Source organism: Zootoca vivipara, chromosome 2 (genome assembly GCF_965207765.1).
Source record: "Zootoca vivipara chromosome 2, rZooViv2.hap1.1, whole genome shotgun sequence".
Taxonomy (NCBI): domain Eukaryota; kingdom Metazoa; phylum Chordata; class Lepidosauria; order Squamata; family Lacertidae; genus Zootoca; species Zootoca vivipara.
In genome coordinates, this window is record NC_142584.1 from 116,729,307 (window position 1) to 116,799,708 (window position 70,402).

Genomic DNA, 70,402 nt, shown 5'->3' on the forward strand with positions numbered 1-70,402 from the left:
TTGTGTGGATTATAGAAAAATTAATATGGTGATGGTGCCAGACGTCTTTCCCCTGCCTAGAGTGGACACTCTAATTGAAAAACTGGGTCAGGCTAAGTTCATCTCAGTCTTTGACCTGACTAAGGGGTACTGGCAGATTCCCTTATCACCGGAGGCTTCTGAGAAATCAGCCTTTGTTACCCATATGGGTTTATATCAGTTCAAAGTCCTTCCTTTTGGACTTAAGAATGCCCCTGCCACATTTCAGCGCTTGATTAATTCTTTAATCGCAGATATGAGCGCCTACTGCTGTGCGTACTTGGATGACGTATCAATTTTTTCAAATACCTGGAAGGAGCACTTGGAGCATGTGCAGAGTGTGTTTACTAGATTCAAAGAAGCCAATCTTACTGTAAAAATGGCGAAGTGTCAATTTGCCCAAGGTGAAGTGGTTTATTTGGGTTTTCAGGTTGGCTCAGGCTATATTAAAGCCCTAGAAGCAAAAGTTCAGGGGATCCAGGATTGGCCCCGACCCAAGACCAAGCGGGATGTGTTATCTTTTTTGGGAGTGGCTAACTATTATCGTAGATTTATTGTACATTTTGCCACCATTGCCGCTCCCCTGACTAATCTGTGTAAAAAGGCGTTGCCTACCAAAGTAACTTGGACGCCAGAGTGTCAGCGGGCTTTTGTGTTGTTGAAGCAAGCCCTGACCAGTAATAAGGTGATGCTAGCCCCGGACCAGCAGAAACCCTTCGTGGTCCAAACGGATGCTAGTCGTGCAGGACTGGGAGCAGTCCTGCTTCAGAAAGACCCCGAAGGGGAGTTGAGACCAGTGGTTTACCTGAGTAAGAAGTTACTACCCCGTGAGCAAAATTATTCCACCGTTGAAAAAGAATGTTATGCGCTTTTATGGTCTCTCTCCCGGCTGAAGGTTTATCTTTGGGGGGCGGAGTTTCAAGTGCAGACTGATCACTCGCCTTTATGTTGGCTATCACGCATGAAAAACTCCAATCAGAAACTGTTACGGTGGAGTCTGGCTTTGCAGGATTACAATTTTACTGTGGTTCATATCCCTGGAAAGCAGAATGTTGTGGCGGATGCCCTCAGTCGCTTGTATCAGTCTGTTGAGTAACTGTTATGTTTATTATGATTCTCACAGGCTGGGTGTCCTACCTTACAGGGGTGTGCGGAAATGTGGGACGCCTTGACCCCAAATTTCCGTTAGGGAAGGGGGTGTCATGGATTTAGGTGCAGAGCATTATGGGAACTGCGAAGATTCATGGGACTTTGGCCCTTGAGAGGGAGAACGGCCTGGGAAAGTAAACTTCTGAACTTTAAGAGAAAGATTTCTGGTTCTTTTGATCCCGTGTAACCTTGCAGCTGTGAAATCTCCCATTCCTGTGCGATAAGAAATTAGGGAGGAAGCTCTGTCCGGTGTGTTCCAAGAACTGAAGGCGTTAATTGCCCTGTAGGTTGATTAATGGCTAAACACAAGACATCTGTGTAGCCTCTATTTGATTGACAAGACTAACGGTTGTAGGTTCTTTGATTGGATTATTCAAACCTCAACTCTAACGTAGATTGGATAATGAGCCATAAGCCCACGTGGAACACCTCAAGGGTTTTGGGGATTTAAGTCTGTTAGAGATGGTCCTCTTTTGTCCTCTTTTGTCTTGCAAAATGACCCAGCAAGGTACTGCTGTCCTGCTCAACTTCAAAGAGCCTGAGAAAGACTGAGGTCTGCGTGGCTCTTGACTGCAATTTGCCGGATGGAGAGATGCAGTCTTGGATCAACCTTATTCTAAGTTTGTACTTGTAAGTTAGCTATGCTTTCTTGTTTTATCTTTGTATTCCCTTTGTTTTGAGAACTGTTGCATGTTACTTTGTTTATGCTATTTTATAATAAATGGTTAAAAGAGATTTCTTGTGGATTTTGGTCCTTCCTGGTCGCACTGCTAAACCCAGTCCTAGGCTGCTTTGTCCCTACCAGGCAGAACGTGTATTCTTTGTCCCGGAGGTCTGTAAGCGGACCCCTCCCGGGTGGTGGCAGCGATACCGGTTAAAGAAGTGTTTTAAAACCCCTGTTCGAGCCATAGAGGTATAGCCAGACCCTTCCCCGGGTAACGCAAGCAGCCCAGCAGCCTCCGGAGGGAGAGCTGGCGGTGCTATAGGGGAAGAGGTTGAGGGTACTGAAGGGCACGAAACATCACCCCCCCCCCCAAGACAGTAGAGATTCATGGAGGTGAAGTGCTCGAAGTAAACAAAAAGGGGAGGGTATTTGTGCTATTCACAGACTTTTAACAAGTTTTCAGGACTTTAGACATTCCTGTAGCTCTGTTTTTCTGCTGGATAGCTTTGTTATATGGCTTTAAACCACCCTTGAGTCATGTTAGGGAGATGGTGGCAAGAAGATGAATAATGAAAGCCACTGCTTGCGGCAGCCCCTTCAGGAAGGAGGAGGCACCCATTTCACCTCCTTATCTTCTTCACTGCCAGCCCTCCAGAAAATGGCTTGCGTCCCCGACAAGCAGGCCGGGTGGGGCTTCCTCAGCCTCCCCGCTTCCCTCCCTGCAGAGGAGACCTTGGGTGCAAGGGAAAGCAGCCAAGCAAGGCAGAAACCAAAAGCCACAGCAGCCCACAGATAACGTTGCCTGACTGGGAGATCGGCAGGCAGAAACGTCGCTCAGGGGAAGAAGTTTTATTTCTCCACACAATGTCCCTCAACGCCCAGATGGGGAGACCTTTGGCACTTGTCCCTCTTGGCCTGGCCTGTGCCCTCTTCAGCCTTGCAAAGACCTGTATCCCTCAGCATTCAGCACAAAACCCTGAGGCTCCACAGCTCTCTTCCTCAAGGCCAAGTGGCCAGGACTCCTGGGTCCTCTTTGGGAGGAGACTCGGCAGGAGCCAGCACTCACTCCTGGGTCCTGTTTATGGCAGACAAAAGAAATATAGCTGACTCTGCCTTCAAAAAATGAATATTTATATCCAGGTGGCATTCATGTTATCCTCAAAACAGCCCTGACAGATACAAGGTCCCTGAGGGATTTTCGTGGCTGCGTGGGGATTTGAACCCAGGTCTCCCAGACTCCCATACCCCAGTCAAACCACAGCCCCTCACTGGATCCTTGTAGGCTTCTCCACCTCTCCAGACCAGGCCCTGCAGGGACTTCTCTACTGACATTTATTTTTGTTCATTTCTTGGTATCGTGTGGAAACAGCAACGAGTCTTCTTGCCCCTGAAAGGCTAACAAATAGATGATGGCATAAGAAACGTCCTTGGTGTGGTTCTCCGTTCCAAGCTGGATTGTTTCCCAGGGAACTTTGCCCCCTTCTGCCTCCCTCAGCTATCTCTGAGTCAGGCTGGAAAGTCCCAGGGCAGTTCCCAGAACAAGGCCTTTTTATTTTTAATGTTTTCTTTTCTTTTTTACTTCTCAGATGAATAGCTGAAGGTGCAGTAAACAGTCTTTGGCGAGTTACAATAATCTAAGTTTCGTCTGCATGCCAAGCTAGCAAAGGAATCTCAAGTGTCGGCATCTCAGGCTGCTTGACTGACATTTCTCACAGGAATTCAAGAGCGGAGGCAGGTTTTGCTGAGAAAATAGTCATCCTTCATTAACACTGGTGTTTGTGTGTGTTTGTTTCCTGCCCTCACGCTCTCTCTCTGCCACAAGACACCCTCACCCATTTCTCCACCTTCCCTAGTTGTATTTTCTCAATTTTCCCTTTTTACGATCCTCTGCTGCCGCCTACAGGCTGTTTTCTTCCCCAGCTGAAATGGAAAACAGGTGATTTCTAGGAAATCGTTCAAAGGACCAGTTGAAGCAAGTCACGGGTTGGGGGGGGGGGAATGATCAAGGTTCCCACATATGTCACAGATTTGGAATCGGTGCAAGTGGATTCCTGCCTACCTATGGTATGGAAAAGCGGAAATTTATATAAAACTTTTACAAATCACGTAATCAGAAAAAAACCTATTTAGAGTATGGGGAAAGGATAAAAACTTATTAGAAAGAAAAACACCACTGTGGATATCCCCAGTGGAAGCTTTGACCAGGAGAAGAAGAAATATGGATAAGCAGAGGTTAACGTACAGTGAAATTGTATATCTTACAGGACAGGAACCAAAACTGATAAATCTTGAGGAATCAAGAAATCTGGTTATGGATTGGCTACAGGTACATAACATTAATTGTTTAAGATAGATAGGGAAAATGGCTTTGCAGAACGAAAGTCTCAGTTTACCAAAGACCTATTAGATACAAATATAAAATTATTATCAAAAATGTACAAACTGCTGTTGGAGGGGGAAAGAAAAGATTAATTTGTGAAATTTTAGCAGGATTAAGTGGGCACAGGATGTGGGTCACAATATTGATTATGAAGTATGGGGAAAGTTGTGGAAAATAAATATGAAATTTATTCATTCCAAACTTTATTGGCATCATTTACGAACATTTAAAACAAACAAACAGTCCAGTGCGATCCCGTCATCAAGCCATCAGTACAAACACTCGCCCAAGTGGGGAGGCCAGCAATCTGTTTCACCTCAGTGGGTCTCCAACAGGGGCAGGATCCTGTAATGTACTTCAGTGGCAGAAGATCAAATAGAGGAACTCAGCTACAGTTCTGGTACGCTCCTGATCTCTCCTGTAATAGGAAGCGTATAACTTCTATCTCCGGTTTCCAATTTAGAATACATAGTTGGTCCAAGTATTGCTGGCGGATATCATCGTACATTTTGCATTCAAGAACCATGTGAGCCAGTGTTTCAATCAAGTGGGCATCACATGGACAGATCCTGTCTTCTTCTTCGGCAGCACATACTGTACACTAAAATGAAATTTATGGCAAGTTATGCGATAAAAATATATACGATGAAAATGGCCCACAGGTGGTATTTAACACCCACCAGATTGGGGAAAATGTCTAAAGAAAAAGGTATGTGTTGGAAGTGTAATGAAATTGAGGAATCTTTTATTCACATGTGGTGGTCATGTAAAATAATTAAGGAATATTGGGAAACTATATAAAATGAATTTTAAGATACCTAAAAAAACTTTCCCCAAAACACCTGAGATTTTACTTTTGGGGATGCTAACAACAGAGGGCCCCCCAAAACAATAGAGTTTATTATTATACGCCACTGCCGCAGTTAGAACCTTATTGGCACAAAGGTGGAGAACAAGGATAGTCCCCACTCAGGAAGAATGGCAGTGTAAAATGTTCGAATGTACTGAAGTGGCTGATCTGACAAACAGGATAAGAGAAAACAAATATAAGGAATATAAGGAGGAATGGGTAATGTTTATTGAATATTTCAAGAACCAGTACAGAGAAAGACATAGATTAGCAGATCTCATGTAAACCCAGCACTTGAAATAGCTAAGAGTATTTAATAGATAACAAATTGGATGATTAAAAAGATGTGGATTACACAATTAGTAGAAAAGCAAAGGAACCAGGAAAAGTGTGGAAGGAAAGTCATATGCTATATGTATGCATGTTATATTTGGTATGAAGTGTAAAGTGGGGCAGGGGAAGAGGAGGGAAGGAGGGGGGGCATTAAATATTGTCTCTGTTCCTGTTTTTGAAAATGCAAATATTTTTTTTAACAAAAATATTCCTTTCCCCATGGAGGCCTGTTTTCTAGGTGGGCACCCACCCCCACCCACTCTGCCACTTACCGATGGATGAGCTGGTAGAGCTGCTCAAATGTTAACATAGGTCCCAGTCTACCACCTTCTAAGATTATACAATGAAATAACACTGATGCAGAAATAATAATTCGGGATGCTTTGAAACCATCCGTGCAGTTCTCCATGTGTTGCCTCAATGGACTATTATCTGTGCATACCGGTATGTGCAAATGATTTGCAGTGCTCCAATGTCACCTTGTTTTCTGCCAAGACCCATTGGACATTGCCTAACTCACACACCAGGGCCAGCTCAATACATTTTGACACCTGAGGCGGCCACCCAAAATGGCAACCCTCTCCCCACCAGGGAAGAAGGGGTGAGGGAAGATTTATATCAAGGGTGGAGGGAGAAAGATTAGCTCATTTTAAATGGTATTGTTTTAACATTTTGATGTTTGCTGCCCTGAGCTCCTTTGGGTGGAAGAGTGGGATAAAAATTTTAAATCAATATTTTGAGGATCTACTTTTCATCTCAGTGGGAGAATGTCCTCCTTGGATTGCGGACTTTCGGGACAACCCTACCTTGGTCACCTCCCACCACACCCTGCCCCTGCCCCAGATCAGATATCTACATATTTCTTTTATTATATTCCCAACCCTCCTTTCTTTCATCCTGGAACCAAAGACAGCATCCAGGTGGTCCCCCATCCAGGCACTGACCAGACTTCAGACCCTCTTGGCCTCATGTAACTTAATCCCAACCCTGCAAAACCACAGATTCTGTCTCCCTCTCGCTTTGGACTCTAGTTGTTCAGTCACTTTGCAAAGGAAGACCAATTATTGGCACCTCCCTGCCAGAGTCTGTGAATATTCTCAGGAGATGTTGATCTCTGGAATTCCTGTGGTAAGAAGAAAAGAACCACTAAAGACAAAGGTGGTGCACCCTTATTTATTTCAGTCGAACTGACATTACAAAATAATTATAATTACACCCTGTCCACCTGGCCGGGTTTGCATTGAAAACAGAGTAAAACTTCAAACATTTAAACAGGGCTGCCTTCAGGAATTAATAATAATAATAATAATAATAATAATAATAATAATAATAATAATAATAATTACATCCAGTGTCTTCAAAGCAAGGTGCAGAAAATCCGTTGGGTTAGGCAAGAAGAGTCCTGGGGCCCCTGGAGGTTTAAGAGAGTTATTGCATTCTTATTTCTAGGAAAGAGTCTCCTTAAGTAATGCCAGTCTATAAGAAGGGAAGGAAGATGGCAGAAATCATATAGTGGGAACCGCAGAGAGGAAAAATATGTTCCTCAAGGGTCACAGGTGAAAAAGGAAGAACATGCAAGATGAACTGAAGGCCTGCAGCCAAAAAGAAGGGGCTGCTTATATCAGATCAAATTGTGACCATAAAGCTCCTGACCTCCCTCTTCTCCTTGCTGGCTTCCTCCTTGGCTGTCAGCAGGATCAGTCCCTCTCATCTCCTGTAGGAAAGTCACCTCTCTCTTAAGCCACTCTGTTCGTTCTCTCTTTCAGCTTCAACTCCTGAGCATCCAAGTATCCCTTCTCCCTACCAACCATCCCTCCCTGCCAGTCTCTTCACTTCCTCACACAGGTGGGTTGAAAACACTCAGCCAGAGCAGTTAGGCTGCTTTTATACATTCCATGACATGACATCAGTTTAGCCAAAGGCTGGGAGACCCAAGAAGCAGGTAGACAGTAACAACTTAGCCTATTTTATGTGTAATGCACCTAAAGGAGTTCTCGTGTTAACTTTCCTTCAATTTGGATGGAAAGTGAGTGACACAAGATTCGGGAAAGGCAGCGGCGTCGCTCGCCTTCTGGCTGCCTGGGGCAACAAACCAGAAGGCGCCCCGCCAGGGGGCGGGGCGTCTGTCGCACTGCGGAGTGGGTTGCCGGCCGCCCGGCAGCACCCGAGCGCTCCAGCGGTAGCGGCGTCCCCTGCCTTAGTTCCATGGAGCCGGATGGGACTCCATGTAAACTAATAAAGACATCGATATTGCTATTGGGACAGGTTCTTTCACAAATTCTATGGGTGATGGTTAAGACGCATGGGGTCCCTTCTCTCTCTCCTTCCTAGCGAAGGCACTTGGGACGCTTCTTTTCTTCTTCCCACAACGGAGAAAACCGCTCCCCCCGCCCTCTTTTCCTCCCACCTAAGGCGCACCCCGGAGCTGGTCGTTTGAACCCTGCCGGGCTGGCGAGACTGCAGGCACCGCCTGTCCTCTGTTTCTTCCTTCGGGATTGGGATCAAATGAGCAGCTCCCGCGGAACAGAAAGGCAGACGGCGCAACTCCGGCACCCAAAGGGATCCGGCACGGAAGCAGGGTTTGCTTGGGAGCGCGCGGGGAACTTTGGCACTCACCCAGCACCCCGGCGCCCGAGCACTCCAGCGGTAGCGGCGCCCCAGCGCCCGGCGGTAGCACACTCCATAGCAACAGCCGTTGGTTGAGGGGGTGCCATGCTGCCCCCCACTGCCTGGCCCCCTATTGCTACGCCCCTGGGGAAAGGCTTGTGATGGGATCCACAGCAACAAGGAATCAAGAGACACCATCAAAATCACTGCTCAATCTCCCCATCTCTTTTTCACGCTTTTAGTTGTGTATATCTGGCACATTTCTGAAAATCAGCTGCAAAGCAAAATTGGCCAAAATCCACCCGAAAAACATGATTCTCCTCAAATTCAAGTTACAACTGGAGTCAAAATGGATGAGTGAGAGCCAGGATTAAGGAACATCAGAAACAACATTGAAGGACAGCAGGAGCTCTGAGCCTCTGCAATTCACAGCCAAACTTGGGCAGGCTCCTTCTGGTCTCATCTCACGCACCAGGCTGGTCTGAAGCTGCAGAAATAAAGAACAGGAGTGTTTCAAAATTAAGCTATCATCATGGTGTGGGGGCATCATCATTACAGAGCTAGTGGGAACATAGGAGGCCATCTAGTCCAGCCTCACAAGAAAAGCCGCCACACCTCATCATGTCAATTCAGACAAAACCCAAATGGGCCTGCAGAGCAAATGCCTGCAGAGGGCAGATCGAGCAAGTGAGCCAAGCTGCACTCTATGGGGGAATACCAGAAGGACACAAAGTGGTCATATGGGAAGGAGAAATCCTTTTCCAGAACCCAAAATGTGATTATCTGTCATTCACATTCTGATGGAGGGGATCCTCTGTGGAGCTCAGATGGACAGACAGAATGTGTCACAAGAGCTTTTTTCAGATCAACGGACACTCCAGATTATGTCACACTTGGAAACCCCAAGGTGGGTAACAGGAGAAACTTTTCAGCATTTGGGGATGTTCCCCATGAAGTCTTCTGCAAGAGCCCCCATTTGCCCCCACCTGCACACCCACTTACCCCTGGCGGAGCTGTCGGACCCCTGGCCTCTTGCTGCAAAAGGGAGGAAACACACGTAAGAAGCAGTTAAGAAAATACCCGATGCCAGGATAAAATTGGATCTGTTGTGTTTATGTATCTGCAAGAACTGAACTAAATGTTAGCATACACACAGAAGACCTGGGCCACCAAGCCCCCCCCCCCAAGCATCTGCCGGGTGTCTTCTCCCTCCGGTAGCCAAGTGTAACACGATCCAGGCTCTCAGAGTCTGGACACGTTATCTGCAGAGTCCATTTCCAGCGTTAGCATGGTTTGGCAGCAGCAGCAGCAACAAAGATGAAACAGAGAGAAGTCCTTGCATATTTACAAGCGTTTATTCTAAAGCATCTCGGAAGCAAGACCAAACGTGTCTGTCTTCATCAGCAAAGCAAAAGCAAGAGAACTAACATACAATAGCACAACAAACGGAAGTATACATCATGTGACACATTCAACATCCTCTTCCAAGCCTGTTCCTGTTTAAGGTGGAACAGAATCTACTATGAAATCCTAACAAAACTCCCCCCTTCTGTGTAACGGATAAGTTGAACTGTAAGAATCATCTACGAAAACTCCCTCCGGATAATTATAACTTGGAATTAAGTAACTGATTCTCTTTTCTTTTAACTTGTGGATATATTGTAACCAGTTTGGAAAATGGCAATGGAATGAAGAAGTGTAACCACTTCCTGTGCTTAGGAATAACACTGTGTCCTTGAGAGGAGTACAAAAATGTCAACATGCGAGTATGCAGCTGGATTCAAGGAAAGAACTCTGAGACTCTTATGGGAACTTAGAATTGGAACATATAAAGACAATTTGCAATTAGGAGAGATGAAACAACTTCTCTAAGGGGACAAGGGACAAAAAACATCGGAGGAAGAGATCAAAGAAGAAACTGATGGAGAACAAGAAGTATGTCAACTTTCGTATCAGGAGGAAGTTTGCCATGAGAAGAAAGAGGGCAAAGTTTTTAGCCAAGTGTATCAGAGCAAAAGTGCCCCCATAGAAGGGGGAGCACAAATTATGTTTGGACTTCAGAATCCCCATAAGGAACAAAGACTGTTGGAGAAGATTAATTACAATGAACGGAACATTCAAATAAGAAAAGGGCAACAGGGAGGGAATGGAAAATTTGGGCATGTAAAACATTGCAGAAAGGGAGTGGGGTGAAGGGGAAAAGGATGTTATGTTTAAAGGTTGGTTAAAATGGTTTTGAAACTGGTTTCTGGACTTTGGAACTTGCTGAATCGAGAATGGATATCGAGAAGGGGGAGAGTTTAAGTTAGAAAGAAAAGATTTAAAATGGAATAAGAAAATAAGTTTTGGAATTTATAAAAGTATGAGAGTTCTTGGAGAAAAATTCAGGCAAGGGAGGAAAAGTAGATGATAGTGAAGGTTAAAGTGGTTTTTTTTTTGTTAGATTAGAAATGGGAATATTAGTATAGCTTGTAGAGAATTGAATCGGAAGGGATAGTTGGGTGTTCCACCCGCCCCTGTGGGTCATCTCCGTTCTGGGATCCCTTGGTGGCAGGAGGGGCTTCCGGAGTGGGGGGGGACGGGGGGGGGAGATCCAGCTGGAAAAAAACCATTTCCTGCTTTTCTCCAGCATTCTGGAAACTCTTGGTGGCAGGGAGAGTTCTGCGGTGCGGGGGGAAGGAGGGAATGGAAGGAGATAAATAAATATAAAAATCAATAGATAATTTGATTAAATGGCTAAATAGATAGATATAAGTTTAATGAGATTGGAATGGTTTGTGAAAAATGAAAACTGTAAATGGTGATTTGGCAAATGAAAATCAATAAGGGGGGGTCTGGGGAAGCCCAAGGGATAATGTTTAGGAAAAATGATAAGGTTTAAAATTTTTGGTGTTGTGTTGTGTTTTTGTTTTTAATGTCTTTTTTTATACCTTTTTCTTTTTTGTGTTGTGAAGAGAATTATGTTGGGTCAATGATGGACGGATTTATGTATGTGAATTATTGTAAAATCTAATATATATTTTTTTAAAAAGGGAGGAAACACAGGAGTCAGGATCCTGAGGAGGGATTGCTTAAACAATCTTTGGATATTATTTGCCTACATGAGACTCATGTAATAAGAAGACATAGAAAAATCTTACAGAATAAAAAATTAGGTCAGGAATTCATCTCATCAGATAAAGTGAAAAAAGAGGACTTGTTGTTTATGTGAAAGAGAAATTGGAACCAAAATTAATGTTTAAGGATGAACAAGGAAGAATAATTGCAAGAAATTTGCATAAGATGGAGGTCGGTCAAAATTTCATAAATGTTATTAATGCGATTTATTCAGAACAAAAAGCAAAAGTTATAGTGAACAATGTGGTATCAGAAGATTTAAGAATTGAAAAAGGTACCAGGCAAGGATTCCCACTCTCCCCCCTATTATTTATAACAGTCCTGGAAGTGTTGCTGAATATGCTAAGAAAAAAATGAAGAAGTAAAAGGTATTAGAGTAGAGTCAAAGCAGTATAAATTAAAAAGCCTTTGCCGATGACTTGGTTCTGACATTATAAGAACCAGAAACCAGTGCGATTAAAGCACTGGAACTGGTTCAAGAATTTGGTTTGTATGCTGGTTTTAAGCTTAATAAGAATAAAATTAAAGCTTTAAGTAAAAATCATAACAATGAAGAACAATGAAGATTGGAAGAAGCCACTGGTTTGAGTTTTGTGAAATACCTGGGTGTAAACTTAACAGCTAAAATTTTAAATTTGTATAAAGATAATTATGAAAAATTGTGGAATGAAATTAAGAGAGAACTTGATATATGGTCAAATTTTAAATTGTCTCTGCTGGGCAGAATTGCAACAGTGAAAATGAATTTATTGCCAAGAATGTTATTTCTATTCCAAGTGCTCCCAGTGATAGACAAAATAAAATGTTTCAGTGAATGGAAGAAAGTTTTATCCAAGTTTATCTGGCAGGGGAAGAAACCTAGAATTAAATATAAATTGTTAACAAACATAAAAGAAAGAGGTGTTTTTTCCCTGCCAGATTTAAAAATTTACTATGAAGCTGCGACATTTTGCTGGTTGAAATGATGGTTTACTTTAGAAGATACAGATCTCTTGGACTTGGAAGGTTTTGATAATGTGTTTGGCTGGCATGCATATGTTATGTGTCAGGGGTGTCGTTGGGCTACCCTCGAGTAAGGACGCTCCAAGCCACCATGTCTTTAAGACTTTTATTCTGCATATTATTTACAGTGCAAAGAGCTTCACGAAAACATGTCTACTCAGTCTGCGTAAGATTCTCACAATGGCGCTTTTCGGCTCCGTCCCCAGCAAAGCAGTTTGGGGACCCCAAATCTCCACCCCCTGCATTTGCAGGACGTCGCACGCCTCAGTTCCGGGGTGAATTTGAAAGGACACCCCTCTGATGTCTCCCCGCTAGAAACCTCTCCTGGCCCCTCCTCTCCCGCTGGTAGCACAGGCTGTAGGCAGGCACCTCCCTGCTCACTTCCTGTCTCCTGCCCCTCCGCTGTAGCCAGGGCCATTCGAGGAGCTGAAATTGATGAGGGGTGGCTGGTCCCTGCAAGCCCACCCCCTTACAGTATGGTATGACAAAATAAAGGCCCACAGAGGTTTCAAAAATCATATAATTAGAAAATCATTGTATAATGTATGGATCAGGTATAAAGACTTGTTGGAAAGGAAAACACCTTGGTGGATTTCTCCACTGGAGGCCAAGGCCCATAAGAGATTAAATATGGAAACCAAGTGGCCAAAATAAAGAGATTTGTTATTGGAAGTAGAAGATAAATATAAGTTAAAGTCATATGAACAGTTAAAAGATAAATTAAACGATTGGTTACGATATCATCAGATTAATGAAATGTTTAAAATGGATATGAAAAATGTAGGCTTTTCATCTGAAAAATCACATTTGGAAATTGAGTTGTTAGACACAAAGTCAAAAAATTTGTCCAAGATGTATAATTTGTTGTTAGAATGGCATACAAAAGATGAACAAGTAAAATCAGTGCTGATTGATTGGGCTAAGGATGTGGGGCACAACATTATGTTAAGTGACTGGGAGAGATTGTGGGAAAAAGGTATGAAATTTACTGCATGCAATGTATTGAAAGAGAACATGTTGAAAATGATGTATAGATGGTATTTAACACCTGTCAAATTAGCAAAAATGCATCATGCAACTGACAAGAAATGTTGGCATAGCTGCCAAGTTTTCCCTTTTCTCGCGAGGAAGCCCATTCAGCATATGGGAAAATCCCTTTAAAAAAGGGATAACTTGGCAGCTATGAATGTTGGAAATGTAAGGAAAAAGAAGGCACGTTTTACCACATGTGGTGGACCTGCCCCAGGATAAAAGACTTCTGGGGAAAAATTATAATGAATAAAAAAAGGTGTTCAAGAATACCTTTGTAAAAAAAACCAGAGGCCTTTTTGCTTGGAATAGTTGGAGATGAGATCCCCCCCCCAAAAAAAGATTGTACATTCTTTTTGTATGCCACAACTGCAGCTAGTTTATTAATTGCTAAATCTTGGAAATCTCAAGAAATGCCCACAATTAATGACTGGCAGATAAAGTTGATGGACTATATGGAACTCGCCGAGATGACCGGAAGGATCCGCAACAAGAAGGAGATTGGAAGAAATTTAGAGACTATCTAAAGAAATATTGCAACATTTAATTAACCTTTAAGGAAGCAGGGTATAGGCTTTAGGCAGTATAACAGAAATATTATTTAGGATAAAACGGTATGATAAATAATTTTTTGAAATGTATGGTTTTAGAAGAGGAACCTGCTGAATGTAAAAAAATGGACAATGTAGCTCAGAGGGGGAGAATGAGGGAAGTCCCTATACATTGAAAAGGATAATGTAATGAATGGTAAAAATGTTATGTGTTTGTTTGTTTGTTATTAGTGTATAAAATCAATACAAATTATTATTTTTAAAAAAGGATTGATTAAAACATCAGGTGGGAAGTGAATTTCCTGAGCACACAGTGAGTGCAAAGCAATGACCACCATGACTTTTAGCCCATGCTCAAAGGGTGCTTTTATGGAGAAGGGTCTCTGTAGGGATACAAGGGGCAGTTGCCGGGAAGGCTCCACCAGCACATTCCCAGTTGGAGGCTAAAACAGAAGGACACATGAGAGGATGAGAGGCAGCAAACGTGTTCAGGGTTTACTTACTGTGGATGAAGAAGATGATGATCACAGAGACCAGCAAGATGGCAGCCAGGACACCCACAATGGCTCCCACAATGAGCCCCAGGCTGACTAAAAGGGGACAAGAGACATTTTCATTCAGGCTGGTGGCAACAGCTCCCCAAGGCCTCAAGCAGACACTCTTTCTCTCTCCTAACAGGCCAAGGTCCTCTCTGTAGTGGCCCTGATACAAGGGAGTTCGTTTCCACCAGAGTCCAGCATTAGAGGTCTTCAAAATAACCAATTTATTTAAGGAAGACAGTTGGTCTCCTCCTACTCATGTGCTTCAGCCTTCTCTGTCATGACCCTGATAGGAAGGGATTCCCTCCCCTCTGAGACCCCCCAAGAGCCCAATATTACAGGCCTTCAGGGAAGGCACAAACCCTTAAGAAAAAGCGCGTTGTGTAGGGTTGCCATATGTCCAGTTTTTTCTGGACACGCCTTCTTTTTCAGAATTAATATGTCTATGTAGACAGATTCTTAAAATGAGGCAAAATGTCCAGGTTTTTTTGTTTGGGTGGAATCTCTGAAGTCTGTAGTGCTGGTGAATGAGCACGGGAAAAGAGCCCTGGTCCCCTCTCGCCTTCCTGTGTGGGTCTTTGGCTCATAATCCTCACTTTGTCTCTGAGGTGTTGGTGTGGATGTGCGTTCATGCATACGCTCCTGCGGGGGGAGAGAGAGTTTGGCTGTTAGACATTCTGCTTGGCTTCCTGCAGACGCAGCTTTCCCAGTGGTGTGTGTGAGACAAGTGTTGTTATTAAAAAACCCTTCTTGCTCTTCCCAGCTGTGTGCGAGTGTTTAGGCTGAGTGGTGATGAATATCAGGTTTTGTAGCTGGGTGCGATTGTGAGGAGGAGCGAGTGAGAGTCTTTTCCACTGTTAAGTACAGTCAGTCTGGGGCTCCCTCTTTTAAGTTCATTGCCCCTTTTTCAGTCACAGTGACTGTAAGTTTGATTTTGAAGAAGTAAAATAGCTGCCAATAATCTGTGACATCACAACTACTTGGGCTTAAAGTCAAAAAGTGATGGCCAGTTTTTACCTACGACATCCAATTTGAGTTCAAGACCTATGAGGCACTTCCCAGAAAAGGCTGCATCTTTGTTGAAATCTACAGTTTCTGATTCAGCTGCTTGCCTTAAGAGACATAGACAGAAACCAACTGGGGATTCCCCATCTGAGCTGTGCTGCTGCTGAAGGGAGGAGTTGGTTGAAAATCCCCCTCCCAGAGCCTACCCCTTCCCCCCCTGTCTGTCTGTCTCTCACCTGGCTTCTCCCAGGCCACGTCCAGAGGCTTCTCCAGGCTGTCATGCTCCACGCGGCACCGGAAGCGGTCCCTCTCCTCGGGCTCAATCTTGACACTGAGCAAGACATAGTAGGTCCCATCTGAGTTGGGGGCAACCAATCCTCGGGAGGTGCCCTCCTGCCAGACCTCCCCATCCTTCACCCAGTTGGCATCAATCTCCTTGGGGTAGAAGCCGTGGATTTGGCAAACAAGGGTCTCCTGGCTGTCATAGTCTGCCTTCCTGGTCACCTTCACCACCGGAGCCTCTGCAAAAAGGGCGACATTGGGGTTTACAGATAGACATCCACAACGGGAGCCTGACCTGAAGGAATCCTGTATTCTTTAAGAGCAGAAACCCAAGGGACAACCTAGGCCTGCCTCCCAGAGTGTCAGAATCTCCTCACATCTGCAGAAATTAAAAAGAACTGCAAATAAATGGGATTCCTCAACTTCCCTTGGCATCTTCCCCAGTCAGTGTCTATGGTGGAACTGTTTTTAGATGTTTTATCCTTTCTTTTCCAAAGTAGACTCCTTTGGGAGGGAGGACTGGGCACAAATTAAATTCATTTATCCTCTTGAAAAGCTCTAACACTACTTGTGGTTCCCAGATTGTCCCAGTGAGCTGATCCTGGTTCCTCTCTTAAGGGGGAAGAAATGCTGGACTCGCTGCTCTCTGTTCTCCAGGACTTCTCAATAGTTAGTGAAGAAAGCCAACAGCTCTGGGAAAGACAGAGCTCCTTTCTAGTTCTCCCACCTGCCCTGAAAGGGTCCCCTGAGGTTTGAAAGGGCCCATCTCCCTTCTCCACAGCAGCCTCCCCTGGAGTGGAAATGGCAGAAGAGGAGGCCCAGTAAGCTAGCAACTTACCGTGTTTCTCCTAAAATAAGACATGCCTTATATTTCTTTTTCCTCCCAAAAAACACACCATGGCTTATTTTCAGGGGATGTCTTATTTTGCCGGCTCCTGCTCAGTCAGGGTTCGGCGGGGTGCGCTGTTGCCGGCTCTCACCGGGTCCTGCTAGGTCGGGCTCGGGGAGGCACGCTGTTGCAGGCTCCCGCTGGGTCGGAGCTCGGGGAGGCAAGCGCTGCGCCTCTTGCCGGCTCCCGCTCAATCGCGGCTCGGTATGGCGTGTGCTGCGCCTCTTAATGGTACCGGCTCCCACTCAGTAGGGGCTCAGCGCGGTGCGCTGTTGCCGGCTCCCACTCAGTAGGGGCTCAGCGCGGTGCGCTGTTGCCGGCTCCCACTCAGTAGGGGCTCAGCGCGGTGCGCTGTTGCCGGCTCCCACTCAGTAGGGGCTCAGCGCGGTGCGCTGTTGCCGGCTCCCACTCAGTAGGGGCTCGGTGCGGCGCGCGCTACGCCTCTCACCGGGTCCTGCTGGGTCGGGGCTCGGCGTAGCGCGCTGTTGCAGGCTCCTGCTGGGTCAGGGCTCAGCGAGCGCTGCACCTCTTGCCGGCTCCCGCTCAGTCGGGGCTTGGTGCACCGCACGCTACGCCTCTCACCGGGTCCCGCTGGGTCGGGGAGGCGTGCTGTTGCAGGCTCCCGCTGGGTCGAGACTCGGCAAGCGCTGCACCTCTTGCCGGCTCCCACTCAGTCGGGGCTTGGTGCGGCGCGCGCTACGCCTCTCACCGGGTCCCGCTGGGTCGGGGCTCGGGGAGGCGTGCTGTTGCAGGCTCCCGCTGGGTCGGGACTCGGCAAGCGCTGCGCCGACAGGCATCTTCCTTTTCCTCCTCCTTGGTGCCATCCAGACCTGCTCCCCCCCCCCGGCTTCTTTTCGGGGTATGTCTTATATTTATTTTACTCATGAAAAGCCTGCCATGGCTTATTTTTAAGGCCCGTCTTATTTTAGGAGAAACACTGTATGCACATTTAACTTGTGCACATACAGCTTTACAAAAAATATTGGCAAAAAAATATTATAAAAGCCAAAAAGTGGGTGGGAAGGGGGCAGGCATCCGGGGAAGGACTTTGGCAAACCCAATCGCCCTTGAATCCAATGTGTTTTGACTATACACAATTTTAGCTTTAGGCACGATTTGCAGAATGTAATCCTTGTTTAAAAACTGGCTCCCTGGGTAGCTGTTGTCTGAAGGGGCTGTTCCAGGCTCCCACCCACTTTGCAGTGCCTGGACTGGTTAACTCAGTCTAGGAGGGGATGTGACTCTGCTGGGGGGAGCAGGAAGGAAGTTCAAGCCCTTTCCCCACAGAAACCGAAAACAAGGCCTCTCCACCTCAACCACCCCCTCACCTGTCCTCAGCAGAACCTCAGAACCCAAAGGGGATGATTCCCAGCCTCCTTTGAACAGTGTTATGTAATTTTTAATTACCTTTCATTTTAGCAAAGCTAATAAAGAGAGACAGGAAGAAAGCCAGTCAAAACACTTGATCATGTGATTGTCCCCTGTGCCAGATTCCTGAAGGCGGAAGAGTGGACTGTACCATTTCAAGGCACGGGGTTGAGGAAGATGACACTTCTGAATGTTCCCCATGGAAAATAGTAGTATTCCTCATAAATAAAAAATATATGTGCAGGTTTTCTGCTTCTAGGCCACGAGTGGCTAACCTACAGTCTTAGTGAGGGGGCTGCATCCGTATTTTATGTGCTCCTCACACATTTTCTATTTTTAAAAAAGGTTAATTAATTCAGTTTTAAAAACTTCCCCCATAGGTACATACCCAAGTGTAAAGGCAAAAGGTTTTTCTGTATCCTGCCACAAATCTGTCCATTTCCATTTTCTTTTTTACTTAATTTAACATGCATTTTGCTTTGCTGACCAGTTCCCTACCATTTCTTTGTGCCCCCTCCCCCTCATTTGTCTTTTGCCATCCCTTATTCTAGCCAAAGGGACACGTGGGGCTGATTTTAAACATCTTCCCCCCCCATCATAGTCTAAAATGACCCCCTTTCTCCTCCCAGAGCCCCAAACTTCTTTCTGCCGCCACCACAAGGAAAAGTGTTTGCTGTTTCATCCAGAAAGGAAAACTTTAAGGGGGGGAAGGGAACTGAGAGGGAAACTGCCCCACTGAGCCCCCCACCCCATCCCTCACCTGTCCTCAGCAGAGTCTCCTTCCCATAGTCCAGGTATCTCTGCAGCCACTCAATGCACTCCTCCTCCAGGTAGGCTTTCAGGTACTGGTTCTGGACCAATTCAGCATCCCACTTCCTCTTGGTCACTTGGGCTCCTGTATCAACTGCCGTCCAGGTGAGGGTCTCCTTGTCGAAGGCGATGAAGTCCCTCCCATCATAGCTGCCCTGGTCATGCCCTCCTTTGCGCCCGTCTGAACTCAGCTCACAGCCAACCATCCGCTGAAAGGTGTGGATCCCTGGAAGGATCAAAAGAGGCCCAGGAGGTCAAGGGGGGTCAGAGCAGCCCCTCCCCCCATCAGCAAAAGAGCCCAGGAAAAAGGATTTATTGGCCTCAGACTCAGGGAAGAGGCAGCAGTCAGAGGTGAGAAAAATCAACCTGCATTTTATCTTTTTGAAGGCTCATCCGCAGAACACGTTCACTGAGGCAAACACTACAATCCTGAGCCTCTAAATTTCCCCTTCAGGAGCGTCTCCAGCCCGCCGCGCGCCCTGGCGCTGAGACCTCACAGGGCGCAGTATGGTTTTCACACGGCGCCCTGCCTCCCAACCCAGGGTCTATCTAGAGCCGGCACTGTCCCCCTTTAATTGCCCTCCTCTCTCTCATGCCTCAAACTCCCCCCCCCCGCTCAATTCCCTAGTGGATTCTCCCAACTCCCTGGAGGCGGGGGAGGGGTGGGGGGGTTTCCCTTCCTGTCCAAGAGGAGCATCCCTTGCGATTTCACAGTCTGTCCATCTTTCTCCTCATATTGAATTACACCAAATATATTTAACATAAATGTTAAAAAGTCTCCATCCATCCATTATTTCAAGATGGCACCCAAACATCATTCTCCCCCTGCCAAAGATAGGCATGTCTTTGTATGCAATAATATTCTGAAAAACAAACTGGGGAACATGTAATGTTGCATAATTGAATATAATGCATAATTTTAAATTCTTTTACTATATTCTTTTTCTTGCTATGTCTTATTACCTTACTTGTAAGCATTCAAAGTTTCTGACTGATTTTTTAATTGATTTCACAATATAACCAATTTTCATAATTTTAATTTAAAAATATTTTATTGCATTTCCATTTTATTTATTCAAATACAATCAAATTATTCCTTCTATTAATTTTTTGCTCATTTGAACTTACTTAGCGAATTCCCTCCATCCCACCCATGGCTTTCAAAATTCCTCATATATCCTCGCATTTATACATTTTTCAAATCTACATTTTCTTTTTAAATTTATCTCAATCTTTAAATAAAGGTAAAAAGATACTAACTGTAAACATTAAAAGACTTTTTACAATCCTGCTAGTGTTGTTAACTGGTTACAATGATCATTTAAATACTGCGTAAATTTACTCCAGTCTTCAATTTTCAAAATTTTAAATACCCCAAAACTAAAAACAAGTCTGCACTTTCGGGGGGAAACAAACCTATAATAACCAATATTAATTTAAATTTTAAGATGAACAAATTTGTTTCATTAATTTTTTCTATCACAGCTATGGATTGTAGGAAAGTTGTACCCAGTAGCCATTTCCCCTCTACGATGTTCAAAAAACGTAAAATTTTGTTACAAGACATAAAAAACCCATAAATTTCATTCTTTGTTGAGAAAGAGCATGTCTTTGCAATAATTTTCACCATCAAAAACTTTTGATTCCATCATGCCCCCACGCTGAAAATTTAGGTTTTCTAAACCTAGTTTTTCCACCAAATAAACTACATTTATAATTTTTTTAGGTATTTATAAAATCTTTTGAGTGTCGGTGTATTTTTTTCCTGAAATCCTCATCATGTTATTGAGCTCTGTGTAAAATTTCAGAGAGATCTGATCTTTGGTTATGGAGAAAAAAATAATAAAATGTACACAAGGCTGAGGATCCCAAGAGGGACAGAAAGGCAGATTTCACAAATAAAATTAAAACCGTTTGAGATGGAGGGGGGGGGAAATTAAGGGGGTTTCTTTCAACCATAAGGGAAGGGTATACACCAAGTTTCATCAAAATCCGAGACAGTGGGTGACATGACCGTGTTGAACTGACGTGCAATGACCCGAACATCTTTTGACTCATTTCAAAAATGTGTGCTAAGAGGCTTTGGCCAGAGGTCTACCAGCTTCTACTGACTTTAAATGATTCCAAGGCTGGATGGGGCAGGAGTGTGGCAAAAATCAACATAACTGGATCAAGGGGGTGAAAGACCTTTCTAAAGGGTTCCTAAGTGTAGACAGCTACATGTGGCCAGAATGACAAAGCCGCTTCTGGCGAACTAGAGCAGCACATAGAAATGCCGATTACCTTCCCACTGTAGTGGTACCTATTTATCTACTTGCACTTTGACATGCTTTCGAACTGCTAGGTTGGCAGGAGCTGGGACTGAGCAACGGGAGCCCACCCCGTCACAGGGATTCGAAGTGCCGACCTTCCAATCGGCAAGCCCAATAATAAAGTAAGTACAGATGTATACAGTCGTACCTCGGGTTACGAACACCTCGGGTTGCGAACAATTCGGGTTACGAACTGCGCAAACCCGGAAGTATTTTTCGCCGCACGTACGTTCTGCGCATGCGCAGAAGCGGCGCACGCGTTTGCGCATGCGCAAACCGGCGCTTCGGGTTACGACCATTTCGGGTTACGAACTGCGACCCGGAACGGATCGTGTTCGTAACCCGAGGTACTACTGTAATAAATGCTGGAGATGTGAAATCTTATGCAGGTTTACTCAGAAGCAAGCCCCATGGAGTTCAGTGGGGCTCCTTCCCTCCCAGGCCATAAGTTTTCCAACTAAAATAAGAGAGAGAGAAACTCCCGAAATAACACAACTCAAATTACTTAGGCAACAGATTATTTCTGATATCAATGGGCTCTGATCCAGTTCTGGCCTAATGCTCCTTTTGGACACAGGACAGTCAAACATGGCAGCGCCAGGCTAATAATTGCCAGTGTAGATCTTCTGGGGACTCTCTGTCTCAGGCTGCAGGAAGACCTTGGGGGCTCTTGTCTCCCCCTCCACTTCAGATGCCCACCATGCCTATGCTTTTAACCATGTATTTGCCACTCTGATTCCCAAAACCCAGTCCATTTGCGTTGCTTAAAAGGCTTCTTTTTCAACACTTTTGCTCTCAGAGGAAAATAGACAGATTTCCACCTCAGAAGGCCTAAGCTGAGCCTAGCATGGAAGGAAGGGCAGGCAATGGAGACATTTCCTTGGTCCAGAGAGTGTCATTCTGGAGGGTCTCTCCCCCCACAGTCTCATTCTCTGTCCCCTCCACCCCACACCATCCCAGCCCCCATTGAGACCTTGAATGGGATCTTCCCTCTGCCCTCCTCCATTCCTGCAGTTATGAACTGATCAGAAGGGAAGGGGAAGAAGCTTCTGCCCAGGGTGGAGACCCCCACCCTCCATTTCCTTGCCTCCCTGAAGCCCCCTCCCTGCAATTCTGGCCCCTGGAGGGAAGGATAGGGGGGTGCGACTCTGTGCCTCTCCTGCCTTCCACTCACCTCCGCTCTGGTTGTAGCGATTCAACAGAGTTTGCAGATTCCCCCTGAAATCCAGCTCAGTGCCCTGAAGTATCCGAGTCTCCTTGTGCCAGTACTGAGGATCCTCCTTTTCCACCTCCCTTATCCAGGGGACGTGAGGCAGCATCTTCTTGGTGTCACTGTCATACTGAACAAATTGCTGGTCATCCACGTACCCCACCTCAATGAACTGGGGCAGCCCCTGGCCAGGCTCAGACACGGCAGTGAGGAAGTAGCGCAGGGAGTGAGAAGTGGAGCCTGGAAAGGAAGAGAGAAGGGGAAGAGAGTTAGGGGTCCTGCAGCTGAAGGAAGCACCCTAATCCTGCTGTATTACAGGCAGCAGCCATAAATCAGGAGATCCAAAGTACAGCCGAGTTTGGGGGAGTTTGTAGACCAGTGATGGGGAAACTATGACACACATGTCAGGCGTGACACGCAGAGCCCTCACTGTTGGCACACGCCCCATTGGCCCTGTTGTTGTTGCCCCCCCCCATTTGTTGTCCCGCTCCTCCTCACACTGCAGCTTAGCTTGTCTCCGCTGTTAAAACCCAGAGCCTTTTGTTGTTGTTGTTGCTAGTAACAAGAAATTGGTTTTTTAACCGTTTCTGTGCTGTTTTTTCTGGCGCTTTGGCAGACTATGTCGGTGCTGCGTATTAGTTCCAGCGAAGGTATTATTCGTCATTTATTTCTGTTCTCTTTCCCCCCTAAAAAGTGCAGCAGCTTTGGTGCATCCCCCCAAAAGCAAAGCAACTTTTGCACCCCCCCAAAAGAAACCTCCAAAACTTTGGTCAGCAGCTCCCCCCCAAAAGCTCAACAACTCTGGGCACTTTGTGATAAATAAGGGTTTTTTTGTTTGGTTAGGTTAAATAAATTAGTTTTTGGTTTATTAAATACAGTTATATATTACAATTATGCACTTTTGTTATTTAAACTATAAATATCACGAAATTATGGTTTTTTTCTCGAAGTGACACACCACCCGAGTTATGCTCGGTTTTTTGGTGAATTTTGACACACCAAGCTCAAAAGGTTGCCCATCACTGTTCTAGACCTTCCGTTAAACATAGAGAAGGAAGAGCAGAGGGAGCCTAAGAATCATAAAGTTGGAAGGGGAAAAGATAGGATATAAATACAAGTAACAACAAGAGCCCATGGAGCTGTGGGCGAGAAAAAGCTCTGCTAGGCAGCATGTCCAAATCTCTGCATGTCTCTGCTGAGGCTCCATGTGAGGGAGAAAGAGGCCCGCCCCTCCCCTTTTGCCAAGGGGGCAGGAATTGCCCCCCACTTGCAAGCGCTAAGCTGATGAGAGCTCCCACAACATGGTCTGAAGGCTCAGGATGCAGGCACCAAACTGAAGCTAAGCAGGCTCAGGCCTGGTAAGTGGATGGAGGGGAAACCAGACAAAGCAACATCCATAGATGGGAGACCAGGAAGCTGCCTCATACTGTCCACTCTGACTGGCAGTGGCTCCCCAGGGACTAAGCATGGGGCCTCTTTCTCAGGGATTGAACCAGGGACCTTTTGTGGGCAAGGCAAGTGCATAATATAAAATATTATTTCACAGACTTAATGTAAGAACCCAAAGAAGAGCTTTCACCGGGGGGGCCACTGTGAGAACGGGATGCTTGACTAGGCTGGCCCCTGGCCTGAAGCAGGCTCTTCATTTCTTCTGGGATCTCCTTCTCTTCTTGGGATGGCTCATATATGCAGAAACTAGCCTAGTTAAGCCACTCCCTTGGAGCCGCCCCACAATCTGACCTTCTGGAGCCATGCACTGAACAGGTCTGACCTGGGTCTTGCCTCCTGGGCTCTGGGAGGCTTTGGCAAGACCTCATGGGAACTCAGGACAGCCCCACAAGATCTCATGAGAACCTGCTAGAGTCTAGGATGCAAGGCAGAGAGTTTCCAAGATCTTTCGGTGCTGGGAAAACCTTGCACAAAGGAGAGCTCTCTGCCTTCTGCATATATAACTTGTGCGATTCCAACAGGCCAGCTGTCAACAGCATGAAGTTGAAATAGGTCCAAGTTAAAGTTGCGAGTTTCCTGCACTTTCCACCAGTTTCCCAGGGACGGGTGTAAAGTTAATTGGCCTGTAATTTCCAGGATCCTTCCTGGATCCCCTTTTGATAATCAGTGCTTAAATGGTTCAATGTTACAATGTTTGCAATCTTTCAATGTTGTGGTCTGAGCTACCACCCACAGAGTGGGTTCCCCACTTGAGAAAGGAGACCCCACAGTGATAGCAGGGGCAGGAGGACAAATGCAACTTTGGGGTCAGGTCTCAACAGGTGGCCCCACATCCCCTTTCTCACTTTTGCCCCTTCATGAGATCGAACACAGGAAGGGGGACAGAGCGTGGCAAAGGAAGAACCTATCCCCCAAACGGCTCACTTTCCCACAGGCTGTACCGGCTCTGACCACCAGGTGGCCTAATGAGTCCCACAGTAACAGCCAACCAAAATTTGGGGAGAGATTGGAGGGGAGGGAGCTGAGCTTAGACTTTCAGCATCAGACCCAGAGCTGGCCCGCCCAGAAGGCAACCCCACTGCTTCTGCTGCCACCAGAACACCCCCCCCCCCATTGGCAAGAGGGAGGCGTTCTGGCGCCTGGTGTTGCCCCATATCTTTTCCACCCCTGGACAGAGAAGTCGAGTTGAGTTCAGTGAGAAAAGGGGCATTTCCATGGCAGAAGGTAGGGGGGCACAGTGCTAAGGGCGGGGGGAAGAGGAAGCAATTCCTGTTTTGCCTCAAATAGCAAAATGGGACATATTATTATTTTTTATTGAATTTATATACCGCTCTATACCTGGAGGACTCAGGGCAGTTCACAAAACAAAATCAAAATATATAATCAAAATAAAAACAACAACCCCATAACACCCCCCCAAACAAAACAGCATTTTAAAAGGGCATAGGATGTCTATCAAATCAGCCAAAGGCCTTGTTAAAAAGGAAAGTTTTTGCCTGGCGCCTTAAGGTGTATGATGAAGGTGACAGGCAAATTTTCCTTGGGAGAGCATTCCACAGATGGGGAGCCACTGCAGAGAAGGCCCTGTTCTCACGTTGTCACCCTCCGAACCTCTCAAGGTGGAGGCACGTGAAGAAGGGCCTCAGAAGATGATCTCAGGGTCCGGGTAGTAATAATAATAATAATAATTTATTATTTATACCCCGCCCATCTGGCTTGCTCTCCCCAGCCACTCTGGGCGGCTTCCAACAGAAAAATAGAACACAATAATCTATTAAACATTAAAAGCCTCCCTGGACAGGGCTGCCTTCAGATGTCTTCTAAAAGTCTGGTAGTTGTTTTCCTTTTTGACATCTGTTGGGAGGGCGTTCCACAGGGCAGGGGCCACCACCGAGAAGGCCCTCTGCCTAGTTCCCTGCAACTTGGCTTCTCGCAACGAGGGAACCGCCAGAAGGCCCTTGGTGCTGGACCTCAGTGTCCAGGCAGAATGATGGAGATGGAGACGCTCCTTCAGGTATACGGGACCAAGGCCGTTTAGGGCTTTAAAGGTCAGCACCAACACTTTGAACTGTGCTCGGAAATGTACTGGGAGCCAATGTAGATCTTTCAAGACTGGTGTTATGTGGTCTCGGCGGCCGCTCCCAGTCACCAGTCTAGCTGCCGCATTCTGGATTAGTTGTAGTTTCCGGGTCACCTTCAAAGGTAGCCCCACGTAGAGCGCATTGCAGTAGTCTAAGCGGGAGATAACTAGAGCATGCACCACTCTGGCTAGACAGTCTGCAGGCAGGTAGGGTCTCAGCCTGTGTACCAGATGGAGCTGATAGACAGCTGCCCTGGACACAGAATTGACCTGCGCCTCCATGGACAGCTGTGAGTCCAAAATGACTCCCAGGCTGCGCACCTGGTCCCTCAGGGGCACAGTTACCCCATTCAGAACCAGGGAATCCTCCACACCTGCCCGCCTCCTGTCCCCCACGAACAGTACTTCTGTCTTGTCAGGATTCAACCTCAATCTGTTAGCCGCCATCCATCCTCCAACCTCCTCCAAGCCACTCACACAGGACCTTCACCGCCTTCACTGGTTCTGATTTGAAAGAGAGGAACAGCAGGGTATCATCCGCATACTGGTGAGCACCCAGCCCAAACCCCCTGATGATCTCTCCCAGCGGCTGCATGTAGATGTTAAAAAGCATGGGGGAGAGGACAGAACCCTGAGGCACCCCACAAGTGAGAGGCCAGGGGTCTGAACACTCCTCCCCCACCACCTCTTTCTGAACACGGCCCAGGAGGAAGGAGCAGAACCACTGTATAACAGTGCCCCCAGCTCCCAAACCCTCTAGACCAGGCTTAGGCAACCTTTGGCTCCCAGATGTTTTGGAACTACAACTCCCATGATCCCTGACCACTGGCCCTGTTAGCTAGGGATCATGGGAGTCGTAGTTCCAAAACATCTGGGAGCGAAAGGTTGCCTATGCCTGCTCTAGACGGTCCAGAAGGATGTTATGGTCGATGGTGTCAAAAGCCGCTGAGAGATCCAGCAGGACCAGGAAACAGCTCTTACCTTTGTCCCTAGCCCGCCGGAGATCATCGACCAGTGCAACCAAGGCATTTTCAGTCCCATGATGAGGCCTGAACCCCGACTGGAAGGGATCCAAATGGTCCGCTTCTTCCAGGTGTGCTTGGAGTTGTTCAGCAACCACTCGCTCAATCACCTCGCCCAAGAATGGAAGATTTGAGACTGGGTGATAGTTGGCCATATTGGCTGCATCTAAAGATGGTTTTTTAAGAAGCGGTTTAATAACCGCCTCTTTCAGCGGGTCTGGGAATACTCCCTCATAGAGGGAAGCACTTACCACCCCGCGGAGCCCATCGCCCAGCCCTTCCCAGCTCGCTTTTATTAGCCAGGATGGGCAAGGGTCAAGGAGACAGATGGTTGGTTTCACTCGTCCAAGCAGCCTGTCCATATCCTCGGAGGTAACAGATTGAAATTGATCCCATGAAACATGACTAGACAGGGCTCCAGCACTCCCCCGCCCCGGCCCTGCTCCCACGGTGGAGTCTACCTCTTCCCGAATCTGAGCGACTTTATCTGCAAAAAAAATTGCAAAAGCATTACAGGAGATATTGGGGTCCCTACCAGGCCCCGATGACGAAGGTGGTTCGGATAGATTGCGAACCACCTGGAACAGTCTCCTGCTGCTGTTTTCCGCAGCCGCGATAGAAACGTTGAAGAAAGTCTTCTTCGCCGTCGCCATTGCCACTTGGTAGGCTCGAAGTTGAGCTCTAGCCCGTGTTCGGTCGGATTCAGAATGAGTTTTCCGCCACCGGCGCTCTAGCCGTCTCAACGACTGTTTCATCGCCATCAGCTCCGGGGAAAACCACGGGGCTGTCCGGGCTCCATGCAATCGGAGAGGGCGCTTCGGAGCCAAACAGTCAATAGCCCTGGTTAACTCCACATTCCAGCGGGCCACTAGGGAATCGGCTGAAAGGCCATCAACATGGGATAAAACATCCCCTACCACTCTCTGGAAACCATTTGGATCCATTAAGTGGCGGGGGCGGACCATTCGAATAGGTCCCACCTCCCTGCAGAGGGGAAGGGTCGCGGAGAAGTCCAGTTGCACCAGGTAGTGATCTGACCATGGCACTTCATTGGTTTCGCTTTTACTTAGTGTCAGATCACCAACATCCATAAAGGTAAACACCAGGTCCAAGTCATGTCCGCGGCTATGAGTTGAACCAGACTTATTCAGAGACAGCCCCATGGAGGCCATGCTGTCCACGAAGTCCCGAGCGGCTCCTTGTAAGGTCGTGTCGGCATGGATGTTAAAATCCCCTAAGACGACTAAGCTAGGTGTCTCCAGGAGCACATCCGACACGACCTGAAGCAGCTCGGACAGGGAATCCTTGGTGCAGCGGGGAGGTCGGTACACCAAAAGGAATCCTGTACTGCCCCTATTGCCCAACTTCCAGAAAATGCACTCAGAAAACCTGGTCCTGCCAATAGGACGCCCGGTGCAAACTAATGACTTCCTAAAAATCACTGCAACCCCCCCTCCCCGCCCAGATGGCCTGGGTTGCTGTGCATAAGAGAAACCTGGTGGACAAGCAGTGGCAAGGACAGGCCCATCTGCTTCATCCAATCAGGTCTCTGTCACACATGCCAGGTCAAATCCTCCATCCACAATCAGGTCGTGGATGGCAGTGGTCTTGTGGATCATTGACCTGGCATTGCACAGCAGCACCTTCAGGTCATGTGGGTATCCCTTGCTGATTCCAGTATCCAGTCAGGACCAGACCCGGAGGCAGGGATAGTCTTCAAACAACCACTGAGCCTGCCTCCTCGGTAATGACATGGTCTGGTCTCAGCATAACTCCTCCTCCTACTCATGATCACTGAGATCCGTTGTCCCAGTGCACCCCCCCCCCTGTGGAACCTGCCCCAGCCATTTTGTTGGCTGGGACCCACTCCCAGGCAGCCCTGACCCCTCCCCTTAAAAACAAAATAAAACCTATATATAAAAATACAATAAAACAATACAAACAAAAAACAAAAAAATTCAAACAAAATAAAATTAAACAAAGCCAAATTAAACACATTCAAACATATAAGGCATTTAAAAACAGTTCTGCCACTTGCAGTGTCCCAGGCCTCTCCGCGGGCAGGCTTTATAGCTGTGTTGGTGGGGGCAGGCCCTGCCCCCTAGGCCAGGTGGAGATGGCAGAAAAGGGAGTGGTCCCCCAGGCACTCACAGGCAGTAGCAGTTCATATGGTTCATATGGAAAGAGGCGGTCCTTGAAGACCCATCATACCCCTGTGAAAATTGTGTTGAATGCATTTGGACAACTTCACCCTCAAAAAGGAAGAAGCCTGCTTGAGTTTGGCCAGTGAATTATCTCAAAACAACTAGGAAACTAAAATAAAAATTATAGACGGGACCCTAAGGGTCCCACCCCCTGCAATGTTGGCATCTCAACAGCAGCATCCATGGCAGGTGGCCATACAACCTCTGCTAAAATACCTCCAAGGAAGGAGAATCTGCCACCCTTCTGAGGAAATTCCACGGTGGAAAAGAGAGTTCAAGGAATCATAAACCTGCAATATCAGTTTGCTTGAAATAAGAACACCTTGATGGTGTGTTGACTCTGCTGCCTCCCTCCAGCTCAGTGGGACCCACTTCCCAGCCCCCTTCCTAGGACAAGGGCTTCCCCCAGTTCAAACCACTAGCTCATAGCAAGGCCTCCTCTGGTTGTGGCATCTGGCGAAACAACACAGGCGGTTCTTCTCAGTGGTCGGGAGACAAAGAGCAACAAAATGAGTCACACGTGACCCCCAAAGTGAGGAGGAACTTGAAGGAACCAGTGGACTCCACCACCCTTTGCCCAGCCAAAGTCCCCCTGCCCAGCCCTGTAGCAGACACAGTGAGGGGGAAGAATATAAAAGGAGGGGGTATACAAGGGGAACTGGCCTGTAGGGTGGGGACCCCCCCCAATTGTTTCTCAGGAGTTGTTTGTGCCCTTCGGCAACAAGGGGCCGTACAAAAACGGCATGGAAAATCTCCCTGCATAATTTACAAAACCTACATGTTTGACCTAGACAGCATCTTAAAAAGCAGAGACATCACCTTGCCGACAAAGGTCCGTATAGTTAAAGCTATGGTTTTCCCAGTAGAGGAGACTCTTGAGAGTCCCATGGACTGCTAGAAGATCAAACCTATCAATTCTTAAGGAAATCAGCCCTGAGTGCTCCCTGGAAGGACAGATCGTGAAGCTGAGGCTCCAATACTTTGGCCACCTCATGAGAAGAGAAGAATCCTTGGAAAAGACCCTGATGTTGGGAAAGATTGAGGGCACTAGGAGAAGGGGACGACAGAGGACAAGATGGTTGGACAGTGTTCTCAAAGCTACGAACATGAGTTTGACCAAACTACGGGAGGCAGTGCAAGACAGGAGTGCCTGGCGTGCTATGGTCCATGGGGTCACGAGGAGTCGGACACGACTAAACGACTAAACAACAACAACAACATGTTTGACAGGCAACTGGAAAGGGCTTTTGGGGGGGGAGTGGGGGGAGTTACAATTGTAAAGCAGAAAAACCTGATGATGAATGTGCTTGTGAAAGGGAATTCCTGAACAAAACAATTTTGGGAATTGCGGGTGGGGACCCCTTATTCAGACGTGTTCCCCCCACCCAATGAAGCCAGCTCTACAAGCGTCCAGCTCCCACCCCCAGGCTGAGGATTTTTAAGAGCGGCTGAGGGTTAGATTAGAAGAGGGAAGGTAAAAAATAGAAGAGGACTCTCTCTCTCTCTCTCTCTCACACACACACACACAAAACCCAGAGTCAAAACGAAGCTGCAGGGGGACAGGACATGCGAGTCTCTCTCCTACCATTAATCCTGCCAACACCTTCAAGTTTTGTTTTGTTCTTTGCTTGAGCTACGAGCCAAGCAGTGAAGCGGCCCCTGCCCCGGACAGCATACAAAACAAGCCACAAGTCTGGGAAACAGATGTTTGGAAAGGGATCCGGCTCCAATTCGGACCAGAAACTCCCCGACCGCCCCTTTCAGTGCCCACGAAATGCAATTCATCAAGAGAGGGCTGAGTGCCAATTATTCCCCCCCCCCGCCCCAGAGCGCAGTCCTTACCTGCGCAGTCCAAGAGCAGCAGGTGGGCAGCCGCCCACAGGATCAGGGGGGGCCAGCGGAGGAGGACCCCCATGATCTCCCCCCAAACGAAGCTCCTTTTTCCTCCTCTTACTAGCCGCGTCCTTCTCCCTCTGACGCTCTGAGACCCGCTCTCTGCCCCGCCTGCGGAACCATCAGCAGCGGGAGCCGGGATTGGGCGAGGGGATAATATTCCGCCAATCGGAAATCTGCGCGCAGATGGCGTCATCGGCAGACCTCGAGGCGCATGTTTGGGAGTGAGGCTGGCGAGGGAAAGAGAAAGTGATTGAAGCTCCTCGCTGGGAATCGCCGCCTTCCTCCCTCCCTCCCTCCGGCAGGTCTTCCTGTCCTACCCTGCAGGGAGGGCGGAGGGGGGGTTGCCAGGGCAGGACCTCAGGTTCAACCCCCGCATCTCCAGGGGGGTCTGGGAATGCCCCCCCTGAAACTGGGGACAGGGGCTGTGAGATCCTGCGCCAGATGGACTCTTGGGCTGAGTCAGTGCAAGGCAGCTTCCTGGGTCCTCTTTTTAAGAAGCCCTTGCATGTCTTCCTCCACTGCCAGAGGCAGGAAATGCATTAGAATAGCACTCGCTGGGTGTCCCTCTTCCGTGCTCCTTGCAGGCTTCTTACTGGGGGCGCAACTGGTTGGCCACTGGGAGACCACCATGCTGGACTCGATGGGCCCCTTGGGTGTGATCCAGAATCCTGGCTCTTCTCCTGTGTCCCTCTATCTAGTGGCAGGGGGTTCCAGCATTTAACTGCCTTGTAAATAAATGTGCAGAGTTGCAACTAGGGCTGAACCTCAGGGTTGAGGTCAAAACCATAGCTGCCAAGTTTTCCCTTTTCTCACGAGGAAGCCTATTCAGCATAAGGGAAAATCCCTTAAAAAAAGGGATAACTTGGCAGCTATGGTCAAAACACACACACACAAAAGAGAGAGAGAGAGAGAATGACCACACAGAGAGATGCAGCACATGGTGAGGCCAGAGCCCACCACCTTGCCACAATTTCCTTTCCCATATGCTTTTTAAAAAGGCATTTTATATCTCTACTTCCTTCTGTCGTCATATTGGCCCCAACATGAGCTGCTCTCCCCCTGCCTGAGACCCTCTAAGCCTGCAGCCCCCCTTTACACAGTCAGCAAGACCCAGCGGCTCCCAAACCTCTTCTGAAAGGCCCTGAGCAACGGCTGGATGCCTGGGCCCAGATACTGCTTGGCCCACATCCCACTTCTAGAAGCCTGAACATTTGAAACCTAAGATAAGCATGGGACACGCATAGAAGCTGCTGCCATTTCCAAGAAATCAGGAAAGAGACAAGTAGTGGCGGCTCCTTGCCCAGGTACAAGAATGTTTTTGATCTAATTGATGGGGGGGGGTGAAGTCTGCAGCTAAAAATTATTTGGGAATTATTCTTTTCCATGGCATAAAAAGCGTCCGTTGTGTGGTTCTCCATTCCAAGCTGGATTGTTTCCCAGGGGACTTTGCCCCCTTCTGCCTCCCTCAGCAACCTCTGAGTCAGGTTGGAAAGTCCCAGGGCAGATATCACAAGATGTTTAAATTGGTTTATTTAATTTATTTAGGAAATTTGCCTGTGCTGCCAGTCATTTTTCAACTAGATCAAAGAGATAAATTAACACAATCTGTAAAGAACGCAAACATCAACAAATCACTACACTGCTATTACTAATAGGAGGAGGAGCAGAAGCAAAGGTCTCCCTCTAAACACTTGCTGAAAAATATGTCTCTTAATTAGCTGCCTAAAGCAATTGAGAGGTAAGTTCAGACACGCTTCAGCAGAGAAGGAGTTCCTCATATGAGGAGCCACCACTGAAAAGGCCCTTTCCCAAGCCCAACACACCATGCACCTCATACTGTGGAGGGACCACCAGGAGGGCTACCTTTGCTGATTAGAACATGGACAGGTTGATCTGGAAGATCTTCTTGCCTATATTTGTAGCCCAAGCCATTTGAAGCTTTCAACATCAAAGCAAGCACCTTGAATTAGGCCTGGAAAATAGCAGCGAATCTCTGAGCTCAACAAAACCTCACTCAGCAAATCTCACTCAACAACAACAAAAAGTTTACGGCTAGGTCCTAAATGCAAGGCAGTTCTGAATCTCAGCCTCGCAAAACTGGTTCACTCCAGATGTTTTGGATTCCCAACAACTCCCTATCAACATGTTTTTAAAGGCTCTCGGGATCCTTTGCAAGGCTCTGATTCTAGACCTGTTCGCAAACTGGTGGCCTTGGCTCTGCCCTTCGTGCTCCCTCTTCGTTGCATCTCCCCTTCAGTGAGGCTGCTAAGGCCACCCCACCCTTTCCATTCCTGAATGCCAGCAAGGAGATGGGGGATTTGGGGGGTGGCAATTCTTATTTAGCTGTATGAACGTTCCTCCAAGCTTTAGAGACTGGTCGAGATGAAAGTCCAATCAGTAAGGGAAAGTTGAGGGAAAGCAGGCTAGCCTACGAACTTCTGGGCAAAGTAGGTAGGTAGAAAGCAGAGGGACTCCGGCCGATGTGGGCAGCTTCTGGTGGAGGTTGAGTGACCTGAATATGGAAGCTCTCACGAGGGGACTGGATGCAACAAAGGAAGAGGCGCTCGAATGGAAGAGGAGGAGGGTGCTGCTGGTGACCGACCAAGGTCCGTTGTGTGACAGGGCGAGAAAGCGGCACAGGAAGAGGAGGGGGATAATTTGGGGGGGGCGGACCTGGGCTAAATAAACTTCTTAAGGGCTTTTCTCCTCCCCGCGAGGGAAAGCAACGCATGACTCAGAGACAGCGTCCGCCGCCCAGGCCAGCCTACAGAAGGCGCGCACAGCAGCGGCGGCCTCAGAGGAGGATCGCCTCCCGCGTCCTCCTCCCCACAGTGCCCCTGTTCGCCAGGAGCCTTGGCGCCCCCCAGCCCGAGCCTAGAGACGGCTCTGCAGGCAGCGGCGGGCGGAGGAGGATGGCGGCGGCGGCGGCGGGCGGGCTCAATTTCGGCGCTCTAGGCAGTGGCCTAATCCGCTTATATGGACGCGCCAGCCATGTTCGTACTCCCATTTTATTTTTAATGTTTAGTTTTCATTTTTGCTTATAAGAATAGCTGAGGGTGCAGTAAACAGTCTTTGGCGAGTTACAATAATCTAAATTCCGTCTGCATGCCAAGCTAGCAAAGGAATCTCAAGTGACGGCATCTCAGGCTGCTTGAATGACATTTCTCACAGGAATTGAAAAACGGAGGCAGGTTTTGCTGAGAAAGTACTCATCCTTCATTAACACTGGGGGGTGTTTGTGTTTCTTTCCACGGTGGATTCCTGCCCTCACGCGCTCTCTCTGCCACAATACACCCTCACCCATTTCTCCACAGTATATACAGGTACCATAGTTGTATTTTCCCGCTTTCCCCTTCTTGCAATCCTCCGCTGCCCCCTACAGGCTGCTTCCCCCCCCCCAGCTGCAATGGAAATCAGGTGATTTCTAGGAAATCCTTCAAGGGACCAGTTGAAGCAAGTCACAGACTGGACCCCCCGCCCAAAAAAGGCCAGGGTTCCCACATGTTACATATTTGGAATTAGTGCAAATGGGTGAAAGACAGTAATTGCTGTGGCAAAATGATACAGGCAACTCCCCACGTGCACGCAATATACTTGCACACAACCGCTCACACACATGGCGCCAGGGACCCTGAAATGGCAGGAGAGTTGGAAAGGGGGCCTTTCTCAATGTTGTGGGGGTCCAACTGTTTAAGGCAGGGGCCCAGGCTGCTTTTTGAACTGCTAGAGGCGGTCAGTACTCAGTTTGCAAAAATCCAGCCTGAGACATTTAATAATCTTCAGGCTGCGTGACAGGACGCTTTTGTCAGAGCCAATTCAAGAGACACACCAGCGAAAAATGATACCATTTTGTTTCCTCTTCTCCTCTGCAAATTGGCTTCTGTTCTTGGCAGGCAGGCAGAGGGTGGGGACCTGCCTTGCCCTCACCACTTCCCTCCCTTCAGGGGAGAGGTTTGTTCCGGGTGAGGCCGGCCAAGGATGGAAGGGAGGGAGGGGAAGCCACAGCAGCTCTCACCATAACACAGCCTGTTTGAGAGGAATCTGTATACAGATGTGGCTGCTTGTGGGGTGACGGTTTTGTCCCCCCCCCTCACAAAGAGTAACTAGGGCTCATCCACACTTGCGCTTCTCCCAACTTTTTCCTCTGTAGAAACTGGCTGTTCACAGCTGAATCGGAGCAAACATCAGTTAGGTTTTCTGCAGATTGACATTTGCTCCAGTTTAGCAGTAAAGAGTGGGATTTCTGGGGGGGGAAGCAGCAGGGCAAACGGAAAATGGCACGGACTTGGACTTATTTTGAGCCAGAACTCAGTTCCTTCACCTCTCAGGTGGGTGCCATTGCCCTTCTAAGAGAATAAGGGAGGCCTTTGTGGCGATTTCCAGGACCCCTTTTCCTAGAAAAACAGCACTGGCTCCGAAATGTGCATCCTGGTCACAGGACGAGTGAAGTGTGGATGACCCCCCAAGCTGGGAACTTGGATCGGGAGAGTTTGACAGATCAGCATTTATTCCAGCACCAGAGGGAGAAATGGTTTTGTCCCAGGAGTGCCAGCTTGGCCCCATGAGCGTGGGTGCCCGGGACCATGGGTGCCATGTGGGGTGCATGGTCCTGGCACTGAAATTTGTGGGTGCCCAGCTCCTTTATGGGGAATTTTGGCACCTATGGTTACTTAACAGCCAGACGGGTGCTGTCATTTCACCAGGGGGGTCCAAAGGGTTATAGATTAGATACGAAGTGCTCTTTCTCAAAGACTCCCGGGTTCTGTTGCAAAAGCCAGGTCTCTTGGGTCCTCTTCTTCCAACATTGGCCCTAGAAGGCCTTCACACTCTTTAACAGCCTCAGAAAGCTTCAACCCAATGAGACCAGACTCTCCCCAGTGACACCTGGCTTTGCCACCCTCTGCGCAGGTAGCAGCATCATGAAATGGATGTTGAGATTCCCCCTCCCATCAAAATGCTGGACCCCATCTGGCGATGGTCCTTCTGCTACAATGCCGTGGTCCCCCTGACTCACCCAGGAACTATAAATCACCATTTCACAATTTCTTGCAGGGATACCACTGGGGGCTGGCCATAGTCCGAGCCTGAGCACTTTCCACAAGAAATGAAATACTGTTATGATTGATTGATTGATTGATTGATTGATTTCACAAAATGTATGTGACGCTTGGTGCCTTCTCAACTCACACATTTCAATCAAAGGGGAGGAGGAAGAGATATTCCAACACTGATTTTATTGACATTGAAAAGCATTCATTCACTCTCTTTTTAATATAAAAAACTTTTCAGAAATTGTAAATGAGCAACACAAATGCAACATACAAGGAAAAGTCAAGCGTTACCTGCATTTCACCAGCAGGCCCTAAAATTCAACAATAAAATCTGTTTTTAAAAATGCCAGTTGCAGTGGTAGTGTGGATCTCAAAAGGACACCTGAGGTGCCAAAGGGCAGGGCAAAGAGGTGTGTTTTTAGCAAACAATAGAAGCTGTAAAGTGAAGGTGTCAGACCCAACTCTGTGTGGGGAGCTCCCATAGATAACAACCTTTCCTGGGCCACTGGCACCCTAAGCATCTGTGAGCAGCAGAAGGTCTGGGACAGCACCAAGAACAGGGGTCAGCAAACTTTTTCAGCAGGGGGCCGGTCCACTGTCCCTCAGACCTTGTGGGGGGCCGAACTATATTTTGAAAAAAAATATGAACGAATTCCTATGCCCCACAATTAACCCAGAGATGCATTTTAAATAAAAGGACACATTCTACTCATGTAAAAACATGCTGATTCCTGGACCGTCCGTGGACCAATTTAGAAGGCGATTGGGCCACACCCAGCCCCCGGGCCTTAGTTTGGGGACCCCTGACCAAGATCCACATTGAATTGCAGTTGGGACAATCTGATTTTGGTGTGGCAGACCTTTTTCCAGGGGAGTGGGAAGGAGGAGGAAGGAGGCACCTTAAGAGACATGAAAACGGAAGGATTTGGGAGCAGGTGTGTGTAGTGTAATGGTTAGTGTGCTGGACTAGGAGCTGGGAGACCAGGGTTCAAATCCCCCCCTCACCCATGAAACTCACTGGGTGATGTTGGGCCAGTCATTGCCTCACAGCCTAACCTACCTCACAGGGTTGTTGTGGAGAATCAAATGAGCAGAGGAGAACCGTTCAGCCCCAATGGTGGAAGGTTCATAGCTCAGGGCATGCAGATGGCTCCAGGTTCAGTCCGCAGCATCTCCAGGTAGAACCAGGAGGGAACCTTTTATGAAATCCTGGAGAGCCACCGCCATCAGCACAGACAGCCTAGAGCTGGATGGAGCAATGGCTCTCTGACTTAGTGCGAGGCAACTTCCTGTGTTGCTCCTGTGACTCTCATTCTGGGCAGAAGAAACACCTTTCCAATCCCCACCCAATAATACATCGCCCACATTGACTGGATAATGCGTTCAGCAGTATGAAATTAAAGCAGAGGACCAAAAAGGTCTGCACTTGCTGTGGCCTCTTCTCTGGCCTGCGGACTGGAGGCAAGTTCATTTGCCTTAGGAGTTTCCAATCTGCTCCTCTAGGTTCAGCAACAACGTCCCGCCTGACCAGGGCACCTAAGGAACAGAGTTGGCAAGGAGGCTGGATGGCTTATTCCCTGCCTCTGGAGCCCCTGTCAGCAGCACACCTTTTAAAATGTGTTTGGGGTGTGTGATTGGGTTGTGGTTTTATCCTGTGAACCGCCCTGAGGCCTGTGGATATAGGGCAATATACAAATTTAATAAATGAACAACAATAACAACAATGCCTGTCACAAAAAACCCTTTCACCCAATTTAGTCTGCAGCTGATACCGTGGCACCAAACTTCTTGGGCAACAGTAATTTGGCCCTTTCGCCTTGCAGTCTCCTTTTGCTGTTCTTTCGGTGGCAGGACGGCCAATTTAAGGTCACTTAACTGAGTGTCTTGAGAGGCTGAAACGTTTTTTGACTCCTCCGAGGTCAAATTCCTGTCACTTTGTTCTTTTGCGTGTAGTCTGTTGTTTTCGCTGCAACGGGCTGAGTGGAGGGGGAGATAGTTCTAGATGCCAACCACGTTCCCATCTCAAAGCAGCCCTGAGGAGCCAGTCAGCCTGGAGGCCTCTCCCCGCTGGGAGAGGCAGGTTTAGAGGCAGGTATTGCTTAAAGGGAAGTGATTTGAAGCTGGCCTCCCTCTTTGAGGGGCTTCCCTCGTTTCTGTTTCTGTGCTGGTTTGAATGTCCACTGCAGGAGTAACAAGAGGAACTAGCATGATGAAGCTGTCAGTGCCGGGGCATTAGATGACACAGAGGCCACCTGCTCCAATCCCTTGACATATCAAGCCAAGCTAATAATAAACATACTCAGAGCAAAGATCAGAGGAGGCTCCAGCAACTCAGCCAAGCCTCTCACTTTAGGGAAGGTGGGAAAGCAGCCCAATCAGGGAGAATAAATCCCTTCTTGTTGTTCAGACCCTGGGTAGAACCCCTTGGATTCTTGGGAGGAAGGGTCACCTCAGTAGCCTGGAGTGCCTTCCATCAGCTTCGGCTGGTGGCCCGGCTACCCCACTATCTGGACAGGGATAGCCTAACCACTGTTGCCTATGGTCTGGTAACCTCAAGGTTAGATTACTGCAATGCATTATACGTAGGGCTGCCTTTGAAGACGGTTCAAAAATTTCGGCTAGTGCAGAATTCAGCGACCAGGTTGCTCACCAGAGCAAGACAGTTTGAACATATTACGCCAATCCTGGTCCGACTGCACTGGCTACCAAATTAGTTTCCAGGCCCAATTCAAAGTGCTGGTTTTGACCTATAATGTCTTAAATGGCTCAGAACTGCAATGCCTCAAGGACTGCCTCTCTCAATATGAACCTACCCGGACCCTGAGATCATCTTCTGACCTGAGATCATCTTCTGAGGCCCTCCTTCGTGTGCCTCCTCCACGAGAGGTCAGGAGGGTGGCAACATGAGAACAGGGCCTTCTCTGCAGTGGCTCCCCATCAGTGGAATGCTCTTCCCAGGGAAGTTTGCCTGGCGCCTTCACTATACACCTTTAGGCGCCAAGCAAAAACGTTCCTTTTCAACCAGGCTTAGTTGCAGTTTCCTGGATTAGTTGCAGTTTCCTTCAAAGGTAGCCCCAGGTAGAGCACATTGCCATGTTCAAATTCATAAGGAACATTGGAAGCACCTGACGTTCAAAATAATAACCACCTTAATCAACAGGGATTAAAAACACAGTGGAACTCATGCAAAGTATGGTAGTTAAAGTGGGAACCGGGAAAAGTGAGACTGAAGCAAACAAACAAACAAAAGTATTCAGGCAATGCTGAATTTAATTTGCCTTGGGCAACTTCTTCAGAGTTCAGGCCCTCAGCCGTATCATTGAAAAGCTACAACTCTGCTCTTCTGGAAAGTCATAAAAAGCCAAACTTGAAACACTTGGGTGGTGTGGGTTTGAAGACTCTTCCCACTCAAAACAGAGGCTGATTTTAACTGCACACGCCTCCCAAGTTTCTAGTTCTACCACAAAGCCGCAAGACGTCAGGCGAGATCTTGAAACCGCAAGGAAGACCGGTTGTATCCTAATTAGATATCTGTAGCCAGGATCTAAAGAACCACAAAACACGTTCCATCTGTGCTTTTTTTCTGAGGTTATTCAAGGGTGCGCAGTACCAGCACATCCCCACACCCCTGAAAAATGTTTAAAGTTACTTATTGCAAAAACATACTGCAACAACTTCATGGTGAGTAGGGGCCACCATGCTTTCTAGATATATAAAAAAGTACTGGGTTCCATGTACCTAAGAGGCGGGAAGTTTCTTCTGGCGGTTCCCTCATTGCGAGAAGTGAGGTTACAGGGAACCAGACAGAGGGCCTTCTTGGTAGTGGCACCCGCCCTGTGGAACGCCCTCCCATCAAATGTCAAGGAAATAAGCAACTATTTTACTTTTATAAGACAACTGCACTGTTTAGGGAAATTTTTAATGTTTGATGCTGTATTGTTTTTAATATTCGGTTGGAAGCTGCCCAGAGTGGCTGGGGAAACCCAACCAGATGGGAGGGGTATAAATAATGTATTATTATTATTATTATTATTATTATTATTATTATTATTATTTCTTCACTGCTCTTTCCCCCCAGGGACCAAAACGCCTGATTTACTTACTTTATTTTTTTCAAAATAACTATGATGCTTTCTATAATTGTGTGCCCAGACCATTTTGCAAGAACCAAGAATAACCAAGAATAACCCCAAATGCATCTAGGCAATATTCCTTTCCCTGCACCTCCCAATGCCTCCATTTCTCCCTCCCGTCTTCTGTGGTTCCCCTGTGATCTGTTTGAGATTGCATGCTCCTTGGGGCAGGACCTGCAATGGACATTCTTTGTAAAGTGTCATGTATATGGATGGTGGAAGAAGAAGAAGAAGAAGAAGAAGAAGAAGAAGAAGAAGAAGAAGAAGAAGAAGAAGAAGAAGAAGAAGAAGAAGAAGAAGAAGAAGAAGAAGAAGAAGAAAGGTAAAAGACCCCGACAGTTAAGTCCAGTCGCAAACGACTCTGGGGTTGCGGCGCTCATCTCGCATTATTGGCCAAGGGAGCCGGCGAACAGCTTCCAGGTCATGTGACCAGCATGACTAAGCCGCTTCTGGCGAACCAGAGCAGCGCACGGAAATGCCGTTTACCTTCCCACCGGAGCGGTACCTATTTATCTACTTGCACTTTGACGTGGCAAACTGCTAGGTTGGCAGGAGCAGGGACCGAACAATGGGAGCTCGAACCGCCAACCTTCCGATCGGCAAGCCCTAGGCTCAGAGCTTTTAGACCACAGCGCCACCTGCATCCCTAAGAATAAAAAAGACCTGCAGAATGCAAATATCATTTGGTCTCCTTCATTTGATACCTGGGGTGTGTGTGTGTGTGTGTGACTTCATGGCAGGGAGTTCCACAGACCCCCGGGATATGAGAGAAGTATAAAGTTTATATATTTGCCTGTACTTCTGGCTGTTTCATTTCATTTCATTCATTCGATTTATATATCATCCTTCATCACAAGATCTCAGGGCAATTCACAGGATAAACTACAAGGAAAAAAACTTGTTTTGTGCTTCTTTTAATTTTTATATGTTGAGGTCTATGGAACTCCCTGCCACAATAACTCAGGGGCCTACAATGCCTGTCACAGGCATTTTCCCACTGCCACAATTTCCCTAATAATTTTGTTGTTGTGTGGAGTAATTTATTACATCTGAAGGGGCAAAACGGACTACCGGAATAGCCCCATCTGAGCCCCTGACAGCTATATGGGGTGTCCCCTAAACCTGCAAAACCTTTGTTTGAGGTGGTGGAGAAGCAGTCTGCAGTGTCAGCAAGCTCCAATTCTCACTTTGTCCAGAACAAAGTCCAGCAGAGGTTTTGGCTCAGATCCCACAAGCAGGAACACCCCTGTCTGAATCGCAAGCCAAACGTGAAACAGGCAGAAGCCAGTGTCTTTTCTGTGACACCAGGTGAGAAAAACCAAAAGCCCACAACTAGGGGGACATCTCTTCTTATGGGGCCTCTGGATGCCTTTTGGGTGGTGCCGTGGGCTAAGGAAGGAGTCAGCCGGGGCTGCCCTCTTTTTGGCTCTTCAAGATTCTGGGCAGTTCTGGGCTGCATCATTAGGAGTATAGCATCTAGATCAAGGGAAATAATAGTACCACTGTTGGTCTCTTCCAACTCTATGATTCTAAGACACGGCAACCCTAAATTAGTATGAGGGCCACCCAGAATAATCCCTGCTTCCTCCTAAATCGGATTCATCCACCCAGCCTGGTGCTGAGTTGTCCTCTGTTCACTGCCAACGCCGCCCCCTCCAGCACAGGCACATGATTTCCAGAAACGAGTCTGAATGGGTTTGGTTTTTTTGCCCCACCACTTTCCTCAGGAAAACTCACTGAATTCAGCAGTCAACAGTGGGGATTCCCAGGAAAAGTGGCAGGACCCCCCCCCCCAAAAAGGAAAAACTGCTCAGATCCATGCCTGAAAATCACAGGCTTGTTCCCAGAAATCACGGCACAAACGGAAGTGTGGGTGAGCCCTAACACTCCAGCTCTCTAATGCTATAACTCTCCAGCTAATAAAACAACTCTTTAATGCAGGGGTCAGCAACCTTTTTCAGCCATGGGCTAGTCCACTGTCCCTCAGACCATGTGGTGGCCCGGACTATATTCTGGGGGGATGAACGAATTCCTATACCCCACAAATAACCCAGAAATGCATTTAAAGAAAAGCACGCACTGTACTCATGTAAAAACACCAGGCAGGACCCACAAATAACCCAGAGATGCATTTTAAATAAAAGGACACATTCTACTTATGTAAAAACACGCTGATTCCCGGACCATCTGCGGGCTAGATTGAGGAGGCGATTGGGCCGCATCCGGCCCACGGGCCTTAGGTTGCGTAACCCTGCTTTAATGCTATAACTCTGTAACTGATAAAATAATTCTTACCTGGGAAGCACAGACTCTATCCTAATAACTCCCCTCTCACTCTCAAGGACCTGCTCTATCTAAAGACAAGTCATGAGCTATCCAGAAAGGAAATCAGTGGTAACGGGAGTGAGGATCAGTATAAATACAAAATCAATAGCAACACACACTCATGAGGGATAGCTCAGTCGGTAGAGCAGGAGACACTTAAAAATAGGGTTGTGGGTTCGAGCCACCCCACATTGGGCAAAAGATTCCAGCATTGCCGGGGGTTGGACTAGATGAACCATGTGGTCCCTTTCCAACTCTACAATTCTCTGATTCATCTAAATCAAGAGTGACCAGAACTATTTTAAACTTCCATTTCACCTTCCCTTTTCTATCCTGATTTTTCACCCACTGAATTCTGCTAGTCTTTCTTTTTCCCTTCTCGGCAGAGAGGATTTTTCTTTCGTGATGCAGCAGTGCCCTCTGCTGGGCAGAGAAGACAACACTTCTTCATTCTCAGCTGATTTCCCAGAAAAGGCTGAGACCGACCAGCTGTCTCCCTGGTCCTGCCCTGAAAATGCCAGTCAGTCAGAGATGATTAAGAGCCCTTCAGCTGTTGCTCATAGGTTTCCATAACAACAACAGAGCTGCCAGTCTAGGCCCCTGGCTGGTGGGCGGGTGGTTCAGGTTTTCCTAAAGCCTGGGTCAGGCACTGTAGCGGCGAACTACACCTGTTGAATATCTCACAGCAACCTTGCCAGGAAAATTAAAAGCTGGCAGCCTAAGTCAGCAGATCAGCATGCAAAAACTCTCTCACTGCAACACACATTACAAGCATACTTTAGAACTGAGTTGCACATATTCCTTTTAAGAAGTTTTGCTGCTTTTATCTGCGTGGTAATTGTTTTGTGTAATCCAGGCATGGCCAACAGGTAGATCGGGATCTACCGGTAGATCCCCAGGGTGTTTCTGGTAGATCGCGGGTAGATTGTGGGTTCCTTAGTGATCGCCAGCCTAAAAGAAAAGAGCTCTCCCCCTAAAAAAAAAAAAAACCTCAAGAAAAAAACCTCAAGAACTCTTGTCTCTCCCCCACAAAAAAGCTCAATAACCGTGAGCAATTGCAGGGAGAGCTCCTTCCCTCTTCCCGATACTGAGCTTACCAGTATGTGTGTGGTTACAGGTAGGTAGCCGTGTTGGTCTGGATCGAAGTAAAATAAAAAAATTCCTTCAGTAGCACCTTAAAGACCAACTAAGTTTTTATTTTGGTATGAGCTTTCGTGTGCATGCACACTTCTTCAGATACACGAAAGCTCATACCAAAATAAAAACTTAGTTGGTCTTTAAGGTGCTACTGAAGGAATTTCAGTATGTGTGTGACTGTGTTAGTGCTTGCACAGAATGGCTGGTTTGCTTCCTGTCCCTCTTGCCTGCCTAGAGCTCCCCGGCTCCTCCACCCTCATGCCGGCAGAGAGGGAGGTGTGTGTGTGAGTTTGCGTGCGTGGGAGGAAAGCGGGAGCCGCAACTCACAGAGGGATTTCCCCCCTGTCCCTGTCTCTTTGAGCCACTGGGAGCCAGGAGCGAGAGAGAGAGGGGGGGTGGGTGCCCCTAGCTGAGGGGGTGGGGGAGAAAGAGAGAGAGAGAGAGAGGTGGATGGGTGCCCCTAGCTGAGAGAGAGGTGGGTGGGTGCCCCTAGCTGAGGGGGTGGGGAGAGAGAGAGAGAGAGAGAGAGAGAGAGAGAGAGAGAGAGAGAGAGAGAGAGCGCAACCTTCAAACATGACAGATGAGCACCTTAAGGATTCCCTGAAGCTGGTCCTGACACAGTACTAGTCTGATATTTAACAGTTGGTTACCAAAATGGTGATGCAGGTGTCACACTAACAATGGATGACGGCATGTATTTTTTAAGAAATCTTGATAGGTAGGTTAATGGAGTGGGTAAAGGAGTTTGTGCGGCGTACAGTTTTGTGAGTGCTTTTATGCAATTCTCTCCCAAGAAATCTCTAAAACTTTCTGTTGTCCCCCCGTAAGAAAAGTATTTGGGCAGTGCTCCCCCCAAAAAGACTACCAAATCTGGTCACCCCCCCCTTTCCTTCTTCCTAAAAAAAGCTCAACAACTTTGAGCCGAACCCCCCAAAATGGGGTAGATCACCGCCAGATTTTGATTCTAAAAGTAGATCACAGTCTCTTGGGAGTTGGCCACCCCTGATCTATATCTTATAATGCACACTCTTTGAATAAGTGATTTGTACATATTTCTAAATATATAAATAAAATAAATAACACATCAATTTTCCATAAAACTGCATGCTAAAACACCAAACGTATGTAAACATCACAACTTCGGCAATACAGAGAACCAGGTGTTAAAAAGTTGCTTGAGGTACACAGACAGGTAGAGCAGTCTGGCTTCATCTTTTCAACAGTGCCCCATACTCCCCAGATTATTTTATGGGGTGTGGTGGGATCAGTGAAGCTGTCAGATGCTCCTCTACAGCTTCTATGCCTACCCTAGACCTTCACACACCCTCAGAATGGCAGGCTGCCACCCCCCCACCCTGGTTTTAAGGTTGAAGGAGAAAGCCCTCTCTTGTATAACAGTTGTCAATCAATAACCACCTGGGGGATTTATCGAGTGCCTGGTTTCATATTCAACGAAACTGCTGAGCTGGAGATGTGTGTATAAATATCAGTTTCCTTATTCTAAGTAAGGGTTGAATTGGAGACACTTGTGGGCGTGTGAACATCAGCTCCTTGGTCTGGAGCAAGCTTGGTATTGCATTTCAAAACAAAGAAAGCGGGAAGCAACTCCAGCCTTGTCAGGGGAGAGGTGTATTTGCATGGGGTCCAAAGTATATTGTAAATCAGGGGTCAGCACATGGGCGTACCCAGCATAGGGCAGGGGGGGCAGCTACCCCCCGAAGCAAAATAAATGGTTATAAAGTGATGAAATGAAACAAAATTAGGTAGGGCGATGGCGAATAATTAGTTGTTTACCACACTGAAATGGTGTAAAAACCAAGTTCCGCATCACTATACTGAGCCGCTAGTTGATCAGTATTTTAGTTGACCATGGCTTGCCCCCCCCCCTAGTTTTGATCCTGGGTACGCCCCTGGGTCAGCAAACTTTTTCAGCAGGGTGCTGTCCCTCAGACCTTGTGGGGGGTCAGACTATATTTTGGGCGGGAAAATGAACGAATTCCTACGCCCCACAAATAACCCAGAGATGCATTTTAAATAAAAAGACACATTCTATAAAAACATGCTGATTCCCAGACCTTCTGCAGGCCTGATTTAGAAGGTGATTGGGCTGGATCCGGCCCCTGGGCCTTCCTTAGTTTGCCTACCCATGTTGTAAATGCTAGGCAGATGCTGTATGGTTTGTGCAGCTGGGTGATGTGGCTTCACAGGACTTCTCAGAAGAGGCACTGGGTTGGCCACTGAGATATATATAAAAAAATGACGCTGTCAAAGTAAGAAATGGAGACCCTTGCAGACTCCAGATTCAGGCAGTCTGCCTCCGTGCTGCAAGCCCAGAATGGCTGGGGTAACCCAGTCAGATGGCCGAGGTACAAATAAGAAAAAGTATTATTACAATTAATATTGCAGTATAAGTTTTTTACACACCACCCACAACCTATGGGACAAGATCTTTGCAATGGCACTACCACTGTCATTTTAAATGCACTGGGCAAACATTTCAATTGCACAGGCTTTGAGAGGGTGAAGCTCTACAGAACTCTCCTGTGGTGCTCATTTTTGAGGGGGGTAGAGGTGCAGGATTAGTCCTTTTCGTTGTATTATTGGGTGAATGCTTTAGGAAATGCTTGTTCTGTGCTCTGTCCCACACCAATGCCAGCTTCCAGCTCAGAGGGTGATTCCCTCACTGCGAGAAGTGAGGGTGCAGGGAACCAGGCAGAGGGCCTTCTTGGTGGTGGCACCTGCCCCGTGGAATGCCCTTCCGTCAGATGTCAAGGAAATAGACAACTATCTGACTTTTAGAAGACATCTGAAGGGAGCCCTGTTTAGGGGAGTTTTAGGGAGTTTAAGGGAGCCCTGTTTAGGGGAGTAATGTTTGATGTTTTGTTGTGCTTTTAATTCTGTTGGGAGATGCCCAGAGTGGCTGGGGAAACCCAGCCAGATGGGTGGGGTATAAATAAGAAATGATTTGTTGTTGTTGTTGTTGTGCCAGATTTACGCAGCTCCATCAAAAGAGCAGAGACAAGAGAGCTGAGATAATATTGGATAGTCACTTTCACACTTCTAGGGGAAAAGCTTGCCTTATTTGAATTATCAACAGTGACTAGCCAGGCACAGAGCAAGACAAGAAAGTAGCAAAGTGGTCCTAGCCACGGAGCGCATACAAATCAGGCAACGGTTTGCAAAACGTTTTGACTCCTCTTTGGGAGGGGACCCATCGGCTGCCTTTTTTCCTTTTTCCACCCCTCCATTCAGCTGAGCCCTCCCTCCCCCCTGCCCATCAGCACATGGGAGAATATTAGTCTCCTTCTTCCCTCCTCTCTGGTTCTCACCAGGAGAAAGGCAGCTCCCTTCATGAGCAAAAGGGTCCATGCAAACAGAAGCCCGGTCGCGTCCCAAAAACTGGCTGCCCCTCACCTTCTTCTTCTTTGGCGATCACTCGTAGCCGAGTAAGATAAACACGGTTTTAACAATGAGTCCGTAAGTGACTGTGGAGGCCAATTCTGGATCCACATGTCCTTCCACAGTGGGGACATTGGTTTCCGGGTGGGAGTTGATCATGTTGAGGGTTTGCCAAGTGTGCCTTCCTCTTAGCACGTTTCTCCCTTTCGTCCTGAGTTCGAGTGTCTTCAAAGCCCAGGACACCTTTGGTAAAGGCTGCTCTCCAACTGGAGCGCTCGCAGGCCAGTGTTTCCCAGTTGTCAGTGTTTATAATACATTTTTTTAATATTTGCCTTGAGACAGTATTTAAACCTCTTTTGTTGACCACCAGCATTACGCTTTCCATTTTTAAGTTCGGAATAGAGTAGGTGCTTTGGAAAACGATCATCAGGCATCCGCACAACATGACCACTCCAATGAAGTTGATGTTGAAGAATCATTGCTTCAACACTGGTGATCTTTGCTTCTTCCAGTACACTGATATTAGAAGAGGAAGAGGAAGAGGAGGAGGAGGAGGAGGAGGAGGAGGAGGAGGAGGAGGAGGAGGAGTTTGGATTTGATATTCCGCTTTATCACTACCCAAAGGAGTCTCAAAGCGGCTAACATTCTCCTCCCCCCCCCCCACAACAAACACCCTGAGAGACATTGCACATACTTTTATAAACCAATAAATCTGTAATATTCTGCTCTGGTCAGACCTCACCTGGAGTACTGTGTCCAGTTCTGGGCGCCACAGTTCAAGAAGGATACTGACAAGCTGGAACGTGTCCAGAGGAGGGCAACCAAAATGGTCAAAGGCCTGGAAACGATGCCTTATGAGGAACGGCTTAGGGAGCTGGGTATGTTTAGCCTGGAGAAGGTTAAGGGGTGATATGATAGCCATGTTCAAATATATAAAAGGATGTCATATAGAGGAGGGTGAAAGGTTGTTTTCTGCTGCTCCAGAGAAGCGGACACGGAGCAATGGATTCAAACTACAAGAAAGAGGATTCCACCTAAACATTAGGAAGAACTTCCTGACAGTAAGAGCTGTTCGACAGTGGAATTTGCTGCCAAGAAGTGTGGTGGAGTCTCCTTTTTTGGAGGTCTTTAAGCAGAGGCTTGGCAGCCATATGTCAAGAATGCTTTGATAGTGTTTCCTGCTTGGCAGGGGGTTGGACTGGGTGGCCCTTGTGGTCTCTTCCAACTCTATGATTCTATGATTCTAATAATATATATATGTTAAACATACGGTACTGTGGGGGCCCCTAGTGTTCAAAGGGGAAAGGCTCGTTAATTTGTTCTTGAATGATTTCCTGGAATTAGCTTTAAAAAAAAAAGAGGTGGGAAGAATGTGATCGCTCTGTTCCCACTTCCAAAACCCAGGAAGTAGCAACAGAGAAAGGAGAGCGAAGCCGCTGCAGGAAGCTCACCCTTATTCTGCAGTGCTTAGGTAAGGTAAGAACTGACCGGCATTGGAAGTTGGAGGGTGGAAGGGTTGGAGAAAGTCAGGCAGCTCCTCTGCTGCTGCAGAAGATGAAGAGGAGACCCAATGGTCCATTAGCTCAGCTTCCCAGGCTTTTGCACCTGGAGATGGATCATGGGACTTTCTCAGTGGTTGTTGGACTACCACACCCATCATCCATTTCTGAGGCAGAGGAGGATTGAGAGATGGTGAAAGAGGATTCTCCCAGCGTGGCTCAGATGAATCTTCTCATTTCTAACTTTCCAAAATGAAGGTTTCATGGCCACCCGATCCTTTGCCCGAGAAAGCAAAGGAGCTTCACACAATATCTCCCCCCCCCCAATTCCTCTTTATTTTTATATTTGCAATTGTTTTTATTAATTTTCATATTATATATCTATACATTCTTACAATATTAGTAACCTAAAACTCTCAGGATTACCACTTCCCTCTACCCCAGGGGTCAGCAAACTTTTTCAGCAGGGGGCTGGTCCACTGTCCCTCAGACCTTGTGGGCGGCCGGGCTATATTTCGGGGGGGGGGGGAATTGAACAAATTCCTATGCCCCACAAATATCCCAGAGATGCATTTTAAATAAAAGGACACATTCTACTCATGTAAAAACACGCTGATTCCTGGACTGTCCTCAGGCCGGATTTAGAAGGCGATTGGGCCACATCCGGCCCCCGGGCCTTAGTTTGAGGACCCCTGCTCTACCCCTCTTCTTGCTTTCTTGTTCCCACACCATAATATGTACACATTGATTTATATCAGCATACTCTTCATATCTATACATAGTTCTTTCTATAATCTCATATAGAATCGTTTATACGTTGTATGCAGTGAATGTTTTAGTCGGTTTGATTCCATTTATGAATCACTTCCCATGTAATATCTCCACGCAATTTCTGTCTGTCTAGAGAGATGGAAATGCTTCCTTTAAAAGAAATGGGGGGGGGATTGTGGGACTCTTTCAGCCTCTGAACAGCAACGGCAGACACTGAGATGCGAAATGTTGACGCAGATCTGTTTTCAGAGAGTTTCCTGCTGTTGGAGCCACTGAAGGGCGGCTCTCAAAAAGTGGTTTGCAGTGGTTTGCTTGCTTGTTTCAGTCTGGTTGAGCTCAGGGAGAAAATGGCCGCTGCTTATGTGTTGCAAAATGGCCACCCATTTGCCATAACAATTTCAAAGTCTGTGTGCTATACAGAAGCATCTCTCTGGAAGGAGACAGCCGAGACAGAAACCTACAAGTTGACCACAATATTCCAGCTGTGGTCAAGAGCTAGATCTGCCCTTGTTGCTGGAGTATTACTTATTTTTGTCTTAGTATTCTTGTAGAACTATACCCCTCCCCCCAAATAAAACCCCTATCTAGCATTCCCTCCAAATCATTGACAGTATAATTGTTTAGTTTATAGATGCATACCTTGACTTTCAGTTATCTCCAGAATGGATTATTACACATCATTTATTTCATTCCATTTCTGAATTGTTTCCTGTTTAATGTCTGGGAGTGATTCAACAATAAAAACAACTCCAAGCATACAGTGTTAACGGGAAATCTGAGGGCTCCCTTGGACAAAACAAGACTCCAGCCAAGAATATCAGAGCAAAACAGCAGCCAGTAGGCTTGGTCTTTATAAAAGAAAAATACTGTCGTGACAGGGCCCCACCTGTAACAAGGTGAAGCAAGATGGAGACCCCAGACAAAGGGGTTCTTCCCTTTTTATTAGCATCCCACCAACAAGGTACACCCCTAAAGATACATCACTAATATGTCATTGATACATCACAAAAAGGAGGGGTCCAGAGGTAGAAATTTGAGTACCTGGCCAGCTGCTCCTGGCCTCTTCTCACCCCCTCCCTGTTACATTCCACAGGACAAAGAGAAGTTTCACAGTTACAGGTACTCATTACCAAGCTTAAAACCATGGAACCACCTGGGATGAATAAAGACATCGGATTCTTATCTCATTATGCATGATCAAGCTTTCTTTAGCACCTCAGCCCTTGCTCCCCCCCCCCCCGGACTAATTGCAGTCATCAGCAGCTGTTAACAGCCATCCACAGGTTTACCACTCCCATCAGCCCATCACCCATTCCCACCCACCCCCACCACCCTCTGTATATATATAAGGGTCTGACACTTCTGTTTCAGTGTACCTGAAGAAGTGTGCATGCACACGAAAGCTCATAACAAAATAAAAACTTAGTTGGTCTTTAAGGTGCTACTGAATGAATTTTTTTCTAAGAAGTTTCACAGTCATTATGAAGGTGATAGCTGTTCTTTGATTTGATCCTGAGTCAATGCAGTTTGGGAGGAAAATCCATTGTGTAGAAGATAGTCGGCTGTCTGGCACAGTTGGAGGTGGAAATTCCCTTGCCGGAGGAGGCTGCGTATGTGTTGCGTGAATCCTCCAAGATCCCCCCCTTTGATAGTGAACCTATGTATTATAAGAAGAATGAACCGGGGGGGGGGGTAATTTTCCTGCAACAACAGTGATACTTCTGGTTAATTTGTTCTTAATCTGATGTACCACTTTAGCTAATGGGGCCTCCCGCTGCCGCCACACGATTTCTGTTCTCATCTTGAGGCAAAGTTCTTAACCCGAGGTACTACTCCCGGGTTAGCGGAGTCTGTAACCCGAAGTGTTTGTAACCCGAGGTGTTTGTAACCCGAGGTACCACTGTACAATAAAAAAAAACCCTATATAAAATAATTTAAAATCCAATACAGATATGAAATATTCAAAAACTAAAGTCCCAGCTTCTGATTGGTGCAGGTGCCCCGAAGCAATAGCCGACAGCCGCATCAGATGTTCGGCTTCTGAAAAAACGTTCAAAAACTGGAACACTTACTTCTGGTTTTTTGGCGTTTGAGTACCAAGGCATTTGAGAGCCAAGGTACCACAGTGCATGCTTCATTTGTCATGAGCTAACCTGCAATGTTCTCTCCAGGGAGCAGCGAGGAGGCTGCTAAATTTCTCAGTTGCTGTCAAAATGGTTACAGCTGTGGAAATCAAGCTGGCTGCCGCTACCATTTTTGGTGAGTCCCCCAGAAGATGCTGCATGAACAATTCAGGCGGCTTCTGTTTTAGTTTGTTATCTTCAAAACATTTCTGTTGTAACGAGTTTGATGTGTTTAATTAAAACCTGTGTGTCAGGGGAAGCGAAATGGGTATTCTATTATTTATTTATTTAAATTCTTATACCGCCCTATACCAGTAGATCTCAGGGCGGTTCGCATTATCTATCTATATAATACAGTATATAAATGTAAAAATGGTGGGCTCCACTTTTCTCAGTAACCGCTTGACTGATCGCCCTGAAATTTGGACACAACGATCCATGCCACTTCCCGAGTGTTTGCAGAACCTCGGATGCCTCACATCTCTTACCTGCGCAGGTACAAACCTGTTTTTCAACAAAGTAAAACAGCGCCCTCAAGTGGATTTCCTCCCACAATACACCCTTCCTGTGAAATCTACACCACACCCACAAACCCCGCCTCCACCACGAGATCCACCACTCACATATATCCATCCAGCAGAGGTGTCGAAGACCTCAGCAGAGACACACGACATCTATGTCCTTCCCTCCTACCAGCTTCGTTAAATCTTCCAAAGGTAAACCTTTCCCTCTCACACTCCCTCAATCATCTTCATAATCCTCTCACCATCCTCCATCCTTATCCTCTCACAATCACAAAACACGCAATAAAAAGAAGAACAAAGAAAATCCAATAACTACCCCCCCACACACAACACATTTAAAAGGGCACCCAGTGCCTAAGCATGTGTAAAAACTAATTAAGTTATATACACTACCTGGGTTGCGACTTAGGGTTGTAATCCTAGGGAATCCACAAATAGACTAATTTCCTTGCAGGTGACAGTCTTGAGGGGCACAAGAGTTTAGGAAGACCAAAGCCTCAGAGTGGCTAGGAGTGAAGAGAGGTGAAAAGACTAATCCACTTGGAGGGAATTTCCATGGGGGTAAAAACCAGTAGGAAAGCAAAGGATCCAATGGGAAGAAGAGGAATCTCAACTGAATCATCCATGACAGATGGCCACCTGATCTCTACTTAAATACCTCCAAGGAAGGAGAGTCCACAACCTCCCGAGGGAGACCATTCCACTGTCAAACAGCTATTACTGTGAGAAAGCTTTTCCGTATGGTTAGCTGGAATCTCCTTTCTTATAACTCGAAGCCATGGTTTCCAGTCCTACCACCACAGAGAAAAACCCGAGGTGTGGGGAAGCCCGCTTTTAGTACTTGGTTTCTAAACCATTTGGGGTTGCCAATCAGAAGGTCAGCGGTTCGAATCCCCACAACGGGGTGAGCTCCCGTTGCTCAGTCCCAGCTCCTGCCCACCAAGCAGTTCGAAAGCATGTCGAAGTGCAAGTAGATAAATAGGTACCGCTCCAGCAGGAAGGTGAACAATGATTCCGTGCGCTGCTCTGGTTCACCAGAAGCACCTTAGTCATGCTGGCCACATGACCCAGAAGCTGTCTGTGGAGAAACGCCGGCTCCCTTGGCCTATACAGCGAGATGAGTGCCACAACTGGACCTAGTGTCTGCAACTGGACCTAATGGTCAGGGGCATCTTTACCTTTACCCTTATGCAAGGACAAACATCTAGCAGTATCCCTGGAGCCCTCTCTCTGAAAGTATCTCCTGCTCTCGAGACCACAGAAACCTACTGCATGTTTCTGAAAAATAATCATGTCAGACTAATCTGATCTCATTTTTTGACAGAATTACAGGCCTGGTAGATGAAGGGAATGCTGTGGATATAGCCTATCTTGATTTCAGCAAGGCCTTTGACAAGGTGCCCCATGATATTCTTGTAAAGAAGCTGGTAAAATGTGGGCTAGACGATGCTACCATTCAGTGGATTTGTAACTGGCTGACTGACCGAACTCAAAGGCTCCGCTTCATCCTGGAGAGAAGTGACTAGTGGGGTGTCACAGGGTTCTGTCTTGGGCCCAGTCTTATTCAACATCTTCATCAACGACTTGGATGATGGGCTTGAGGGCATCCTGAGCAGGTTTGCAGATGACACCAAATTGGGAGGGGTGACTAATACCCCAGAGGACAGGATCACACTTCAAAATGACCTTAACAGATTAGACAACTGGGCCAAAGCAAACAAGATGAATATTAACAAGGAGAAATGTAAAGTACTACACTTGGGCAAAAAAAAAATGAAAGGCACAAATACAGGATGGGTGACCCCTGGCTTGAAAGCAGTACATGTGAAAAGGATCTAGGAGTCTTGGTAGACCACAAACTTGACATGAGTCAACAGTGTGATGCAGCAGCTAAAAAAGCCAATGCAATTCTGGGCTGCATCAATAGGAGTATAGTGTCTAGATCAAGGGAAGTAATAGTACCACTGTATTCTGCTCTGGTCAGACCTCACCTGGAGTACTGTGTCCAGTTCTGGGCACCACAGTTCAAGAAGGATACTGACAAGCTGGAACGTGTCCAGAAGAGGGCAACCAAAATAGTCAAAGGCCTGGAAACGATGCCTTATGAGGAACGGCTTAGGGAGCTGGGTATGTTTAGCCTGGAGAAGAGAAGGTTAAAGGGTGATATGATAGCCATGTTCAAAATATATAAAAGGATGTCATATAGAGGAGGGTGAAAGGTTGTTTCCTGCTGCTCCAGAGAAGCGGACACGGAGCAATGGATTCAAACTACAAGAAAGAAGATTCCACCTAAACATTAGGAAGAACTTCCTGACAGTAAGAGCTGTTCGGCAGTGGAATTTGCTACCAAGGAGTGTGGTGGAGTCTTCTTCTTTGGAGGTCTTTAAGCAGAGGCTTGACAGCCATATGTCAAGAATACTTTGATGGTGTTTCCTGCTTGGCAGGGGGTTGGACTGGATGGCCCTTGTGGTCTCTTCCAACTCTATGATTCTATGTCATCAGCTTCAGAGGAGCTATTTCGCATGCCCCTCAGTCGCTATACCTTCAGCTTGTTAATGGGCCTGGTGGATCAAGGATATATTTAGTTGCAGTGCTGGGTGACCTGCACTTTCTCTTTGCAGGTAACGGGTTGACGGGCCTCAGCGTCGCAATACCGGCAGGCGTTATTCCGTGTTTGTGCACTGCTGCCGTGGTGATCACTATTGTTTATGGCGCTGTAGAGGTCGTCAGGATCATAAAAAAACCCAGTAAGCCAAGCAACCATGTTTTCATCAGCCCAGTCTATCACAAAGATCCTGTCAGTGGGGGGTTTAGGGATGGGACAGGCCTGGCAAAAGTGACTTCTGCGTACGTTTTTATCCTGCCTCTCGACACCGAAGTTAACAGTGGCACTTTTAGGCCTGAGCCCCGGACTCTGCAACCCTAGACGCAAGGGGCAACTCACAACACAGTAGTTGGTGCATGTGTGTCGTGCTGGGGGAAAGACTCTTTCTCATGTACACATGCCAGAGCTGACACTGGGTGAGAAGGACAGGGCTTCACCTGCTTCTAAAACACCACCCAGCTTTGCTTCCTAGGTTATCAAAGTTAGGCTGCTGCAGGTGAAAAAAGACTCTGTTGAAAGCCCCAGCTATCAGTGCAAATTAAAACCGGCTAGAATTTGGTATGGTTTATGTAAGCTGGAGGGCAAGAGACCCTGGTGACAGGTGAACACCAGTTGCTGAAAAACCACAGGAGGGGAGAATGCTCTGGTGCTCAGATCCTGCTCACTGGTTTCCCAGAAGAGGCATCTGGTTGGCCACAGGATGCTGGACTCGATGGGCCATTGTCCTGACCCAGCAAGCTCTTCCTATGGGTTTATGTCACCACAACATCCCTTTATTTCTTTAACTATCCAGGGGTCCTTTACCATTTAGAGGGACATGGGGTCAGAAGGTCCATGGCAGGGCCGTCTCAAGCATGTCGGGCGCCCAGGCTCTGTGGTGCGGAGATCGCTCCGCGGCGCCCCCCTGCCGTCCTGGCGCCCCGCGCCACCCAGCCTACCCCTAGAGCCGGCCCTGGTCCGTGGTTTGAATTCCCATGACGGGGTGAGCTCCTGTTGCTCTGTCCCAGCTCCTGCCAACCTAGCAGTTTGAAAGCACGCCAGCGCAAGTAGATAAATAGTTACCACTGTGGTGGGAAGGTAAACAGCTTTTTTGTGCACTGTGGCTTCTATCACAGTGTCCTGCTGTGCCAGAAGTGGTTTAATCCTGCTGGCCACATGACCCAGAAAGCTGTCTGTGGACAAACGCCGGTTCCCTTGGCCTGAAAACAAAAATGGGCACCACAACCCCATAGTCACCTTTGACTATACTTAACTGTTCAGGGGTCCCTTACCTTCTACCTTTACTACCCAGGAGAACAATGGCCAGGACTCCATCTGTGCCCATTTTCATTTCCTCAGTCCCCTCCTTTATTCTGAGAAAAGGTTTGTTCCTGTGGATCCTGAAGAAGTTCCGAGGGGACTTCCTCTCCTATGACCAGCTTCCTCTTTTAAAACCAGGACTTGATCTCTCCTTGTTTCTCTGCCATTTCTTTGCAGATAATGAACAAAGCATGGAAAAATGAAGCTGAACTCGAGCGAGTTGCTCCTCGTCACGTTGCGCAGTTTCCTGCTGCTGAGTTGTCCTGGGTGTTTCTTTGCGCATGGAAACAAAGCATAAATCAATTGTTCAGTTGAATGTATTCCGCGTGCCTCACTTATTTTGCTTATACAACCAATCAGCCGCAATCCCCCGTCTCTTTTATCTGATGACAATACGTGCCTCTTGATTTGTGTCCAAATGTGTCACACCAGCCTCCTTGCATTGGGGGCGCCTTCCTGGCTGACGACAGTCCCACAACCGAAGAGCCCATTTAAATGACTGCTTTGCTTAAATCACAATAAATAAACTGCATATAAACCACACGGAAGGTTTGGTTTCTTCTCTGCAGGTGACATTAGAGAGGCAAGGAAGGAGTCCAGTTAAGGCTGAAGACGTCTGTCTCCCACAGACAGAAGAGTTATGTTGAACAACATGCTGTGTGTGTTTTGTGTGTGTTTTGTGTGTGTGTGTGTGTGTGTGTGAGAGAGAGAGAGAGAGAGAGAGAATAAGAAGTGAATTTAGGGGCAGACTGACAGGCGTTAACTAACACACAGGATGGTCTTGTTAGTGACCAGGCTGGATGGGTGGGACATCAATTGACAAATAGCACAGGTAGTGAATGTCCTTGCCAAAGGACAGTCGGGGTGTGTGTGTCATAAGCAGGACTGGCGCCTATCTGTCAAGGCTTCAGGGAATCCGATCCCTCCCCCAGGGGCAGCCAAGAAGCAGATAAACCAAAAAAACCAGTTCATACCAAGTAATTTATTCACTGCACACAGAAAGGGAGACGAAGGAATGCAATCTATCTAGGATGATGGCGTTGCTCCTCCAAGTAAAGTCCCACCTCTTCCGTCTCTCCTATTCTATGTCATCCCCACATCGGCTAATCTGAGCCTTCTGCCTCTGAGCTTTCTGTTCTACTACCCTCAATGCACTCCTGGTCCTGGGAGGGGGTGTCAGGAATGCTTTCCAAGGACACTGAGTCTGCCAGCTTTCTCTCCTGGTGCTGCTGCTTCCTGCCGTTCCTCTTCTGATATTCCCCAGCTTCTCCCCTCTGCAGCATCTGAACGATGCCCCTCTACAAACCACTGATCTAAATCTATACTGTCCTCGGGAAGGTTCAGGAGAAGGGGGGATGGTCCCCACCATTCCTCCTCAGTCCAGTCCCTGACAGCGGGGACACGGGGAGGTGCTGTGGGAAAAGGCCCTTAGCTGCCCATTTCTCAAGGCGGTTTGTGAGGGACCTCCTGCCAGGCTGCTTCATATGCAAAGAGAGTACCTAAAGGGCCTACCTGAGAGTGAGATACTTGACCATGAGAGGGAAGCGAGTCTTTAAAAAGCTGCACTGCGCCTGCGGCCTATATTCCCTCTCTGCACCGGGGATACAAGGTCACCTTCCTGTACAAGGAGACCCAGGCTCCCCACCCAACTTCAGGGGATCCAGTTCCCTTTACAGCACCTGGGTTCTAAGAAAGGATCCTCTAAGATGCTGACCAATGTTCTGAGAATCGCGGGTTGATTCTTTGCAGTGCAACCCCGCTCCGGGGACTTGCGCTCTCTCAGCGTCCGCTCATCGGTCAGCACAAAAAAAAATTGGAGACTTCAGCTAGGGTTAAGCAAAAGCAAAGCTGCTGGTGAATCTGTTCATTTATTTGGTCTTTTGTTGCAACGGGGTTCCTGCTTCCAACTATCAAAAGAAGAGAGACCCCCGAACACGGTAGCATCTTTCAAAAGTTCAGATTTCGCCCAGCCCTGTTAAATAAAGCCCACCTCAAAAAGTGACAGAAATTTCACCAAAAGGAGGAACTCAACTGGAATTTGAATCCATTATTTGCAACCTGTCCATCGAGATGCTTTGAATTGTGAGCCTCTGGCTCTCTATTACATTTTTATATTTTCAGCCTGGATAGAGCAAGGTGCTGATAATGCCAAGGTTGCAGGTTCGGTTCCCAGCTACATATTCCCGCATTGCAAGGGATTGGACTCCTCAGGGTCCCTTCCAACTCTACAATTCTATGGTTCTGTGATGCCCATTTGCATTTTCTTCTGGCATTTTAACTAATCCATGCCCTGCTTCATTCATCGCAATCTTGCGTATTCATGCGTAGATCAAATTTCAAGTTCAGTTGGAGTCCGTTGTTTATTGTCCGTGATGCTTCCGACTTCCTGGCAGAAACTGAAATCATGTGGTTTCTAAGAGAACAGAGAAGGAGTAGTTGGTTTTTTTTAGCAAGTCACAGGATGCTGTGACACCAGGGAGATAAACACACACGAACCTTTGCCCTAAACTGTGTGCTTGTTCTCATAGTTGTAGCTGCAGCCAGACGAGAAGAGTTTTCCAGAGCTCCAAACTCACCTCTGTCTTGTTGTATCTGCAATTGAGAGAATCAGCAAGCTGTTCCAGGGTGAGGGTTTTTTTGGGGGGGGGGGGCAGGGGATAAGTCTGGATTATATCCTTGGACCTCTTCCAAGCCTGCAATCCTGTATTCAGTGAGAGAAGGCCAAACAAGGTGTTTTTGGAAGACAATGACCTTAGCTGCATCATCAATGATGCAGACCAAAGGATTCAAATTACAGGAAAGGTGATTTAGAGGAAACACTTTCTGGTGTTGAGACCTGTTTGACAGTGGAGCAGAAGGTGGTAGTTTTTAAATAGAGGTTGGATGGCCATCCGTCAGGGATTCTTTCAGTGTGGTTCCTGCATTGCAGGGGGGTTGGACTAGATGACCCTTGGGGGTGGGTCCCTTCCAACTCTGCAATTCTATGGCTCTGTGCCTCTCCTCAGCATCTTAAGGAATAAGTTGGGTTGCAATAGCTTCAACTAAGGGGTGGTTTTTTCCAGGGAAGGCAATTTCCCCACGGGCCTCACCTGGCTGGCTGCCACACCATCCTGCAAGATCTGTTCGGGGCGGTATGGGGACCTTGCGAGAACTGCCTCACTGAGGCAAGATCTGCTGGCAAGAGTTGCTGTGCTCACTAGGCCTGGCCTCCTGAGTTGTTTTGTTTCTGTTAATAGAGAGAGTTAACTTCAGTGACACCACGGGGCCTTCTCGGTAGTGGTGCCTGTAACGGATTAGCCCCAGGATGGAAGAAGAAGAAGAAGAAGAAGAAGAAGAAGAAGAAGAAGAAGAAGAAGAAGAAGAAGAAGAAGAAGAAGAAGAGTAGTAGTAGTAGTTTGGATTTGATATCCCGCTTTATCACCACCCGAAGGAGTCTCAAAGCGGCTAACAATCTCCTTTCCCCTCCTCCCCCACAACAAACACTCTGTGAGGTGGGTAGGGCTGAGAGACTTCAGAGAAGTGTGACTAGCCCAAGGTCACCCAGCAGCTGCATGTGGAGGAGCGGAGACATGAACACGGTTCCCCAGATTAGGAGTCTACCGCTCTTAACCACTATACCACACTGGCGCTTATTACACCCTGGATTAGAAAGAGTTAATCCACCTCCATCTTAACTGACAAGCATCAAGCCGGCAGGTTTAAAAAGGAGGGAATAACCGGTTTTTTGGCAGTTGGAAGAGGGGGAGGTTGGTGACGAAGTGGGAAGAAGGTGGTTGTGGGGCCAGGATAGTGGTGGTTTAGGTTAGGTTTAGGATAACTTGAAATTAAAGTCGGACAGAGTTAATGTATAACTGTAACTAAACTTGTAGACTTATCAATCGTTAAGAAAAGAAAAACCTATGTTCTCAAGAAAATAAAATTCATCTTCTTTTTGTGCCAAAGAGTATCGTCTTGGTTATTCCAGCAGCGTATTAAAACTCACAGAGGTGGAGACTCAGAATTGGGCAAAACCTCCCTAAGGAAAAGGGAATAGTTTGTGTCCTAGAGTCACACAGGAAGGGCAGTATGGTGAAAACCTAGAGTGCCACAAGTTTGCCAGGGTGATATGGCAGACTGATACAGTGGGGATCTGATTTGGGGGAGTCCCTGTTCTGTAGGCAAGAGGTTGTTCATTCAAATAGCCCTGAGTGTTTGTGAAATCAGGCCACGAAAGCTGGAATTTGACTCTCTTTACTGAGAAGCCCGGAATTGAGGGGTTTATTTTAAGGCGTAAGGAATTGAGTGGGGATTGCTTTACCCCTGTACCCTTTCGTCTCATAATCTATTGGCAACATCGGCGAGGGGGGTTCATCGCAGTGCCCACCCTGTGGAACGCCTTCCTATCAGATGTCAAGGAGATGATACTGTTGTAAGCCAAAAAATGGCTTATCTTCTGAGTTAGCCCAATAAAACTCAGAGACAAGAGGAGTTAGGAGTCCATTATGTTTATTGCAAGGCAATAAGGTTACAGTTGAATCTTTTCGCAAAACTGCAACCCTGCCCAAAGGTTGGGCAGGAATTTATAACATTTCAGACAAAGGATTTTGATTTAACCAATCACATAAAGCATTACAGCATTTAATATTTTAATATTCATCATTATGTCATTTCATATTTAATACGTATGTCATTACCTAATCTAATACACATGCGCAGTAAGCATTGCTAACTAGGCCAAGGATTGCTAACTAGGCCTTTGATTCTCAATAATATGTTACATTGTGAGATAGTATGCGTGTTGGGAACCTGTGGTATGTGTACTATGTAACAATTTGTGTTCTAGTTTATGAATTATATCTTTGTGATTTGCGCGTTAGCTGACCTTCTGTTCTGGTAAAAGAACGGCATCTTGCTAAATCATCAGTTTCTTAAAGCAACAAGCTCCCATAATTCACTATTATAAGCATATTCCAGGATTTATAGGGATTTACATTATCACCTTAATTGGGGCCCTTTGGGCCCCTGCTACAATACAACCTTTAGAAGACATCTGAAGACAGTCCTGCATACGGAAGCTTTTCAAGGTTTCATGTTTTATTATCTTTATATATATGTTGGAAGCCTCCCAGAGCGGCTGGGACAACCCAGTCAGCTGGGCGGGGTAAAATAATACATTAAAATCATAGAATCTTAGAGCTGGAAGGGACCCAAGTGTCATCTAGTCCAACCCCACACAATGTAGGAATGTCAGCTAAAGTGCCATTGTTATTGTTGAAACAAACAAACAAACAAACAAAAATTCCTTCTAGTAGCACCTTAGAGACCAACTAAGTTTGTCATTGGTATGAGCTTTCGTGTGCATGAACACTTCTTCAGATACCTGTTGTTGTTGTTGTTGTTTGTTGTTGTTGCCTGCTCCTGACAGCTGCCCTGACAAAAAAACCTGGTGGTCTTCCCTAAGTGGGGAAGGAGGCACAATTTTGCGGTCCAGCTCAGGTGCCAAAATGCCTTGGGTCAATCCTGATTCCTTGCATGGATTTTAACATTTAGCAGCCTTCCTTTCTCCTTTCAAAAGAGGCTGTTGATGGTGCAGCAGCGCCCTCTGCTCTCCAAAAGGAAAATTGCCGCTTCTTCGTTCTCACCTGATTTCCCAGAAAAGACAGAGTTCTCATCCAAAAGGAAATCCCCGAAAAGGCGGGCCAACTGCCTCCTGAACCAGCAGCCAAAAACTTTGTTTAATTGCTGGCAGCATTTCAGAGCCTGCTTCCGGCCACAAGGGACTCCACAGAGAGCTACAGAAAATAAATTCTTACAACATTTGGAGTAGTTAAACCTCTTTCTAAAAATATAGCTGCAGCCAGCTCATGGCTGTCTGAGCTCCAAACCAAACACAGGGTTGTGGTGGTTGTTTTTAAAGCTGCAGCACAAGATCAGATTGGTGCTGGTGGGGAGGGGAGGGAGCTCAAAGGTAGATGTGACCCGAAAGCAAACTCAGATAAGCTTCATCTCAAGCCAACTGGTAAAATAATAAGGAAGGGGAAGAAAGAGGCATTTGCTAAAGCCAGGAGACAAAGTCCAGCACCTATTATTATTATTATTATTAGAATAATAGAATCATAGAGTTTGAAGAGACCACAAGGCCCATCCAGTCCAACCCCCTGCCAAGCAGGAAACACCATTATTATTATTATTATTATTATTATTATTATTATTATTATTACTACTACTACTACTACTAGCTGGCCCAGCCACGCATTGCTATGGGTTTTGTGTTAAATGGACCTGTGGGATTTTGTGATGTCATCTGGCGGCACAGCTTTGGAGGTGGCAGCGTGCGATCTGCCTTTCTATTGGATGCTGCTGGAGTCTTCAGAGCTTCTGGTGGTGACGTCTAATTTGGGCACCACTTTTTTGTGTTTAATCATTATTTTAGGTGTGAAAGGTGTGTTTTTTGATATTTTTAAATGACAGATCCCTCCCTGAAGGGCATGGAATGTTGTGGCCAAATTTGTTACATACGGTTCAGCGGTTACGGAGAAAGGCTGTGACCTCTGTGCGCGCAATGCCTACATTTATATATATATATATATATATATATATATATATATATATATATATATATACCCATCTGGCTGTGTTTCCCCAGCTACTCTGGGCAGCTTCCAGCACATATAAAAACATAATAAAATGTCCAAAACATTAAAAGCTTCCCAATACAGGGCTGCCTTCAGATGTCTTCTAAAAATTGTCTTCTGCCACTCTGGGAAGATTTTCAGCTACAGTTCAGAGCCACAGCATTGGAGGTCTCCCAGAGGGCATCTCCAGCCCACTGCTTGATGCAGGACATACAAAGCATGCTTGTTCTCTCCTGCTCCAGAGGGTAGCACTCGAACCCATGGCTTCAAGCTACAAGAAATAAGTTTATGACATCAGGAAAAACTTTCTGACAGTAAGAGCTCTTTGAATGGTCTCCCTCCGGAGGTGGTGGTCTATTCTTCCTTGGAGGTTTTTGAGCAGAGGTTGGGTGGCCATCTGTCATGGATGCAGCGGAGGTGCTCCATGCTCCGCCACCGGGGGCGGAGAGCAGGCGCACTGCCCCCAGGGACGTGGCGCATGTTCTGGGGGCAGGGTGTTCATTTGGGGGCGGGGCGCGCTGCGAGCAGGGGCGGGGGCGCACGTTTTGGGGGTGGGGCGGACAGCCGCAATGGCGCCCCTGGGATCGCACCGCCCCTATCTTCCTATGCCCCTGCATGGATGCTTCAGTTGAGATTCCTGCATGGCAGGGGGTTGGACTAGATGACCCTTGGGTCCCTTCCAACTCTAAACTATGATTCTACAGCTCTCTGGTCTGTGCTTTAAGACCTCCAAGGAGGGGAAGTCCAATGCTTCTGTAAATCATTGGATTCAATATCAAACCACTCCATCCCTCAAGACAACATTAAACATTTTTTTTAAAAAAAAACACTTCCCCATCCAGGGCTGCCTTCAGATGTCTTCCAATTATTTGTCTCCTTGGCTTGGGGGTGGTATAACTCCATACCATCCAACATTTCTCCGATGAAAATAGGGACACCCTAAGGAAAGAAATCAGAAACCTGAAAATCTGGGACTGTCCCTGGAAAATCGGGACACTTGGAGGGTCTGCTCTCTGTGTGTAAGAGAGACACACAGAGAAAGAATAATTCAAGCAGCTGTGATTTCTTTTGGGGGGGGGCAGCTCCTGCCAACTCGGTCCTCCAAAGAACATAGGAACTGAGCTGTGGTTCCTAGAGAGGCAGGAAGTTTCCCCCATGTGTGGGAGAGAGGGTGGAATTGCCAGACAATGGTGCCTTCGCCTCCCTCCGCATCCCAGCGAAAGGAAGGCAGGCCAGGTGAGATTCAGCAGGAGGGAGGGAGGGAAGGAGGGGTGGGTGTGTTTGTGCAGAAAATGACAAGACCCCCCAAAAATGAATAAATTGAGAGGAGGGGGCGACACTGGAGGGATGGATTGGGAAGGGCAGCAGGTGGGAGAGGGAGAATTTTCCCTTTTTGGAGAGAAAGGGGAAGTCTAACTCCTCTCTTAGACGCGTAGGTGGCGGGAGGGGGTCGTGATCTATGCAATACAAAAGGGGATTGTTATGTACTGTATATTTCAGGGATCCAGATATCTGCCAAGTTTCCATTGCACGATCCCCTTGAAGCAACACGCCCCCTCCCCTCCCCGCCCATCCCACCATTCATTCGCATGGGGAAATTGTGGGTGGGGAAGAAGAGGGTGCCTGGGAATCAGCCCTGCTTTGCGAGGTGGGGGGAGAGAGGGAGGTGAAAAAGACCCCCCCCCAAAAAAAACCCACTCCGAGCTCCTCCAGCTGCAAAGGGCGTCTGCCCTCCAAGCCCCCCTCCTTCCCTCCCTCCCGCTTTGCATTGCATTGTCTTCCTGCCCTCCCTTCTCATTCAGATATCTCTCCACACTAACCCCGGGACAGGAGAAATGGCATTGCTGGGAGGACTGCAGAATCATGCCATTGTAGAGTTGGAAGGGACCCCCGAGGGGCATCTAGTCCAACCCCTTTGTGAAGCAAGTATCCCTGCCGGAAGACTTGTTGAAATACTTGCTTTTCGGATCTGGTGCACTTTGCACCTGGAATCGTAGAATGGTAGAGTTGGAAGGCAACCCCAGGGTCATCTAGTCCAACCCCCTGCAGTGCAGGCATCTCAGCTGAAGCATCCATGACAAATGAGCTGGGATAGCTCAGTTAGTAGAGCATGGGACTCTTAATCTCAGGGTTGTGCATTCGAGCCCCACATTGGGTGAAGGGGGTTGGACTAGATGACCCTCAGGGTCCCTTCCAATTCTACCATTCTATGGACCTCTGCTTAAAAGTCTCCAAGAAGGAGAGTCCACCACCTTCTGAGGGAGACTGTTCTGCTGCCGAACAGGTCTCTCTTACTGTCAGAAAAGTTCTTCCTGATGTCGAATCGGAATCTTCTTTTGTGTAACTTAAATCCATTGGTACAGATCCTACTTTCCGGAGCAGGAGAAAACCGGCTTAGCTTATGCCTGTGGCTTGCTTTTCCTTGCATCTGGGAGTGCTCCCTTGCCTTTGCCAAACTGGTGCTCTCCAAATTGTGGTTGGACTTCAGCTCCCATCAGCCCCAGCCATCATCACAAATGGTAAAAGGCGGTGGGAGCTGTAGTCCAGCCACACCTGGCAGGGAAACTGGCATAGGATTCATGCTTCCTCCGTCTCCCCCACAGCCACTGCGATGCCATTGGAGGACCCACCTAGATCGTCTCTTCTTTGGGCTGGAGCGCAAAATCCGGCAGACGCCTCAGGTAAGGGAAGGGACTCGTGGGGAGAGATGGAGGAGGCAGCTGGAGGGATTCCTTCTGGGTCACGATGTGTGTGTTTGCAGAGAGGGGTTCAGGAACTGACAATATTCCTCTTTCTGTTCACGTTTGGCGCCGCAAGATGTTAACACTTCTCCTTTCCCATCTGCAGAATCAGCCTTGTCCATTTCATATATGTTTTTAAATACTTTTCAGGTTTATACATTTCACTGATTTTACAATCATTTTGACATTTCAAAGCTTGACTTCCTTCCCCTTCTTTCTGCGGTTCCTTAAATTTATTTTTAATATCTTCTGCATATCCAAATAAACTTAATTTGCTCATTTATTCATCTTTAAATATATACTCTTATGAAACTGCAGGTTATTACAATAATCCTGCCAATGTTCTTATCTGTTTACACTTTGGTTGTAAATATTCAATAGACCATTTTCATTCTTTTATAAAAAGTTTGTGATCTTGATTTCTTATTCTTCCAGTAAGTTTTGCCATTTCTGCATATTCCATAAGTTTTTGTATCCATTCTTCCTTTGATGGGACTTCTGCCTCTTTCCATTTTGGGGCAAGTAACATTCTTGCTGCTATAGTCGCATACATGAATAAATTTGTGTACAGTTTGAATAGTTCTGTCCCTATAATTTCCAAAAGAAAAGCTTCTAGGTTTTTTTTTTTTTTACAAACATTCTTTTAAACATCCTTTTCATTTCATTATACTGTATATCATTTCCCAGGAAGCCCAGCACAGGCTTGTCCATTTCAGATCCCTCCGAGCTGCCAAACTTGCTTGATGGCTCAGGAGATACAAGAGCCCATCACAGAATGCGATTCAAATAGTGCAAGTTTTTCTGCTTAGCTGATGGAATTATTATTATTATTATTATTATTATTACTACTACTACTACTGCTACTACTATTTCTATTATTGATTAAATTTATAAACCACCCTTCCTCTAAGGATCACAGGGCAGTAGGGCTGAGCAATGTCTGGTTTTCAACCTCGTGATATATCACCAGCTAAACATTGCGATATGCCGATATATCACAATGTCTGAAATAAGGATGGTGAACAGGGTAATGTCCTGGCAACTGCTGCTACTTAGGGATCTAAAACTGGTCCATTTTCAGTGGTACCTTGGTTCTCGAACTTAATTCGTTCCGGGAGTCCGTTCGACTTCCGAAACCATTCAAAAACCAAGGCATGGCTTCCCATTGGATGCAGGAGCTTCCTGCACTCAATCGGAAGCTGCGTTGGACGTTCGGCTTCCGAAAAATGTCCGCAAACCAGAACACTTACTTCCCGGTTTGCGGTGTTCGGGAGCCGATTTGTTTGGCAACTAAGCCGTTTGGGAACCAAGGTTTGACTGTACAGAGCAACAGGGGCAGCAGGAATCATGAGAGAAGTGATGACCAGCTTCATGGTTTTTGCCGCATCATGATTTAAAAAAACTAGAGTGCACACGCATCGTGATTCACGACATATCACCATGTCGAATATTATGGAGCCATCACCGCGCTGTGGACTTCAAACTGATTTTGGATGTAGCGACACGTCCCCCAGCCATATAGGGTGGTTTGCAATATGAGAAGACAAATGCATAGCAGAGTAACAAACACAAACAGTTGAAAAAGAAACAACCCTCTCTTTCCTCCTCCCCCCGATGCACAGTGCTGCAGGCAGTGGTTCTCCTGCTCCCCTCCCCATCTGATTTTGGGGGGCACTGAGGTGGGAGGAGGGGGAAAGCACTGTTGCACTGAGAAGACTGGAAATGTTTGTTGAATATATGGGGGGGGATTGTGTACACTTGAAAACATTGGCAGCATCAAGATAAATTCAACAGTAATAATGGAATACTGAATGGTTGTTAATAATAATAATAATAATAATAATAATAATAATAATAATAATAATATATTTATACCGCACCCATCTGGCTGGGTTTCCCCATTCACTCTAGGCAGCTTCCAACAGAAATATTAGAATACACTAATTTCTTAAAGATTAAAAGCTTCCCTAAACAGGGCTGCCTTCAGATGTCCTCTAAAAGTCTGAAAGGTTTAATTTACCTAAAATATACAGGGATTTGTGATATGCAAAACGAACCATGGAAAGAGAAGATGGGAAGTCAAGGATATTTTAAGGTTGTTTAAATGAGTATTGTAAATTGTAAAACAGAAAATTTATATTTATACATTTTGTTCCATGCTGGAACAAAATTATAGCACTTTTGCAGTAACAGGACTTATTGCACTGGCTCTTGCCAGCACAACTGTTTAGTTGAATCCGGTTGTAAGAATCCAATTGCTGCATTTTTCATAAGCCTCCACACCATTGGTAGACTTAAAATAAAATAAAATAAAATAAATGACTTTCACAGCAGCTTTCTCCTGCTTGGCTTATGTGTCTGTCTGGCTTATTCATTGTTCCCCCCTTTCAAACAGGGAGCAGTTGTACATGTGGGGGAAATTACCTTCAAATGAAGAACCCTCCTTTCTTTCAGCGGAGAAGAAGGTGACTGTGTATTTCGCCAAGGGGGAGTAAAATCCTCCCGGATCCAGACCACAGAGCTTTGTAGATGGAAGCCACGATGGAGAGTTGTGGGAATCTGGACTCTTTGGGTAAAGATCTCTTTGGCTGATTGATGTTGGAGAGGGGGAACTCCTGTTCTGAGTATTTGCCACCACAATTTAGGTGTCCCAGCATGGAACATAGTCAGTGCTGTTAACCAGAAGGTTGGTGGTTCGAGCCCTGGGAGGGATGGCTATGAACTGTATTAATGCATCACAGAGGGTTGAGCTAGATGACCCTTGGTTCCCTTCCAACTATAATTCTATGATTCTATGAAATATTTTTACCAATAAATTGGTTTTGTTCTTTTATTATTATTATTATAATTTTACTTTCAAATAGTACACCTGGTAAGCACCAAGGCTTGGGCATTGTAATGAACTTTGGAATAAAGCTTTTGGAAATAATCATGCAAAATATTGCAGTCAGCAATCTTTAGAGCTGAGAGGAATACAGCTGAGTGCCTGCTGTAAGCTAGATTTTAGCAGTGCGGACAGAGAAGAATGGGGATAATTTTGGAGATGTTGTCATTAGAGAAATGGCTAATTTGACTCAGTTCCCTGATGAGATTTCTGCCTTGAACTCCTAACATGAAGTTTTTCTTTTCTGCGAGCAGGCGACAGTCAGAAGGACAATGAGAATTCTGCAGAGCCATCTGAGGTGTCATCAGAAACGGCCCAGCATGCAGTGGGAAAGGAGCTGCTTGGCTTTCAAAAGGGATGGAAAAAGCACAAGGGAAACCAGCCGAAGGCAGGGAGGAAGACGTTCTCTACTTCTCCGGGTGCCAGTGTCCACAAACTCCTAATCCCACAGGAAGATCAGAAAGGAAATAGAAAAGAAAAATGCCCGGAGTGTGGGAAAACATTCAAAGGTAAATCAAACTTGAACAGGCATTGTAGAACCCACACAGGGGAGAAACCCTACGAGTGCCTGGAATGTGGAAAGAGCTTTGGTCACAGTCACCATCTTACCGTTCATCAGAGAACTCACACTGGGGAGAAACCCTATAAATGCACGCGGTGCGGAAAAGCCTTCAGCGACAGCGGAAGCCTTACTACCCATGAAAGAATTCACACAGGGGAGAAACCATACAAGTGTACGGACTGTGGAAAGAGCTTCAGCAACAGCGGAAGTCTTCATACACATAGGAGGACTCACACGGGCGAAAAACCGTATAAGTGCCTGGAATGTGGAAAGAACTTCATCCATAGCGGAAGCCTTCATGCACATCAGAGAATCCACACAAGGGAGAAAATGTACGTATGTATGGACTGCAGGAAAAGTTTTGCTTCCGGCAGCCCCTTTAACGCACATCCCGAAACCCACACAGAGGAGAAACCTTATAAATGTATGGCGTGTAGAAAGAGGTTCTTCAGTGGCGGAAGCCTTAATTCTCCACCAAGAATCCACCCAGGGGAGAAACCATACGAGTGCATTGTGTGTGGGAAAAGCTTCAGTGATGGCAAAAGTCTGACCGCGCATGAAATAAGTCACACGGGGGGAAAGCCATATAAGTGCCTGGAGTGCGGGAAAAGCTTCCGCCAAAGCTATAATCTCACGTCACATCAGAAAACTCACACCGGGGCGAAACCTTATAAATGCATGGCGTGTGGGAAAAGCTTCAGTCGTAGTGGGAGCCTTCTTTCCCATCAGAGAACCCACACGGGAGAGAAGCCCTATAAGTGTATGGAGTGTGGAAAGAGCTTCATCGAGAGCCAGCAGCTTACCTTACATCAAAGAACTCACACGGGAGAGAAGCCCTATAAATGCACGGAGTGCGGGAAGACCTTCAGCACGAGCGGAAGCCTTAGCAGGCACCAAACGACTCACACAGGGGAGAAGCCCTTTAAATGTGCTGAGTGTGGGAAGAATTTCGGTCAGAGGACACACCTTACTAAACATGAAAGAACGCACACAGGCGAGAAGCCCTACAAATGTACGGAGTGCGGGAAGAGCTTCAGCACGGGCGGAAGCCTTCACAGGCATCAGACGACCCACACAGGGGAGAAACCTTTCAAATGCTCGGAATGTGGGAAAAGGTTCAGCCGTCGAGGGAATCTCAATACACATCAGAGAACCCACACAGGGGCAAAGCGACGTGAGCATGTGGAATGTGAGAAAAGCTTCTGTGCAAGCGGCAGCCTTACCTCGTATCAGTGGATCAGTGAAGATGGTTAGCTGTATCTGGTATAAATGTCTGTATTAATGTGCATTTGTTAGTTTCAAAAAATTAGGGTAGCCGTGTGGGGCAAGACTTTTCTGGCACCTGAAAGACTGAAACCAATTTATTGAGGCATAAGCTTTTATGGCCTAAAGTTCACATCATCATTTACCGTACATGGTTTTATCTCAGTCAGGAGGCACTCCCCCAATTTGTGCACACACACCCTCAGTTTTTGTGAGGGTTCCCTTCCAGGTCATCATGAATGTCAACGGTGCACAGGTAAGCCCGCCACACCCTGTTGCACCCACTTCCAGGGCCGAAAATGGGGTATCCATGCTTTGAACACATGCGCAAATGGGGAGTTGCCTGTATACACATGTGGGTGTACAAAGAAAAATCAAAATATTGAGGTTAGATGGAAAGGAAATGCAGAAAATGCTGTGACAAGTAAGTTAAGCTTCAGGGAAAAAGAGTGACTGTGCCTAAGTAATAACACAAGCATCCTAGAGTTGCTCAGTTAATTGCTGAGGTTGTATTTCTTGCGTATAAGAAAATTTAAATTGCCCCAGGAAGCGTTGATTCAATTTTACAGAGGTATCATTGAAACTGTTCTCTGTAATTCTATTACTGCCTGGTATGGCACGGCCTCCAAGATGGACAAGAAAAGGCTCCAACGAGCAGTCAGAATTGCAGAAAGGGTAATTGGTGCTAGTTTGCCTTCAATAGAGT

The 70,402-nt window shown here is 46.9% G+C and overlaps 2 protein-coding genes and 1 long non-coding RNA gene across 5 annotated transcripts in view; 2 read left to right on the top strand and 1 right to left on the bottom strand.

The window, feature by feature from the left end:
• Positions 1-4,397: 4,397 nt before the first annotated feature.
• On the bottom strand, positions 4,398-30,879 carry LOC148687157 (major histocompatibility complex class I-related protein 1-like). 3 transcript variants are annotated; one of them, XM_088664192.1, is made up of 8 exons: positions 30,713-30,879; positions 22,080-22,355; positions 18,544-18,819; positions 15,481-15,765; positions 14,204-14,290; positions 9,004-9,036; positions 8,432-8,488; positions 4,398-6,517 (listed from the first exon to the last, which is right to left on the bottom strand). In XM_088664192.1, the coding sequence occupies exons 1-7, from the start codon at positions 30,783-30,785 to the stop codon at positions 8,466-8,468; spliced, it is 1,053 nt and encodes a 350-aa protein (XP_088520318.1). In that variant the 5' UTR covers positions 30,786-30,879; the 3' UTR covers positions 4,398-6,517; positions 8,432-8,465. The 3 variants fall into 3 exon arrangements, with proteins under 3 accessions (XP_088520318.1, XP_088520317.1, XP_088520319.1); XM_088664191.1 differs by lacking the exon at positions 8,432-8,488; XM_088664193.1 differs by lacking the exons at positions 4,398-6,517; positions 8,432-8,488; positions 9,004-9,036; positions 14,204-14,290 and adding an exon at positions 14,421-14,881 and having other exon boundaries at positions 30,713-30,871.
• Positions 30,880-48,241: 17,362 nt separating this feature from the next.
• On the top strand, positions 48,242-56,175 carry LOC148687158 (uncharacterized). Its single transcript, XR_015948556.1, has 4 exons — positions 48,242-48,282; positions 51,253-51,340; positions 54,350-54,475; positions 55,810-56,175. It is a non-coding gene; the product is annotated as an uncharacterized LOC148687158 (long non-coding RNA).
• Positions 56,176-63,371: 7,196 nt separating this feature from the next.
• Positions 63,372-70,402, top strand: part of LOC118081257 (uncharacterized) — a 7,290-nt gene continuing 259 nt past the window's right edge. The window contains exons 1-3 of the mRNA XM_088664293.1: positions 63,372-63,482; positions 64,850-64,927; positions 68,126-70,402. The exon at positions 68,126-70,402 is cut by the window's right edge and continues 259 nt beyond it. Of these exons, the coding sequence (XP_088520419.1) occupies positions 63,434-63,482; positions 64,850-64,927; positions 68,126-69,687 (1,689 nt within the window). The 5' untranslated portion in view covers positions 63,372-63,433 and the 3' untranslated portion in view covers positions 69,688-70,402. The remainder of the gene's footprint in view (positions 63,483-64,849; positions 64,928-68,125) is intronic.

What these genes read in the sequence shown, in the direction of transcription:
- LOC148687157 (XM_088664191.1), bottom strand. Translation starts at nt 30,785, where the DNA reads ATGGGGGTCCTCCTCCGCTGGCCCCCCCTGATCCTGTGGGCGGCTGCC. An exon ending in GCTGCTCTTGGACTGCGCAG is followed by an intron (nt 22,356 to 30,712) that starts GTAAGGACTGCG and finishes CTTCCTTTCCAG; the next exon opens with GCTCCACTTCTCACTCCCTG. An exon ending in CGTGGCCTGGGAGAAGCCAG is followed by an intron (nt 14,291 to 15,480) that starts GTGAGAGACAGA and finishes GTCCCCTTTTAG; the next exon opens with TCAGCCTGGGGCTCATTGTG.